Genomic DNA, 72089 nt, shown 5'->3' with positions numbered 1-72089 from the left:
GTCCCTACATAGTTCACCTGCTTTCAGGGGAAAATGAAATATGCACAAATGAGTGAATGCAGAGTATACAAATGTAACTAGGAGAAAGTGCATTAGTGGGGTTGGAGCCAAGAGGTGGATGGAAAACAGGGACTTCCTTAAGCTCTCCCAAATACCTCCAAAAACCTGTAAAAAGGACTCTAAACAAATTCTAGAGCTACAGAACCCACGAAATAACAGAATGAAACAAGTCTCCAGCCCAAGATGGCCTGGATGGTCTCTGGGAAAGGGTCTATCGCACCGTGCTGGGAGCAGCACACAACCTGGCGTGGGCCACACCAGGACAGACCAGGCAGGAGCAGACTGGGCAAAGCAGGCCTCAGGGCCCTGAATCACTGAGCTGTGGAAGTTTCCAGACTCTCCAACCCACAAGACAACTTAGCAAGTCAGTGGGAAAACTCTGTTGGACCTGGGTGAGAGAAGGGTGCAGTCTGGCCCCAGCCCCAGTGTGGCAGAAGTGCCTGCAGCAGCAGCTGCAGTGACAGTGACTGCTTCCAGAGCTCCAGGCCCACAGACAGTGGGGGGAATCAGAGCAGGAATGCAGGGATCTCTTTACTGGTGTTGAGGCAGGATTATCTTGCTTTGCTCAGCTTGAATCTGGGTTGCAGTCCTCGTTGGCTGTCCTGGGGTAAGGAAGAGCACTGGTATGGCAGAGCTTGTGGTGGCTGTAGAGAGATCACTCATAGACTGGAGCACAGGCCAGGAGAGGAATAAACACCTTTCATTGCATCACACCACCTCAGAAGAACTGAAAATTTGCAAGTGCCTAGAAGTAGCCCTGAAAAAGGCAGTGCAAAACCCCTGAAGGTTGGGACAGAGCACTCTCCACTCTGGAAACAGAGTTCTACCTTGGCAAAGATCTAAAAAGCCAAGTAATTAGCTGGGAAAATGAACAGACAGCATAAAAAAACTCACACTACAGAAGATCAAAACACACAGCCAGAAGAAGATGACAAAGTCAAAGATCTTACATCAAAAGTCTGCAAGAAAAATGTGAATTGGTCTCAGGCCACGGAAGAGCTCAAAAAGGACTTGGAAAGTCAAGTAAGAGAAGTAGAGGAAAAATTGGAAAGATATATGAGAGTGATGAAAGAAAATCATGAAAAATGAGTCAACAGCTTGCTAAAGGAGACCTCCCAAAATACTGAAGAAAATAACGCCTTATAAATAGACTAACCCAAATGGCAAAAGAGGTCCAAAAAGCCAATGAGGAGAAGAATGCCTTAAAAAGCAGAACTGGCCAAATGGAAAAGGAGGTCTAAAAGATCACTGAAGAAAATAATTCCTTAAAAATTAAAATGGAGCAAATGGAAGCTAATGACTTTAAGAGAAATCAAGAAATTATAAAATAGAACCAAAAGAATGAAATAATAGAAGACAATGTGAAATATTTCACTGGAAAAACCACTGGCCTGGAAAACAAATCCAGGAGAGATAATTTAAAAATTATTGGACTACCTGAAAGCCATGATCAAAAAAGAGCTTAGACATCATCTTTCAAGAAATTATCAAGGAAAACTGCCCTGATATTCTATAACCAGAGGGTAAAACGGAAATTGGAAGAATCCACTGATCACCTCTTGAAAAAGATCCCAAAAGAAAAACTCCTAGGAATATTGTAGCCAAATTCCAGACTGCCCAGGTCAAGCAGAAAATATTTCAAGCAGCTGGAAAGAAACAATTCGAGTACTGTGGAAACACAATCAGGATAATACAAGATCTAGCAGCTTCTGCATTAAGGGATATGGAATTGGGATATTAGAATATGATATTCTGGAAGTCAAAGGAGCTAGGATTAAAACCAACAATCACCTACCCAGAAAAACTGAGTATAATACTTCAGGGAAAAATATGGATTTTCAATGAAATATAGGACTTTCAAGCATTCTTGATGAAAAGACTAGAGCTGAATAGAAAATTTGACTTTCTGATACAAGAATCAAGAGTGTTATGAAAAGATAAACAGGAAAGAGAAATCGTAAGGGACTTACTAAAGTCAAACTGTTTACATTCCTACATGGAAAGATGATATTTGTAACTCACGAAACCTTTCTCAGTATTAGGGTAGTTGAAGAGAATATATATACATATATATATATATGTACATGTATATACATATATATGTACATGTATATGTGTATGTATATGTATATATACATATATATATATAGACATAAGGCACAGGGTGAGGTAAATATGAAGGGATAATATCTGAAAAAATAAAATTAAGGGGTGAAAAAGGGATACATTGGGAGAAGGAGAAAGGGAGAGATAGAATGGGGTAAATTATCTCACATAAAAAGCTATTGTCATGGAAGGGAAGAGGGGGTAGGTGAAAGGGAATGAGAGAACCTTACTCTCATTGGATTTGTCTTAAGGAGGGAATAACATGCACACATTCATTTGGGTATCTTACTCTACAGAAAAGTACAGTGGAAGGGGATGGGGGGGATGATAGAAGGGAGGGTAGATTGGGGGAAGGGGTAGTCAGAAGCAAACACTTTTGAAAAGGGACAGGGTCAAAAGAGAAAATTGAATAAATGGGGGACAGAATAGGATGGAGGGAAATATAGTTAGTCTTTCACAACACAACTATTATGGAAGTGTTTTGCATAATGATACATGTATAACCGATATTGAATTGCTTGCCTTATCAAGGAGGGTGGGTGGGGAGGGAAGAAGGGAGAGAATTTGAAACTCAAAGTTTTAAAAACAAATGTTAAAAAATTGTTTTTACATGCAACTGGGAAATAAGACATACAGTCAATGGGGTATAAAAATCTATCTGGCCCTACAAAAAAGTAAGGGGGAAGGGGGTAAGGGAGGGGGAGTGTGGTGATAGAAGGGAGGCCAGACCGGGTAAAGGGACAATCAGAATACATGCCATCTTGGGGTGGGGGAAAGGATGGAGATGGGGAGAAAATTTGTAACTCAAAATCTTGTGGAAATGAATGTTGAAAACTAAAAATAAATTATTAAAAAAGAAAGTGCGTTAGAAACTTGGGGTGGGGTGGGGTGTGTGGCATGAATCAAGATAGGCTTCCTGCAAGAGGCTGAATTTGAACTAAGGTTTAAAAGAAGGTAGGGTCTAAAAGCTAGAAGTGAGGAAGGAATTCATTTTCAGTGTGGCATATAGCTTCTGCAAAAGCATGGAGGTAGGAGATGTAATATCTATGGGAAATAGCAATCATACCATATAGGCTGTAAGCCTGTATACAAGGGCGTTGTGACATTTCAAGTCAGAACCTCAGATCTCCAGAAGGTGTGTGTGTGGGAATACAAACTTGGTTTACATTTGAATTTTTCAGTGTGTACCACAACCTCTCACCACCGCCCCCCACCAAATATACAGTGAGGTATGGATAAAATTGCTGACATTTCATTTCATTTATTTCATTTTTATTTCTATTCAAACCATGTACCATTTCCCCTCTAAGCAAATATTTCAACAGTCTTATTTTAACTTCAGGTCTTCAATTTGCCTTCTTTCCTCAGTCAGCACTTTCTGAATCTCTTATCTACAATTTGTTTCCTCCTTTTTGAGTTTCAGATTTGAACATTCAGGCTTCCTACAGTTTGTCTTGTAGGACTTTACAGAGACTTGATAGGCCAGAATAGATGGCCTCTGAGATTCCTTAAAACCCTGGAATTCCATGATCCTTTCATCTTTTGCATCTGGAGCAATTTGAATCCAGAGAGCAAGACAAGAACTGTTGGTTGGGGAGGTTATAGAACCAGGCAGTGAAAAGCTTTACATGATAAACAGAGGCATTTATATTTGATCCTAGAAGTAATAGTGGGTTATTGGAGTTTATTGAGGGAAATGACACGCCCAGACCTGAGCTTTAATGAAGGATGTGTTGAAATGGGAACACATTTGAAGCAGGGAGACCAAAGAGGAGGCCATGGTACTGGTCAAGGTGAGAGGTGATCAGGGTTGAATGCAGGTGGACACTGTGTGAATTTCAAGAAGCGAAAGTATATGAGAGATGTTGTGGAGATAGAAATGAGAAGTTTTGGCAATTGATTGGGGATATAAACTTTGCTAGAGTGAAGAAAGGAGAATAATGCCAAGGGTACAAAACTAAGTGCAAATCCTAGGAAGGATGATGGCCCACGCAAAAGATAAATGAAGTTCAGAAGAGGGCCGAGTTTTGTGGAAAAGATAAAGAGGTCTCTTTTGCACGTTGTAAGGTCAGTATGGGACTGGGGATCAGGGGAGCAAATAGGACTAGAGAAATTGAACTAGGGTCCAACTCCATAGAGGTGATCTTTGAATGCATGAGATCTTAAGAGGTCACCAAGTGAGAATGTGTGAAAAGAAAAGGGGATCCAGGATAGAGTCTTGGGGATACACTCACAGTTAAGGGGCATGGTGTAAAAGATAACATGGCAAGGAGACTGAGGAATGACTAAACTTAGAGGAGGAGAATTGAGAGAGTGGAGTGTCCTGATAACCTAGAGCCAGAGGAGGGAACCTGTGGTGGAGCCTGTGGCCTCAAGGCCACATGTGGCCTTCTAGGTCCTCAAGTGTGGCCCTTTGGCTGAATCCGAACTTCACAGAACAAATCCCCTTAATAAAAGGATTCGCTCAGTAAAACTTGAACTCAGTCAAAAGGCCTCACCCAAGGACCTAGAAGGCCACATGTGGCCTTGAAGCCACAGGTTCCCCTTTCTGGAATAGAAACATAATACACAGTAGTAAATGACCATAGTAATCTAGTGTTTGTTAAATGCAAAGATCCAATCTATTCTTGGCTGTTAGTCCATATCCTTTGCCTTCTAGAATATTGTTTCCCAAATTCTCCACTTCTTTATAGTGGTGGCCGCTAAATCATACGTGATTCTAACTGTGGCTTCTCAGCACTTTAATTCTTTCTTTCTAACCGCTTATAGTACTTTTTCCTTTAACCTAACCAAACTGCTAACTCAAGCCTTGACTGACACTACACCCCTCAGCTGCCTCTCCCCTCCGCTTGGAAGGCTAATGGGTGGAATACCAAACTCCTCTAAGTGCCTTCCTTCATAGAGGGCAGAAACTGGACTCTTAAAGCTCACTCTGTTTTGCATCTGCTGCTCTGCCTGATTTCAACCCCATGGAACAGTATGCCTCTGTATGAGGTAGCCCCTTGCATCCAGCCCCAACTCCTGTTTTCCTGCCTCCTTTTATGTGTTGTCTCCCTTTTTAGATTGTAAACTCCTTGAGGGCAGGGGCTGTCTTTCTTTTTATTAATTATATCCTCAGTTTTTAGCACAGTGCATGACACATTGTATGTACTTAATCAGTGTTGATTGGATTGGATCAGATTTGGAAGCTCTGGATTTTTACTATGATATTCCTGGAAGTTTTCATTTTGGAGCTTCTTTCAGGAGATGATTGGTATATTCTTTCTATTTCTATTTTGTTCTCTGGTTCTCAGAGATCTGGACAGTTTTCTAAATGTAGTATTTATTTATTTATATATTTTTAACATCCTTTTGTTTTTAAATTTTGACTTTCAAATTCTCTCTTTTCCTTCCAAGCCCTTCCCCAGTCATTGGGTAGGCAAATAATATATCAATTATACATGTGAAATCATGAAAAGCACATTTCCTTATTAGGCATGTTTCCAATAAAAGAAAGAAAAATAAAGAAAGTGAGAAAATTATACTTCAATTTGCACTCAGAGTTGATCAGTTCTCTCTCTGGAGGTGGATAGCATGTTTTCATCATGAGTCCTTTGGAATTGTCTTGGATCATTGTTTTGACCAGAGTAGCCCGATCTTTCAACATTACAACATTGCTGTTACTATGCACAGTAATGTCCCTGTTCTCACTTCCCTGGGCATCAGTTCATATAGGTCTTGCCATATTTTTCTGAAACTACCCTCCCTCTTGTCATTTCTAAAAGCACAATATCATATGCCACAATGTGTTTAGCCATTCCCCAATTGATGAGCATCCCCTCAGTTTCCAATTCTTTGCCACTACAAAAAGGGCTGCTATAAATATTTTTGTACAGATAGGTCCCTTTCCTTTTTCTTTGATCTTTTTGGGATGCAGGCCTAATAACAGGATTGCCAGGTCAAAGGGTAAGCGCAGTATTATAGTCTTTTGGGTGTAGTTCCAAATTGTTCTCCAGAATGGTTGGACCAGTTCACTAATCCACAAAGAGTTCATTAATGTACCTATTTTTCCTTCATCCCCTCCAGTGTTTGTCATTTCTGTTAGGTGCAAGATGGTACTTTAGAGTTCTTTTAATTTGTATTTTTCTAATCAATAGTAATTTGAATGATTTTTTTCATATGACAATTGATAGCTTTGATTTCTTTCTTTGAAAACTTCTTGTCTATATCCTTTGACCGTTTATCATTTGGAAAATGGCTCTTATTTTTTACAAATTTGACTTAGTTCTATAATCATTACATATTTGAGAAATGAGGCCTTTATCAGAGAAACTTGCTGTAAAAATTTTCATTGTCTATGGTACCTTTTAGCAAAATGTAGGTTTTGTGATTACATTTTTGATTAAGTCTATTTTTGCTTTGTCTGAGATCATGATTGCTACCTCTGCTTTTTTCTAGTTTGGTTAAAGTATGTTAGATTCTGTGCCGGTCCTTTATTTTAATCTTGTAAGTGTCTTTCTGTTTCAAGAGTGTCTCTTGTAAACAGCATATGGTTGGATTCTGGTTTCTAATCCATTTTGCTATTTGCTTCCATTTTATGGGTGAGCTCATCCCATTCACATTCACAGTTATGATTACTATGTATTTCTCTCCATCCCATTTTCTTCTGTTTCTTCTTTTCTCTCTTTTTATCCTGTTCCTCCTCAAAAGTCTATTTTGCTTCGTACCACTGCCTCCCTTAATCAGTCTTCTCTTTTATCATCCCCCCACATTTCTCTTATCTCCTCCTCCTATTTCCCTATTGGGCAAGTTACGTTTCTATACACAACAGAATATGTATATATATTCTTCCCTCATTGAATCAATTCTGATGAGAGCCCATGATTTGCACATTTTCCCCTCCACTGTAAAAAGCTATCCTTTGCTTGCCTCTTTGATGTGAGAACATTTTCTTCATTCTACCTCTCCCTTCCCCCTGCTCCCAGTGCATCCCTCTTTCTCACCCTTTCATTCTTTGGAGATCACTCCAACATAATTGACTCATACCCATGTTCTCTGTCTATGTCCTTTTAACTGACCTTATAATGATAACATTCTTAGGAGTTACATGTGTCATCTTCCCACATAGGAATACAAACAGTTTAACTTTATTGAGTCCTTAATGATTATTCTTTTATGTTTACCTTTTCATGCTTCCCTTAAATCTTTTTTGTTTATTTATTTCTCCTTTCTTCCAGCTTGCTTCATGACTTTGTACTTAATGCTAGAGCTGGACTCTTCTACACTTCTGGAGGGAAGATCTGGGCTTGTCCTGTTGCTGCTTTCTTGGAATATTGAGTGTTAGGTTATTGCAGAGTCTCAGAGACAGACTAGGAACTTGCAAGCTTTCAGTGCTTCCAAAGGAATCTTATCCAGGGCAAAGTTTGATTTCTGTGCTGCCCCCACTCCTACCCCAACCCAGTCTGAGCTCTGTAATCCTGAGCTCTGAGTTTCTTGACCTAGGTTTGGGTCTGTGTAAGAATAGACTGCTGCTGGACTCTTTCTCTGTGGCTCAGGTGGAAAGCTCTCTTGGTTCAGAGTGGCAGAATTAGAGGCTCTCCTTTGGTCCTGTAGGTCTCCTTTGGTCTCCTACCTTGGTTATTCCTCTTAAGGCTGGGCTATCTGCTAGAAGTGAGATCCAGCTCTGAGTTTGGGGACTGAGCCATACCATGGTGTCTATTGGCTTCCTTTCTCAATACACCACCCAGGGTCTCCCTGCCTGAGAAAGGCAATGCCACCACAGTGAGTAGATCCCTTTCTCACTTTGTCCTGGACTTGCCACCCATTATTGGATAGGGGATGGCAAAGTTGCCAGTTGGCACCCATCCCAGGTGAAGCACTCTGGTGTAGGTCTTGGGGTGCCCTTATTTGGGTCTGGGACCTCCTTTTGTGCTGGTACCCTACCTCTCTCTGGGCCCTGGGGTGCTCTGTGTGCTGCTAACTCCTGCCCCAACCCTGTCCCCAGTGTCTGCCAAACTTTCTGTTTGTCTCTTTATGCTAACTTGGTCTGGACAAAGGATTTACTGTGTCTTTTTTTTCCTGGATTTCTCATCAGGTTTTGAACTGGCACATTTCATAGATGTTTGAAGGCATTGTTCTTTAAGTGTATCCTACTCAGCCTTATCAATATCATCATGGCTAGTACAATGCTTCCAGATTTGCAGAATGCTTTATAAATTTGATCCTCACAACAACCCTGAGAGGTAGATGCTATTATTATTTTACAGATGAGAAAACAGACAGACAGACGTTAGGTGACTTGCCCAGTGTCACACAGATAGTAAAAGCTGAGTTGGATTGGAACTCAGGTCTTCCTAACTCCGGGTCCAAATGACGAGACTTGAGCTATACCAAAGCTTTTGAAAGAGATTTTTTCCTGTCTAACTTTGGAGTGGGCGGATAAAGAGAAAATGAGGGAATAAAGAGCTTAACTCCCTCTCCTTGGGATCAAAACTTAAGCAAGACTGAGCCTGGTCCAAGTGAGCCCAGAGCCAATACCCATTGAAGGGTGGTCCCTACCCGCTTCCCACATAAAGGCATAGGTAACGCACAACATCCTTCAGATTTTTTTCCCATAGCACATGAGTAGGCTGGTTATTAGTGGTAGTATTCTAGGTTTGGGAGTTGGCAAGGTATAAGCAGAAACGGAACAAGAGAGTGGGGGGGGAGGGTTAAGGGTAGAGTTGATCTGGTTAAAGAAAGGGGTCTAGATTAGGGAGGGAGAAGACATAGCCAGAACAGAGATGTGATAGCCTGAATATGAACTGTGAGGTAAATGGTCAAGAGATTACAGGAAGACAAAGAATAAGCTTATAAAAAGCATAGGACAAATGGAATGTTATTGCTGAATAAAGGAATTTCAGATTTATTGATCAAGGAAGTAGAATGCTTTTGGGTGATGGCAAGATCAAAGGCGTGGTCATTACTGTGTCTGTAGCTGAGGTGAAATGAAAGAATAGGTAATGGGAATTGAGTAGACTAAGGAACTGAGTGGTTAGTGTGTTAGAGAGAACATTAACATGCATATTGAAATCTCCTTGCAAAGGCAGGAGTTGGCTATCAGAGAGATCTATGAGCTAGGCACTGAACTCATGAAAAAGGAAGGAGAATGTCCTGGGGTCCTGTAGATAGGAGCCCCTACAATCTGGATGGGATGAGAAACATGGACACAGTGAATTTTAAGGAGAAAAACTTGCTGAGTGAAAGAGACAGAAAGGAAATTCAGGAAGGGGCCCTGTGAACAAGGAATATTCTGCCACCTTCTGTTTCAACAATCCGGCTAGCAGCTTCTATGGGGATGTAAGATCCACCTACACCAGCACCCAGAAAGCTGCCAACAGCACAGGTTCTTTTGATCTGCTTAACTAAGGAAAGCTACATGAAGGGGTTGACAAGCTTACTTTAATTCAGCATACAAATATCATTTGCTTAGTTCAGGGGAAGAGACCAGCACACTGAACTTTAGAGCAAATTACAAACAAATTACAAACATCAGCAGACAGACCAAATACAGATTCATAGTTACCAACATCTAGGTTCAGCCCGGGAGCTCAGAACAAGTGCTGGCCCAGAGCCATGCACGCCACCACTGCTGTGGGTGAGAGCTTCAAAGAAGAGCGTCAGGGGTGATTCACACATGCGACTCACCCACCTGACCTAAAATCGTCACAAAGAGGCGACTTAAACCCATGTGGTCTAAGAGCCTCTGTTGTCCCAGACATGTAAACTAGGCCCTCCCTGGAGTTAGCCCTACCTTAGTTGCCAAGTCACACCCACATAGGTTTTACACCTAATAGGGGTTTGGGCCTGGGGCTTAGCACTTAGTAAGACTCAATGAAATACACTGAATTACTCAAAGCAAACAAAAGCCAAACTCTTCAAGGATACTTGGTTGAACTAAGTGCTAAGGAGCCCATTTTGCTTACCAACACACCTTCTTCAGGACCAGTGCGACTGTATCCCAAGCAGGGAGGTGACAAGTATATAACCAGGATTGTAAAGGATGGCAGGGGAGGCAGTTGTTATTTGGGTGGATCCAGTTCTCTGTGGATGCCAAAAAATAAAAGGAACATGAGTGGGAGAGGCCTAAGATGAGGGGAACTTTGGTAATTATAGAAACCAAATTCCAGATGGCATGTGGCAGGGGCTGGCTTATTTAGAGTAGGACATTGGAGGCCTTATTGAGGCCTACCTCAATAGTGAGGTAGATGGAGATGAGAGAATAGGAAATAGATATGATGACATAGGTGGTTTACTTTTATGCAATTGGGAATTCAGTATCACTGGAATTGAGAGAGTAAGAGGTAGGAGTTTGTTAATTATTGGGGAATGAGCCCAGGTTGAAGGGAAACAGATGGAAGCAGCTCCTCTAATTAATGCAAGTGAGTCAAACTTTGTAGGTCGTGGTTCTGCCTCCTGGTCTCGGATTGCATTCTAAACCAGGTACAATCTGATCTTTCTCACAGAACTGTAACTACTCAGGTGTGGCTAATCTTTCTCATGGAACGGGTCTCTTCTACTTTTGCCATTTATCACTCCATTTTTATCAATTTCATCATGATTTCAGAACCCAGACTTTAAGGTCATTTTGGGAATGGCATTCATTCAGAGACCTGATGACTGGCCTCTTAGGGATCCTATAGAAAGGATTATTACATTGAGTGGCTGATTGCATCAAATGACTTTGAATGTTCAACCCTATGCAAGCTTCTAGGAGTTTTTGATTCTTTGATGCAGAACTTGAAGGCAACAGATGCCTCAGAGGTATTCACATATCCCAGACTATTCATGAATGAATAAAAAATGAATGAAATGTATAATTTATCAAATTGCTTGCCTTCAAAAGGAAGGGTGAGGGGAGGGAGGGAGAGAGAGAATCTAGAACTCAAAATTTTAAAAGACAAATGTTAAAAATTGTTTAAACATTTTATTGGAAAAAATAAAATATAAAATTTTTCCCAAAAATGAATGAAAAAGTGACCATGAAGCACTTACTATGTGTTAAGTACTGGGAATGCAAACACAAAATCAGGACTTTCCTAGAACTCAAACGGCTTAAAATCTAATTGCAGAAAAGGAGCTTAAAATCTAATTGGGGAAATAACATGCACACACATAGGAATACACAAAACACAAGCAAACCAGGTAAAAAGTAACCTTGGAGGGAAAGGCACTAGTAGCTGGGGGAACAATAAAAGCTTGCTATAAGGCAGCTCTTGAACCTATTCTTGAAAGAAACAAGGAAATCCACGAAACAGATGTCTGGGGGGTAATGAAAGACATAACATCATGGGAAAGGAATAGCAGGTAGGGCCACTATGGCTAGAGAGGGGGTATAGCACAGGGCTGCACAACATTTGGCCCAAGAAAGGATTTTGGACGGCCTGCAAAAAATGTAGAGGATGTAAAACAGGCCTGCACAACATATTGCCTGCGGACTGGAGCAGAGTTATGTGTAAGCCATAGACAGTGTTATATGAAGGAAAACTGAAGAAGTAGGAAAGAACCAGGCTATGGAGATTTTTAAGTGCCAAACAAGGGAGTTTATATTTGGTTGGTCCTAAAAGCTGATGAGGGAAAAACTGAAGAATCTGAGCTCATGAAACATCTTCATTTAGCACAAATACCAGAAATTCTACTTAATAAAGAAATAAATGACAGAGATAACACTGGCTGGAGATGATTTGGAGGAGATGGGCATATTTATACTGAAATATTGAAATGCCCTTTTTGAGTTTGCACAAATGCAGCTAGCAGACTAACCATACCAAAGTAGGGTAGTTTGAAAAAGCTGGAAGTTGGCAATTATCATCATGAATGAGCACATTATCCCATAGTATTTGACAGAAAATATTAAAATATATGTGACCTACACACAATAATACATTTTAAATGCTCTAGAGAGTGTTCGAAGTAACTTTAAGCATTTAAAGGAATGCTATGGGCAATGCGGAATGAACAATCACCCCCTAATGTCAGTTTATATATCTGAATTTTCCTCTTTTGGGTTAGCTTTAAAAGGGGGTAAATTCCTGTCTTCAAAAGAATCCTTCTTTTCAGGAGACTTTTCAATAAGATACCTATTATATTTAGGTTACTCAGGATGCTGGCAGATAGAGATGAGAGAAGTTAAGCTCAATTCAATTCAGCCCAATTCAAACCAATGCAATAACATTTAATTTTATTCTAGGCAGCTAGAAGCATGTTGTAGAAATACTGAGGGCAGAACACAGGAGCTCTGGGCTGACCTTATATAACATCCAAAGGAGAACCCGGTTGTCTGGGGGATTGTGGTCTAGCCTCTATATTCCCTAAATTCCTTTTATGAACTTTCCTCCCACCCCCAAATAGCAATGGTGGAAATCAACTAATATGGGACAGTGAAGTCAGAAAGACTCATCTTCTGGATTTCAAATCTGGCCTTAGATACTTGCTAGTTGTATGATCCTGGGCAAGTCACTGGTATAAAAATGCTCTTACTCAAAACAGTAGTGCTAGGAAAAAACCTCATCTAAAAGTTTACCTTTCATTTTACCTAGGAAGAAACTGAGGACACGAGAGGGGAAAAGTTTTGGCCAAGATTAGTTGCATAGACAGCCAGCAGCAGGACTGGGACCAGACCCCAGCTCTCCTGAGTCTGAGGCCAGTATGATGGCCAGTACGCCATACTTCTTCCAAGGAACAACAGGACTAAATATGTAACAGGGCATAGGCTGGATGCAAAAGCAGCAGCAGCCTGAGAATCCAAATGGAAATCTTTTGTGATGAAGAAAAGCATGAGGTTATCGATCCCAAAAGGCAGCTAGGTGGTACAGTGGATAGAGCACCAGGCCTGGAGTCAGGAAGAACTGAATTCAAATTGACCCCGGGCAAGTCCCTTCACCCTGTTTGCCTCAGTTCCTCATCTGTGAAATGAGCTGGAGAAGAAAATGGCAAACCACTCCAGTATCTTTGCCAAAAAAATTCCAAATGGGTTCAGACATGTCTGAAAATGACTAAACAGTAAGGAGTCCAAACTCTGCTTTATTGCAGCATCTACCACAAAGTTCTGGATCCTCAGCATTTGCCTTCTGTCTCAGAAGGCATGGGGACCAAATGCAAACTTCCTTGGGAAGCTAAAACTTCCTAAGTAGCTTCCCTTATGTGAGTGAGCAAAGGTAGAAATGGCCCTCCATCACCATGAGGTCAGTGATCTCATAGATACTGAAAAGCATCTGGGATTATTCAACTATATCATTAATTTTTGAGGCAATGATTTCATGCTATAATACTGGAAAAATCCTAATTAACTCTCTTTCTTCTTAGATTTAATTGTAGACCCTAGATAACATCCCAGCCCCCACACTCACTGCTGTTGTCTAGCTCTTTAGAGATTTGATTTGGGGCATCCAGAAATTTGCCACCTAAGCAAAGTGACAAATTCTTTTACTTCAGTGAGGAGTGGTTGAGACTGCTGGATAGACAGTAGAGAGAGGAGGGTGGGTGAATTCTGCAAGCAACACTGTCCTCTGGTGGTTGCCTTCAAAGATGGCTGAGGGATCTCTGGGAATTTGTTTAGAGGGCTCATTCTTTTTTTAAAATGTATTTATTTTTAGCTTTCAACATTGACTTTCACAAGATTTTGAGTTGCAAATTTTCTCCCCATCTCTCCCCTCCCCCATCTTAAGACGGCATGCATTCTGACTACTCCTTCCCCCAATCTGCCCTCCCTTCTATCACCCCCTCCCCTTTCTCTTATGCTCTTCCCTTCTATTTTCCTGTAGGGCAAGATAGATTTCTATACCCCATAGAGGGCTCATTCTTGCCAAGGACAATGAGGAAGAGGAAGTCTTGTGAACTGACCACTTGGAGATATGACAAAGCTTCCGGTCCCAGTAGTATTGTTCTTGGTTGTTACTCATCCCTTGTTTCTGAAGAGGACCAATGACATCACGGAGTGATGTCCTGACTGGTGTGTAAATTGAATTTACGTGAGGAAGAGCTGCATAAAGTCATCAGTATAGTAGGATTGTAAGTAAATATGCAAAAGCATAGAACCAGAGTTGAAATTTAAGCGCTTAGAGGCCACCTGGTCCAACCCCCTCGATGAGAAGTCAAGTGAGTTGCCCAAGGTCACACAGGCAACTCTAAAAGTGAGATTTGAATCCAAGTCCAGTGCCTGTGTCCTTGACCTCGTGTCCCACTGCTTTAAGCTCTTTGCCTCTTCAGTTTTGAGCCTGAGTCTCAGGAGTCTCTGGAAGGATCCTAAGGGGTCATCTAGCCTCACCTATCTCCTCTACAACATACCTGCCATGTGATCATCTAGCCTTTACTTGAGGCTTCCAAGTAAGAATCGTTCCTATCCTTTGACTGAGCAATACCACCAAGGGAAAGGTCCCCAAGGTATGACTATATTTATAGTAACTTTTTTTTTGCATTGCTATAGAAATGATAGAATTGTGTAAAGAACTGATAACAAAATGGGAGTCAATATATTGATTGGGGAATGACTGTCTGGTTGAATGACTATTTGGCAGAACTGCATTGGTCAATAGTTACATATGACTGAATTGAATTAGAAGTATACCCAATTTGTCATCAGAAGACCTGTGTCCAAATCCTACCCGGGCTAGTTGCTTCCTATGCAAACTTAGCCTCTCTAGGCCAGTTTCCTTCTCAGCAAATTGAGGGGGTTGGACTCAATGAACCCTACTTCTATTTCTAAAACTTGGGCAAATCACTTAATTTCTTTGATCTTTACTTTTCTCAGAGCATGATAGGATTTAGCATTGGAAAGATTGCACAAATTGTATAGTCGACGCTCCTCATTTTAAAACTCAACAAGCGGAGGCTCCAGGGGTGGTAGGCCCCAGAATCACACCCAAGTCCTCTGGCTAAATCCAACGTTCCATTCTTCTTGAAGATGTTCCAACTAAGTGAGCAGTCAAGCTGGGGTTTCAGCCCAGAGAGGCGGCCTGGCAGATCTGCCATTGCACTGGGTTTGGAGGACTCCAGGAAAAGTTTGGTTCAAATCCTGCCTTAGCTCTTCCTGGCTAGCTTTGTATTCCTTGGCAAATTTTTGTTGTTCTTTGGTAGTTTTCATTCGTCTCCAACTTTTCACGACCCCATTTGGGGTTTTATCAGCAAAGATACTTGAGTGGTTTGCCATTGCCCTCATTTTAGAGATGAGGAAGCTGAGCCAAATAGGTGAAGTGACTTGCCCAGGGTCACACAGAGACTATGTATCTGAGTCTAGATTTAAACTCACATCTTCCCGACTCCAGGCCAGGTGCTTTATTTACTGCACCACCTAGCGTGGCTGCCTCTCACAAATTAAGAATTTAAGAATTAGAAGGGACCTCAGTAACCATCAGCAGCCCATACAAATAGGGAATTCCCACTATAACATACCTGACAAGTGGTTATTTGTCTTTTCCTTGAAGACCTCTAATGAGGACAAACCTTTTCAAGGCAACCCATTCCACTTTTGAATTTGTTTTCAAGCCACCATCTTGGCTCCGCCTCCCACTTTTGAATTTTGGAAGCTCTAATTTTTGGGAATTTTTTTTTTCCTGGCATGCTTCTATTTGCCTCTTTGTGACTCTCATAGATTGCTATTGGTTCTGGCCTCTGATGCCAAACAGAACAAATCTAATCCCTTTCCCACACGACTGCCTTTCACATACTTCAATCAATGAGTCAATAAATATTTATTAATATATTTCAGATACTGTGCTAGACTGAGGAAACAAAGAAAAAGCTGAGATAGTCCCTGCCTTTAAGAAGCTTATATTCTACTGGGGAGACAACTTTTTGCTTTAACGTTGGTAAGACTCATACATCTTACTGATCTTTAAGGGAGACTCGAGTACTACATTTGAGGCTGTTCGATGTTTATGAACCCATGTATAGAACCCCTTGGAAGGCACAGTCATGAGCACCTTAAATAAAACTTGGAAAAAATTCACTAGTCAAACGATATTGTACTTGCAAAGAAGCAGCGCTGAGACTCAGTATCTCTGACGGCAAAATTCAACTTGGTTCATTATTTTTTTTCTGTAGAGTTTTTTAAACCTAAGAAACAGCAAAATCAAAGTAAATACTTACTAACTCTTCTGATTGGCTACACTAACAAAGTATTTTGCATTGACAAAACATTTTGCTAACAGGATGTGGGAATGTAGGAGGGTAAAAACATTTCTCACCATTAAGAACCCTCAGAAATACCTGGGATTAAAAACACTCTCATCCCTGAGGGACTTCTGTTTTAATGAGACACAGATTCAGAATAATCAATGCAGGATATGTAGGGGAGATATAAGTGATTGACTATAGTTAAAAAATATTTTTTCAAACAGAATATAGTGTATATATAGGGAGATCTTCATAGATAAGCATTGCACATATGTATATACACACATATATATGTATATATATTATATGTGTATGTGTAATATATATTCATATTTCTCTTTGTTTCCCCAGTCTAGCGCAGCACCTTAATAAATATTTATTGATTCATTGGGTGATTGAACATGTGAAAGGCAGTCGGACGAGAAAGGGATTAGACTTGTTCTATTTGGCATCAGAAGCCATGATACACACACACACACACACACACACACACACACTCTCACACTCATACACACTCACGCACACACACACATATATATACATACATACATACACACACACTCCCACTCCCACTCCCACATACACACACACATATATATATACATATATACATAAATATACATACATACATACACACACATATATTTTTTTTCTTCTTTTCAGGCAAACTACAGAAGTCCTGTTAAAACCAAGATGGAGTTATTTAGATTCATAGTTAAAGCCCATTTCAGTAGCAATGAAATTCTCTTTGGTAAGTAAACATGCCAAAATTTTTCTCCAACCAGAAGTGAAAACACAGACATGGTCATTAGTATGACACCAATGCAACAGAAGCCATCAGTTCCTATCTGCTGGAGGGAGACCTTTCCCACCAAGAGCTATGTTCCCTCAGACCTCACTGGGAGCATCACCACTGTGATCACTGAGGCAGCAAGGTACAGTGCACAGCCCACTGGACCTGAAGACTAGAAACCTGGGTTCAAGTTTTGGTTTCTCCATTTACCAGGTGAGTCTTATGATGTTCCATTACCTCTATAAGCCTCAGCCTCCTCATATGTTGAATGGTGACAAGTGAATAAAAACAAATTTATGAAACACTTACTATGTGCACACATAGTGCAAACACAGTGTTAAGCACTAGGGATACAAATAGAAAATTAAGACTATCTCTGCTCTGAAGGAACTCATATTCTAATGGGGGAGATACAAAACACAGAGAAGGTTTTGCCTGAATGTCAGTGGGCCTTAGGGTGCTGCAGTAAATCAGATGGTAAAGCAGCCTCTTTAATTTCATTTCTACAGACAAAATCATATCAGTTTCTGATATTAAGCCATTTGAGAGTACCAAGGATTTCGGCGGTAAGAACCTTCTTGTCTGGGTCTTCAGGAGCTCTGGCTGCAGTCAACAAGCATTTATTTATTTTTTTGTACTGTATGGCTTTTATTTTTTATTTATTTTTAAAAGTATAATGAATTTTTAGTTTTCGACAAGCATTTATTAAACATTTCTTATGTGCTAGGCACTGTGTTAAGTTCTGGGAACACAAATACAAGCAAAAAGACAGTTCCTGCCCTCAAGGAGTTTACATTAGAATGTGGAAGACAATACATAAAAATAAGGAAAATGAAAAAGTGGAGAGGTGGGGAGGTGTGTGTGTATATATGCATGTGTGTGTTTGTGTGTGTGTGTGTGTGTGTGTGTGAGAGAGAGAGAGAGAGAGAGAGAGAGAGAGAGAGAAGCAAGCAACTACGCAAGAAATGAAGAGATGGTTATGGCTAGCCTGGGCATCTTCCTTAAATGGAGATTCTGGGAAGAGCTATTCAATGAGAGGGAGAGGAGCTTAAGGGTGAGAGGGTATTGCTGAGATGTAAATTCCAGGGCTGAGTGATCTTCCTTCCAGCATGAAGAGGTATCTGGGACATGATGGAGAAATCTAGTGTGCAGCTGGGTGAGAAATGAAGAGTTGCACCAGGCTGTATTTCCAAGAGGTTGCTTTCTGGGCAGGGTTACTAGAAACAGAACCAGAGGTCTTGACTCTGTAGGGAACTGCCACTCCCAGGATTCTTGGGGATCTACTTGTTTATGGTGGATACTCATACTTCCTGTAGAGTTCTTGTGTGGCTCAAATAAGTTAACAGTTATCACAATTATTCTTCTAGGATGGCAAATGGAATAAATCCACTCCAGTGGTCACACTTTGCCTCTTCTGGTTCCCATATTAACTGTTACTTTTACTGGTCTTTTAAGGTCACGGTTCATATTAGCACTTTTGGGGCTTGTGCTTTTCTTTCAGTCATTCCTGATGGTTTTGATGGTTCTGCTTATCTGGCAGGAATTCTTCACTGGATTAGAGAAATTCATCAATGAATTTGCCCAGGTATTTGCCTGGCATTATGGTAGTACATGGTTAGAATTTAGGACCTTAATAGTAATTTAGACAGTATATAAAAAAAAAATGGGTGGTGTGGATAAACCATTACTTTATTCTGGGATGTAGGGTGTGTTCAGAGAAGACTAGTACCTCTGGTGTGAGGGCTGCCAAGTCCTTTTCAGGGCTGCCTTCCACCTTTGGTATCCACCTGATCCACCTAATTCTCACCTATGGCTCCAAGAAACTGTGGCATGCACAGCAGCCACACGGCGGTAAACTGTTTCAGCAGACAGCTAAACCAGTTTGAGGGTAACCACAGGGTCTCAAACCCATCGGTGAGTTAGTAGAGTGTTTACCCCAAGTGTATGAAGACTTCCCCCGGTGGAATGGGAGGATGAGAACAATTTGTTCCAATGGCCACGAAGGCAGTTGAAGCAGGCACTGTGGAGAGCTTAGAGCTTGGTTAGACATTGAAGACACCAAGGTCATCCACTGCACCTTGAGCCATCACCAGTAGGACTCTGTCCGGCCACTGGACTGTGATGACTCTGGAAGAGTGAATGAATCCGATGACTTCGTGCAGTTCTGCCTCACTTAAATCCGATTTACGCACAAATCAAAAGGCATCACTATACCATTTTATCATTTTTACCTATCTCAACGTCCTGTGGTGACAGATAAGTAACAAAGCAGCAGCTGCGGACACACTGGGTGCTACAGTCACAGCCCTGCACATAGGCGGCCCAGGCCAAAGGGAAGCAGCAGTGGAATTTGACAGACCTCTGTGTGTCTGAGCAGCCTTTTAAGGACTGCATTGCATTTATAAAAGAGAAGGGAAAAACTGCAGGCCATAGCTGACCCTGGATTATAAGAGAAAAGATGCTCACAAAAGCCAAATCCCCACCCCCATCCAGGGCACAGAACCAGAGTTCTGCGACAGGAACAGGTTCTACCGTTTTTGATACCTTCACTTAAGATACACAGGCACAAGAATGCAGTGATTATGAGAGCATTGTCAAGCGTTTGATGGATCATTTCAAGTGGCATTCTAAGTCTGACTCCCAAGCCAGAAGAGGCAATTCTGAGAAATCTATTAGTATATTCATTACAGATATCATATAGGTTAATATGAAAATCATAATTCTCTTCACAACCTTAGTACAAAGCAGCCACAAAGAACTTCAGGGGCACTCAAAAGCTTGGTTGGTGGATTATGATGGGTAAACTAATGTGTAATACAGGCAAGGGAACTTTACTCAGCTGAGCTAATTTAAGGTATCTTCATTGTTGATCCTCGTGGAATATCATAGCTAATGGATAATTAAATCTTTTTGTTACCTATTGAATGACTTATGAGTGTCCCACTTTGTTCCACTATCTAATCTAAACCACCAGGGACTAACTTTTAGAACAATTATGGTACCTCTAACAATACAACGAACAACGAAGACATCCTGAAATAATTTCTAAAAGTCTTACCTATTTGTGTGCATGTGTTGGGTGAGGAGCTTGGAAAGTATGGTGGCTGGTGGTGTGAACCAGACCTATGAGTTAATCAAAGTTGAGAATTCCTGGTGAAGAAACTATGCCCTTCTCACCTTCACATCCCACCTGAGCCACCACCACTAGATTTGATCTCCATTGAAGCTGTCTTAGAAAGTTCATTAGGGGCAATGAGAAGGTAAATTACTTGCCCAGGGCTACACACCATCAGCATATGTCAAAGAGCTGGAATTTGAACCTGACTTTCTGATTCTGAGCAGGGATAAATGAATTTACTGAGTAGTCATAGAATTAACTTGCATTAATATTAGTGATACAATTTTATATTAGGACAAATAGGCCGTTTTGAGGGCTATGAAGAATTTTCCTATACTTGAAATAAGTTTTCTAGCCAGCAGAGGCAAATCATAGAATTTCAGAGGTGGAAGGGATCTCAGAAGCCTTCTAGGCCATGCTGTTTATTTTATTCTAAGTGTTTCATTCTGATCAAAAGAGCTTAGATTTAGACTCGGAAGGGAACTTGGAGGGCCATATAGTCCAATTTCCTCATTTTATAGAGGAGGGACTCAAAGCCCAGAGTAATTAGGTGACCAAGGTCACATGAGAGTAACTGACAAAGGGAGGATCTAAACCCAAGTCCTCATATTCCAAATTCAGTACTCCTTCCTCTGTTCTAGAAACTTAATTACAATCCCAACAAATATAAACAAACCAATTAAATAAGGTACAGAATTTCAGAGTTTAAAGGGGTATTAGAGGTTGATCTACACAAAGTATTAATTTTTAGATGCAGAAATTAAGACAATGTAGACTACCTTATCCTATTCACTACTCCCAATTTAGTACTCCCTCTGGCTAAGATGCTTAATGGTCAGCTAATGCCAGTAGCTGAATTTGTTTACTCTGAAATCCTCAAATGGATGGGATCTTGATCAATTTAGGAATTCCTTTCAATGATGTAGATCACAATCCATTTGTGCCTTCTCAGACTGTGCAAGTCTTGTCCATGTTTTCTCACAAGTTTGCCACAGGGGGTCCATCCAATGTACTGGAAGCCTCTTCTGCCTTTTCCTGACAATGCAAAGGTATCAGTGGGACAGCCTGGCTGCCTACCATCTTCCAATACTCTTAATGTGCCCAGTTCATCTATGTTTATATGGATATCTATTTATATATATATATATATCTGTATATCATACATGCATATACAGACATACATATGCATATATATTTTTTTTCAATCCTCACAACATACCTTCTCTAGTGGGTTGGGCAGGTATTATTACAATTTTACAGATGAGAAAATTCAGGCTTAGCAAGGTTGACTTGCTCAAATAAGCAGCAGAGTTAAGATTTTGAACTAATAGCTTCTGGCTCTAGTTTTGAGATTCAACAGTAGATACAGTCCACGGGAAACATGCAATCCATAACACTCTCAACTATGGTGCAAATCAGATTAAAATGGAGTTCCTGATTTTAATGTTGATAAATTCATAAAAAAAGATATACAAACATGTGGTTGAAGTCAATATGCAGTCCACAGGGGCACTTATGTATGGTTTGGTGGCCTGTTTCTACTTGAGTTTGACATCACTGTTTTATGTTATCAGAATAGTGGAAAAAGTGCTCAACTCAGGCTGAGAGCTCTAAGTGTGAATTCTGCCTCTAAACACATACTAGCTGTGGAACAAGTCACATTTCTAGGAGTGTCAGTTTTCTCACCTATACAATAGAGAAAATAATGATACGGTACCTCACAAGTAGTGTTATGAGGCTCAAAGCAGATAATATGTGAACCAAACTCTAAACCCTAAAATGCCAGGTATTATTTTATTATAATATTTGTAACTGTACTATAACTACTTCAGTATCTTCTGGTAGTATCAGTTGCACCTTTAGTCAGTACCTTATTTGACCACTGTGATCCACCTCATGTTTTGAGGTGCCATTACTGCATGAATTGGCAGCTAAGTGGCATAGTAGATAAGAGCACCAGGCCAGGAGTCAGGGGGACCTGCCTTGGACACTTACAAAGTGGGTGATCCAGGGGCAGCTAGGTGGCACAGTGAGTAGAGCACCGGCCCCGGAGTCAGGAGGACTCGAGTTCAAATTCAGCCTCAGACACTTGACACACTTACTGGCTGTGTGTGACCTTGGGCAAGTCGCTTAACCCCAATTGCCCTGTCCTCCCCCACTCCAAAAAAAAAAAAAAACCAAAGTGGGCGATCCTGGACAAATCACTTAAACTTGTTTGCCTCAGTTTCCTCATCTGCAAAATTCAGTTGGACAAGGAAATTGAAACCATTAAGGTATGTTTGCCAAGAAAACCCCAAGTGGAGTCATAAAGAATTGGACATGACTAAAATGACTCAACATTATACGAACTTCTTCTGTAGAAGTATGGCTAAATGATGAATCTTGCACATGTGTTTGACTGGATCCATTTATCATTTACTATAACTGAAATTGCAAGGACAACCCCCATCTTCAGAGACTCTTCTCACACACAATACATACGGATAATTAAGCATGGCTTATTCTAATCCTTTTCACCAGCAATGGGTTGTAGTGTTAAGAGACCCTTATGATCTTATAGTTAGCTCTACCCACTAATACAGATGGGCAACTCTAAGTGTTCCCTATGGCACTGAAAGGTTAACTGACTTGTCCCAAATCACACAGCTAGGATGTCAGAGGCAATGGGTCATCCTACCTCCAAGGCCAGGGCTCTACTTACTGCTCCATACAGCCTCTCATAGCTTTCTTATGAATCTAAAAAGGGTTTTCACTTTCTGTCAAATGATAGGATTGGCCTAGAAGACCTCTAAGGTCCTTTGCTACTATGACATTATATGGCAATTATTACAGGAATGAGACAAAAGTGGCTGAGTCTTACATTTATGTGGGCTATATTTTTTTTCCTTTTCCCCTAACTCTTACTGGGTTTTAAAAATCAAAAGCAACAGAAATTTTACATTGGCATTTGGCCCAGCAGCTAGGTGGCATAGTGGATAGAATATCATGTCTGCAGTCAGGAAGACTCAGCTTCCTGAGTTCAAATCCAGGCTCACACTTATTAGCCGTATGACCCTGGGCAAGTCATTTAACCCTGTTTGCCTGAGCTGGGGAAGGAAATAAACTCCAGTATCTTTGCCAAGAAAAGCCCAAATTGGGTCACAAAGAGTTGGGCACAAATGAAATGACTAAACAACAACAACAAACCCAGCATCCCCAGCACATTTTAAACAAATACCTTAAATAACCATCACAAAAATAGATGGTTTGACCAAGGAAAAACATAATGAAACATTTTTTCCCTTTGCGATTTCTTCAGATTTGTTAATTTGGATTTGTTCAATTAACTACCATGGTTAAGATACTGGCCTTGCTGGAGTTCAAGCATTTAGAAAAACTGGTTCTTTTCACAGACATTTTTGGTCTAAGAGAATTTCATTAAAAAAGAAATAAGGAGAATTATTACCAAAAGCAGAAATATATTTTTCAAAGAATGTACAACATAAAGACTATTTTCTCATCAAGAATTTTAAGTTACTGACAGTGATTCAGAATGTTGTGCTTGAAATGTATTCAACCATTAACAAAAATTTCAGATTACATTTGTCTGGACTACACAGTTAAAAAAAAGACAATTTCATTTCAATCTGAGTTTATTTAATATTTTACCAGTTGAATTTAAATAGTACATTGACTCCATCAACACTGGCAAGACATTATTCTAATACTGAAATTAATAATATCAGTCACTGCCATCAAATTATATTCTTATAGAACATTAATAGAAATATTAATAACTATTCATCTTTACCAGCTTTAGGATCTTATTGCACTTTATTTAAATTTTTAAAAAACACATTTTTTCTATAAGACCAGCATAAATTGCCTGAGCTTTGCTCATTTGTTCTTCTCATTAATACCATGAAACTGTACAGATAAATGATCTGTAGAAAAGCATTAATAGTCTGAAGCTTCAATAAACAAACTTAAAAAAAATATATCCATGATATTTGTCATCTTTATGTCTGTGCTTTGGTCACATTTTCTTAGTGTGTATAATTTATCAGTCTTCAAATGAGTGTATGTCTCTTACTAGTTAAAGACATACACTTAATATGAAGCATCTATTAGGTTGCTGAAATGACATTACAAATTGCCAGGGAGGCTTTCAAGGTCAATTGAGGCAAAAAGAACATATGAAAATCAGTTCATTTAAACAGAAGTACACAATCATGAATATGTTTTGTGTGGTTTCTTTGCATCCTTATTTGAGCTTATTATGTATGTAATTAATCAAAGAGCCACCAAGCAAACTACAAAGGTCTGTGTGGAATGTCAGATTTTTCTAGACATGTTTATTGCAACAAAATATATTCAATGTCAGAATGTACCAGGGAAGCCATTCTTCTCCATCTAGACAGTTTTAAGACAAAAATGTGAGGTGAAAGAATGATGGAAGAGATACAGGTAAGGATCATTCTAAGAGACTAAAGCTTCAGATCTGTTAATCCTTTCAGATGAAAAACACAGAAATAAGTAAAAAAATCTTGTTTGTGAGAAAATTTACTCTGATCACACAGTAAAAATATCTCACTATTCTATTGTTTTCTATGTCCACACATTAGCTATCTTTAGCCTCTGCATCACAAGAATCTACTTTCAGTGATACACTCAATCATCTTGTATTACTTTGAACACCTAGAAACTTGAAGGTTAATGTCTAATCTTATACCAAATATATTACACTGCCAGTTGTTACAGATGATATAAACAGAGTGGTGTGAATACCGACTCCATTCACACAGAAGATGGAATGTAATAGAGAATGTTCAAGTTTAGCTTGTAAGGTCACTAACTGATTAATAAAATACAATGTTTCCTTAGTCTTAAGTCTTTCTCAAGGCTAAGAAATAGAAGCCAACACAAAGAACTGGACACATAAGCAAATGCTTGCTGAAATACTAATTTTAGAAAATCAGACAATCTTGATTAAATATCATTGTTTTTAATATACTTTTAAAATACAGTATTGACAAACTAATAGTTTGATAGCTTTAAGTAATTTTAAATAATGTTATTTAAGTAATTAGTAATAGTGTAATATAATTCCAAATAATAGCAACTATTCCAAAGGAAGGTGGATGCCTCCTTAGGAATTTAAAAACAAAGGGATATATCAAAAGAAATTTATTATCCATACTGTCAAATGAAAAAATTACCAAGAGGAGAGTTTATAAGGTTAGCCTTTATTTTATTCAATAAAAAGGCCTGCAAAGTATCTTTTTATTTGAGCCTAAGGAAAAAATAGAAATCTGGGTCTGTGCTGCATATAACAGAGGTGGCGGCAGGCTGCATGTCAAGAGTGATGAGTTAGCATTCTATCCTCTTAACCTTTGGCCTTCTCTGAATCCCTTCTGTGTCTTCTTGACCACAGAGGGGGATGCAAGCTGAATTTATTCTTTTCAATCACCTTCCACTGCTTGATATTTAATGTAAACATTTTTGAATCAATTGATCAACAAATATTTCTTGAGTGCCTCCTGTGTGCCCGGTTTTGTGCTGGATGTGGGCTGTTAAAAGTTTCTTACAAAACAGCAAGCCTAAAAATAACAGAATGGATTTCCTCACAAGGATGACAAAGTCCTTTGAATTACAGTATAATTTTAAGGAACAGATTTAGTCAATAAGGTAAATTTGGATACAATGGAATAGTTAACTAGTCATAAGAACACAGGTCACAGAGTTCTTTTTATCAACACTGGCTTAATGTATTTGGGTTTGCATGATTATCCTTGGCGTGTTCAAGTCTTCTCCCAATTTATAATCCCTTATTAAAGTACACACGTTCTATTTCAGGACTGGTCTCTTGAATCTTGGCTCTCAATTCTGGCTCCAAGCGTGTAACAGACATCGAACTGAATGTGAAAGAAATGGTAAAGTTATGACTTGACCAGAATTCAAGAAGTGAAATGAAGCATCCATACCGCTCAGGAAGTCAGGAATGAACTGATATAGGTTGAATATTATTTGATTTTTGGTAAAAACAAAATGTCCTCCTCTTTTCCTTCTCCATTTGAGTTCCTACCCTCCTTTAAAGCCCAACTCAAATGCCATCTTCTTCATGAGGTTTTCTCTGATTTCATGGGGTGATGCTCTGCTCCCTCAGAGCTCACACAGCACTTTGTTTCTTTCTATGGGCCTATGAAGCACTGTATAATTCCATCTGTCTTATCTCCTTTTAAGACTGAAAGCTACATGAAATTAGGGTCCATGTCTCTTCTAAACATTTCATTTTCTCAAGCACTGGCAAAATACTCTGTACACAGTAAGCATTTACATGTTTTTATCATAACCAAGTCAGAAACGAAATATCTTGTTACTACAGAAAAATAAAAACGAAACATGGATTCTCATAATTTCTAAAACTTTAGTCTCCATACTTGAGAAAAAGCATGACTGGGAAGATTTCATTTACTCCCCAAAATAGAAATTGTAAATGCAAGACACGAGGTAACAATTCAGTTTTGTTTCACTGAGATTAAAATAATGATTATAAAAAGCAAAGACAAAATGCACTTGTGTAAACTTCAGTTTTTTCAACTGTAGAATGAGGTTTATAATATGTAGGCTGCTGCCCTCACAACTTGGTCATGGAAAAAGTGTTTTGTATATAGTGAAGTACTCTAGAAACGAATTAACTGATCTGTCAAGCCACACAGCTGGTAAATATTTAGGTTGGTCTCCTGATTCAAAATCAAGTGTCTTCCTACATAAAACTATTTCAAAGATCCATGATTTCAACAATGTCAAGACTCTCTCTGTAGTTCTAGTGGACAGGCTTCATCTGCTACTGTGGTCAAAAAACTCATTATCTGGTGACCCAAGTTTTTCTGCAATTAGGCTGGTCCTCAAATGGCAGACACGATTTGTCACCAGAACCATATCCAAAGGTTTTCCAGATGAGAAGCACCGTAATATAGCCTTCCTACCAGAAGCCAGGATCTCCTTTTAATCATATGGAGCCATCAAAGAATCTCTCAGTAAAGTTATAATGATGCAGCACTTTCTTTATCAGTTCTAACAAACTAAGGTACATATTGAGTTTGATTTGATTTTATTTAAATCTTAAAAGCAAATTTATGCTTGAGTTAATGCAAGCCTTATTAACAATAGTCCCATTCTTTCACAATCCCTTCAAAACCCAGCATTTCCTTCCTATCAGAAGAAACCTGGACCCAATCTAAAATAAGACTCCAATCTTCCTAAATTGATATTTCTCCAAATAAAACAGCTAACAGTACTAAATACATTACCTTTTCTGAGGAAACAATGCACAGCATAGGGGTGTAGCAAACACCAAACTATAAAAGAACAAAGAAATTTTTGTTCATCATAGAAGACATAGGCTTTATTATTCAGATAGCAGTCATGACATGCAATTTTCATTAGAAAAAAATAAACTAGGATTAAATAGCTATCTCTCCCCTACTTTGTGTTTTCTTCGAATACTTGTTTAAAATAAAATATTGTATAAAATGATCTATTGAAAGCAGCCCAATGTATGCTAAGCTTCTCCTGTATAGTCTTTATTCCACTACTGGCCACTCGGCTTGGTTTCCCATTCTCTCTTCCCTCCCTATACATCCTTATTCCCTCTAATATGATTTATCCCTTAAAAGCAATAAAATCAGAGTATTACTCACCAGAAGCCAACTAATCCAACTTGAATAGGGGCACTCATCCAGGGGAACCTCTGCAGTAGAAGTAAATTACAATCAAAATTCTTTTGCACCAGATACATGTGCACAATTTCTTATGTTGATGAAAGACCTGATTTAGAGCAGCCACTATACAATTTTTATATAATACTAACCGCTGCTAACTCAGGCTTTCTATATCCACCTAAAATCTACAGATGGGTAAGTAATCAAAGGTCAAGTGACCTTTAACGGCACACATTAATACTTAAATGTATAAAATCTGTGCTGCAATCCAATCACAAATTAACTTTGGGTAAGTAATCAAAGGTCAAGTGACCTTTAACGGCACACATTAATACTTAAATGTATAAAATCTGTGCTGCAATCCAATCACAAATTAACTTTGGTTAATTTCATTATAGTTGATGCCACCAGTGCATAAGCAATGTCCACAACATCTTTTTGTTGTTATATGTTTTGTTAATGAGAACATAGTTAAGTGGGATAAGTTTGCTGGTCTTTGGTTAAGGAAACAAAAGGCTATTGGAATTTTAGGTTAATAAAGGAAGTAATAAAAATAGACCTAGTTTAAATTACTCAAGAATTACTGTTACCATAACCACAAAAGCATGAATCCATCCCTCAGTGATGAATACTTGTGGAACAGAAATGGCTAGAACAAATCAATTTGTTTTAATGAAAACAGTTAAGTTAGAATCTATACAACAGACATGTTTTGAGATTCAGCCTTAAGTTCGGAGAGAAGACAAAGACAAAAGATCTTACAAAAGAATAATTGCGTGAATTAGCAAAGTTACTAGAGAGGGGTAAAAATGAAAAAGAGATTAATTATTACTATGAGTAACAGACTACGGTGCCTAGCATAGTGCCTGGCCCTATGTAGGGCCTAAATGTGTAGTAGGCACTAAATAAATTGTTAACTGAGTACATTATGAATTGGAACTAAAAAAATGAGGCAGGTTTTCCAAAAATGATGGAGTTGGGGAAATAATTAGATCTTGGTTAGCCACTGCTGAGGATGTATCTTCTTGCTTAGTGATAATAAACCCAAAAGAGCACTAGACTTTAGTCAGGATACTTGGGTTCAAATTTTGTCTCCCAAGCTGGCTGGATGCATGATCAGCTAAGTCATTTAACCTCCGTGACCTTCAGATTTCTCATCTTTAAAATGGGGGTAATAATATTTGCAATTAACTATCTCATTATTATGAGGAAAGTGCTTTACAAACCTTCATGCTAAAGGCATGTAAGTTGCTATTATCCCCAAATTTCCCAGACATATTATGCGTACACTTTTATTCCCTATATGAGCTTTCAGGATTGAGGGTTCTTGAGAATGTTTGATAAAGAGGACAGAATTTGCAGACACGTGAGGCAGGATGATGACATTTAATTCCCAAGATGAGCTGACCGCAATGATTAGGTACTTGTCCCACGTTCAGGCAGTGACTTGGTCAGAAGACAAAAAGATACTATCATACTACACTCATTGTGGTTGCTGTGTGTGTTGGAGAAAGTTAAGGACACTCATCATGCATCTGGCCCCTTCTTTCTATTCATATGGTCACCTCCCCAGTTCATATTCGTATCACCTCTCACCTAGATACTATATTAGATTCCTATTTGATGTCCCTGCTTCCAATCTATCCCTCTTTCAATTAATCCTTCACACAGCTTCTGGTAATATTTTAAGGCACAGATTTGACAATGACACTCCTGTGACCAAAAACCTTCACTGGATCTTTATTGCCTCTAAGGTGTAATATACATGCATATATATACATACACACACACACACACACACACACACACACACACACACACATATATATGTGTATATATATACACACATATATATGTGTATATATATATATATATATATATATATATATATATATATGTATTTAGAGAGAGAGAGAGAGAGAGAGAGAGAGATTCCTCAATCTGCCATCATCTAAGGTGCAATACAAATTGACTCCAATTTATCTTTCCAATCAATCTGGACTTCAGCTATGCTCATCTCCCACCTTCAGGAATTTACAGAAGTGCTTCTTTCTCAACCTCATCTCTCTGAATTCTTATTTTCATTCATGAAGTTTTTTACCCATTATCCTATTCAAAAAACAAAACAGAAGTGATTTAAAAGTTAATGTTGGTAAATAATCAGTGGTCTTAATCTTCTGAAGGCTTAAAATTCTTTTCAGTAAACTTTCCATTTTTCTTAAATATGTAAGGAATAACGTATGAGAAATAGGATAAATATTGATTACCAACATAAGCAGTAGAAACTGTAAGTTTTGTAGATCAGAGTAGTTTCAAGGCATTTTAAAAAGCACTGTGGTATAGTGAAAATGGCACTGTCCCTGGATTCAGATCCAGATTCTAATCCTGAGGCTGTCACAAGCTAGTTTTGAGCTAATTAGGACATAATTTACTCATCTACCCTGATTTTCCTCTTGTGTAAAATGAACAGTTGAAGTGATGATCTCTAAGGGCCCCTCCAGGTCTATCTAACATTGTATGTTTTAAGGAGCCCTTCCACTGCTCTGAGCTATTAAAATAAGAGTGTAAAACGAACATAGGAAAAAATGCACCAATTGCCTTGTGAAGAAATCTAGGGGATGTCAGTCAAAATTTAGAACCAAAAATAAAATTGGAACCTTTTGAAAAATTAAAAGGGGAAAATGATATGAAGAAAACATAAAGAGCCCTTCCAACTCTGACAATCTAAAACTCTACCTAACTTGAATTTAAATTAAATGTGCAGTCTTCCATATACAAACATGAGAATAAAAATAAGCTTTGGGTATTTTATAAAAAAATTACTGAACAGTGGAAAATCTCCCAGTTTTAGAATCAGAGACCCTTGGGTTCAAATCCCAGCTCTTTCACCGTATGACCTTGGGCAAGTTACTTAGCCTCTCTATGCCTCCGTTTCCTGATCCATAAAATGATGAGGTTGAACAAGAAAGTCCCTTCTAGCTCTAAATCTACATAGTATAATTACAAAGCAATGAGATTAATTTCTAATATGGCTCAACATCATATTTCCCCCATTAGTCTATTAAGAGGTAGGGGATTCAGCCTAAGTCCATGGAATATGAGATTTCTCCTACATATTTTGTACAGCGGTCAAACCTGCAACTTGGTATATTTTGTATAATGTGCTAACCAACTGAGACAATCAGTACAATGAATAGATAGTCAGGATACCTTTATGAAGGAACAATTTTTAAATTAAAATTTAGAGTAAATCACAATTATTATCTAATTGAGATGTCAATTCATCAGAAATATAAAAAAATGGTGATGGACACCATTCTTAATGAAAAAAATGTTCATAAACACATCAAATTTAGTGCAATAAATATTTTGCCACCTTCCCACTGCTGATGTTTTCTCCAATTAATTTTTTGTTGGTTTTTTTTTGGAGGGGGTTAGGTATGGCAATTGGGGTTAAGTGACTTGCCCAAGGTCACATAACTAGTGAGTGTGTCAAATGTCTGAGGCCAGATTTGAACTCAGAGGTCCTCCTGACTCCAGCGCCAGTGCTCTACTTACTGGACCATGTAGCTGTCCCTCCAATCAATTCTTTTGGAAAAGTTAAGAAAATAGAGATATATAGGTCAGATTGAGGACCTGACCCCTTATTGGAAGTATAAAACTATAGGACACAAAAATGCTACCAATGTTCCTTGGCATTTAAAAACACTATGACATCATGGTATCGTAGCAAAATGAAAGGAGATCCGAGTTCTAATTGAGGCCTTCCCACTACACCTCACTGTATGATTTTGGACAAGTCATTTCTCCTCCCTGAGACTTAGTTTCCTCCACATTTGTCCACTGAGGGAACTGGACTTAAGATCTAAGGATCAATCCAGTTTAGAAAACCTATGATTGAATTCTAGACTAAGATTAGCCATGCATCACACAGTTAAAGAAGAAATGCATCAGAAAGCTATGAAATAAAGAAGTTTACTACCAATTCAATAATAATTTCTCCACGGTTTAAAATACAATAGGAAAAAAAAACAACCCTCAATTAAATTCCTTCCTTTTCTCATGAGATAGAGGTGGCGCTTGGTGCTGAGAGGTTATGCCAACAAGGTACAACTATTGCAGGACTTATCAAGCCAAAAAGCTTTTGACTAAGCTTGGCAACAAACTATGTATTTATCATAATAACAAAGAATCAGTCTGAGACGATCTTAGAACTCATGTAGTCCTACCCTCTTATTTTGAAAATAAGGAAACTAATGACCAGAGTTAAAATTACATGTTTGGGCCACACCACAAAAGTCACATTTGAACCCAGGTCTTCTGACCCCAGAACCAGCAATTTTTATATTGTGCCACATACTCTGCTTCCCTAGTGAGAAAGAGGCTAAGCGTGGAAAGGTTCTCCAAAGAAAACCACAAGATGATTCCTTTTTTGGCCTCAGAAATTCATAAAGATTTATGTGTTCTAGGTTTTGAGATTTGCAATTATGGAGGGAGAACAAAACGATGGATCCTCAAAAGATTCAAGTAAGAAAACAACCCAGAAGAACACAGCTCCCACCTCTATGAATTTTCTTGATTGACTGCAATGACTAACAGCTACAATGGTATTATTATAAACTTATAAGCCTAATGTGGCAAATGAGGCTAATATGAACTTTTCATTGACTAGATTTTAAGACCTTTCCTAGTAACTCATCACATTTGGAGGACTTCTCTATATTAACAAAATTCATCAGTTAACTAAATTGAACCTACCACTGAAACCTAGTGATGTATAAAAGGGGATAGGGATAGAGGAGAGCATACCATACAGAAGCAAAACCTTCTACTGAGGCATGATGTAAACACCACTATTAAGTAATAACTGGTATGGAGACTACCATCTCTAATTCTGGCCCTGCTACTGTTCCCATTCTTTCTTTTCTTCCAATCACTACAGAACAGGAAACTGAGGCTCAGAGGAAAGACACCACTTGCCCAAGGTCACATGGTTAACAAACAGCAGAGCAGGGCTTGTAATCTGGATCTTCTGACTTTGAATGCTGGGCTCTTTTCACTATATCCCACTATCTCTTCTCTTTTCCTCACACTGTGCTGAAGAATTCCTATTCCAATAACTCCTGGATGCATGAAGTGGTATGAACAATTTTCCTGCAAATAAAGAAGCCTCAGGCAAGAGAGTGGTTTATAACTGTCCATCCAAACTAATTACAAACTGATGTCCTAACAAACAAGGAATTAGTTTAACTTTGCTGAAAAACTGAAGCTAAAGTATTAATCTCCTCATTTTATTCCATGACTAACCTTCAGGAAGCATAATGCAAAGGGACTGAGAGGGATTCATAAGATCATAGATCTAGAGTTAGAAGACACCTCAACAGCTATCTAGTGGGAGTCTAAGAGGTTGTGACTTGTCCAAGACCACATAGGTAGTAAGTACCTGAGGTAGTATTTGAGGTCCCCTCACTCCAGAGCCAGTCTTCTTTCTATTGTATTATGCCCATATTTGCATCACTGGCCTGACTCTTCATACAGAGAAATAACATAGCTCCCACTTGCCAGTGGAAGAAATTATACAAAGGACACAGTTATGTCTTATTTAAATAAAGTGCGCCAGAGTCAGAACTTAGGCATCACATCCCAGTTCTGCCTCTCAGGACTTAATGTGACCTTGGGTAAGTTCCTTATTCTCTCTGGGCCTGTTTTCACCCCTGCAGAATGAGACATTTGGCCTAGATGAACTTTTAGATCCTTTGCAGTTGTGATATTGTGACAAAAGTATAGTGATCCCACTATTACTGAAACTCAGAAAGAATAAAACAACTCTAAATGTCATAAAAGTAATAAAGTAATACTTGCATTGTATGAACCAGTTGCCCTCCCACTCCCCCATCTTCAACTAGCCAAAAAACAAATTTTCCCATTTTAAAAAGGCTTTAAAAGAGAAATGCAAATTTCTTATAAAATCAGTCATATACAATGTTAATGGGAGCATATCTGTTAGTAAAGCAGACTGGAAGTATTACCAGGGCATTGGAGCCAGGCTCTATGACATGACAGAATTTTGAAGTCATGAATGGACACGAAGGAGGTGCTGGTTAAATCCAAGCTCACAGCTAATTCATTTCATAGCTCAACTACGGGAAACACTGCCAACAACTACCTGAGTCGTTCTGTTCACTTGAACTCACAGTTTGAGAGGCAGAGAGAAAGGAGCAGGAGAAGAAAAATGACCGTGATGGTGCCACTGAACAAAATATGGCCTTGAAGAAATCACTTTCAAATTCATCTGCAAAATTCGTAATAGCCACACATTGGTTATACCGTGGATTAAACACTAGGTGTTTGGTTGCCAAATTCAATCTTCCTTTCTTCTTCCAAAAAAGTTGAACTGATATAATAATACTCTCCCCATGCATATATTATCAACTCAGGCCCTACTGTGAAACATCTATTTTACAATTTTTTTTATTTTTGTGAAGGAAAGGGAGTGCATGACTCTTATGGGTGTTTGGGACCTCTCTGATGCTTCCAAAGTTGTGCTTGGTATTTTATCTCAAGAAATATAAGAATGAGAAGTATAATTACTAACTACTTGAAAATAAATGGCAGCCTGGTTCAATGTGTATGTATATGAGTGTATGCCTATACATACATATAAACACATACGTGTACACACCCACACAGACATTCAAATTTATATTCTCTTCCCAAAGCCTAAATTTATCTGAGGAAAATAGAGATTTAACTGTGACAAAAACTTTTCCAATTATTCTGTCACCATTACATTGGATGAACTCTCCCTTTGCAGACTAGAACATGAGGTGCTACAGACAGAGATGATATAGTTCTTATTTTCTCTATATCTCCTGCAGCACCTTGCACAGCATCCTGCCCAAAAAAGAAATTGTGATAATGTTTGATGAAATGGAGTGTTTACATTCTAGACATTTCCAATCATTACTGTTCAACAAATGATACTTTAGAGACTTGAAAAGTTAATACACTTCTTTAAGTGTCTAACTTACCATTAGAAAATGACCTTAATCAATGTATTTATATAGGGATCAAAACAGTACACTAGTGTGAATGAAAGGTGAAGCTTTTCCCAATTTCCCAAATGCTAGAGGCCTCCCTCCTAAACTACCATCTATTTAACTGCTTGGTATTTATTTGCTTTTATTCTCCTTATACTTATCACTCACACACACATATACACACACATACACATACATGCAGACACACACACACACACACACACACACACTGTCTTCCCTATTAGAATGTAAACTCATTGAATATAAATTCTTTTGAATTTCTGTCTTCTACACCTGGCAGATAGTAAGTTCTTAACAAATGCTTGCTGACTAACTGAACTGAATTTATTAAAAACAATTTTTACAAATGTCACCCCAAGGGAATGGGGCTGTCATGATAAGTGAAAATATTTCCATTTCTCTGAAAGTGTTATTCTTATATTACAATACCACCTTCAAAACTGAAGTAGAATTTATTCTGAATCATCATAAAATCCTTGCTTTTCTTGAGCTGTATCCTATTCTATCAAAGAATAAAACCTGGACGCCAGTTTTCAAATACAAAATAAATCAAATGATTCACACTATAACTTTGGAGTCACTATTGGGTCACTGTCATCAAAGTGGTATACTAGATTCCTGATGGGGCCATCAGATAAGCTACTGAGGCATTAAAACAGTATTTAAGGAGGAAAGGTACTGCTCATTCAGGATGTTCTGTAGAGTAACTTATGTTTACTAATCCAAATTCCATCCCTCCCTTTCACTTTTACGTAAACATCCAGTTAAAGCTCAAGATGAGTGTTCAGTAAGGGCTAACAACTCAACAGAAATAGTGGGCTTATTACATCTCTGGAAGCTTTTCAAATTTTTGAAGAAAATGTGTCTAGAAATACAGAATACATTTTTATTTGAACATAAAAAATTTTATTCAGATACTTCTTACTCTTTCATCAGTTTGCATGTGAATAGGGGATCAATTGGAAGGCGAAATGCTAGAGGTGGCCTGGGAAGTTTGACATATAAAAAATAACTGAAAAAGATGCCATAAATAGACTTACCTTTAAAAATGCTTTCTTCTCCAAAGTGTTCATTATAAATGGAGGAATGGCTGCAAGGAAAGAAAAATGTTCTTAAAACTTTAAACATATTCATTATATTTAACATTTCTATTACAATCTTGTAGCAAATTCATGTAACTTTTAGGCAATCTAAACATGGACAAAGTGAAAAATATCTTAAAGGATCCTCTTATGTATTAAAAAAAAATCTGCTGATCCCATTTGCTTATTATAGATGTTAAATTCCTAAAAATGCTTCTGTTTGCAGATGATGCTGTGTTGTTTTCATCAGGTCCTGAAACCTTGCAGAAACTCCCGGGAGAGTTCTGTAACCACTCAAAAAGTTTTTGACCTAACCATCTATAAGGACAATACTAAATGGATGAAGAATGTCTATCTAGACTGTGACATTCAGTTACAAATATAACCTGTACAGTTATCCCTGCCACATTGTGGAGGTTAGAGGTGCTGTGCTCCTGCAATCTGGAAAAATCTGCATAAAACTTTTGGTTCCCCCTTTGTACTCTTTTTACTTTCTTTTATGGGGTGTTTACAGTGCCTTATTATAAAATCTGGGTTGGTATTATACAATATTATAGATATATTTTATGAATTTCTGAGTTCTAAACTTTTTCTATGTTGTCTGCTGGCCTTCATGTTGTCTGCATCTTCTGCAAAACTCCCCCAAAATTCCCATTCAATTTCTGATGCTGACCTATGGTATACCAAAAACATGATGGGGAAAAGTCACAATGTGGAAAGGGATAAGTGTATATATACTGTATCTATATATACGTATGTATATATATGTTCATATAGGTATGTGTGTGTCTATGAAAAAACAGTACAAACAGACAATGAGTTGGACTGCTAATTAAAGAGGACATTGGGCTAGACTGCCTCCAGGACACTGAAAGTTTTTTTTTCATGATTCCATACTGCTCCCAGAAAAATTCTAACTTTTAATATCAATACACTATAGTGTTATATGGCTGTGAGACAAATACAATAAAGGCTCCAAAGAACCAAAAATGAGTATCAAGCAGAGGGCAAAAGGTACAACAACAAACATGAAATTTCAAAGAAGAACTGGAACAAAATATATTATCAGAGAAATGTACAACTGGAAAAGATGTTGTAGCTGTTCCTGGGACAGGGGCAAGTAGGCATCCTAGGTACACCACTGATACCTTTGCCATGTGAGAAGAAAGTGAAGAAGGCCCTCAAGATCCTTAATGCACCCTACATGAACTTAATTTGATGACATAGATAAACATCATAAAGGATGGGTAAGTTGGTATGCACGGGTTTGTGATTTGCACTGTTGGAGGGACATCCAAATTGAGATCCCAGATCCATTTGAGTATTATGCAGCACTGTGAGAGTGTAGAATCAGCCTGGCCAACTTAAATACATTTTTAAAATTCACTATTTTAAAAAATCTCACAATGTATAAACAATGACAAGATCAGAGAATTGTGATTTATTTTCCTCAGATTTTTAAATTTCAGAAGATTCTTAAGCCAAATGTGCATCCTTTGAAAAATATTACTTACTACTTCAACCTGAAGGTATAAATTAAAGTCTTCAGTTAATTTCTTCTTTTCTTTTGTAAAGGCTTCCAGGAAACTTTCCCCAGATATATTCAGTAAAAAAAATTTACTTACTTAAGGCCAACGTGGTAAGTTCTTTTCAAAATGATATCTAAGGAAAATACTCACAAGGTTCTCGTGATCACAATCAATCATACCATCTCTAAAGTTTTTATAATCTTTATCAGACTACAGTTATGGTAACTTTCCAGAGGTTCAAATGTCTTAAAGTACTCTAAGCAGAAAAATCTATGCTCTCTGGAGATTAAGTACTTTAAAGAAAAAAAATTCAATGAAAACAAACAAAACTTGGTAAAAGGATGATAATGAAAATCTTCCAAAATGAAAGACCTTATGGAATAGCTCCCTTATGCATGAAGTGACTGTAAGAAAATTTCCATTAAAGAATCAAGTCACCTTTCAATCAAGTCACACATTCAACAGTGTTCACACAGAAGAACTACAAATGACCTTGACATGGACGATTAAATTAACAATCCAATTTAATAAAACATCAGAGAATCCATGTGTATGGCATGGTAATGACTAGTTATGGAACCAACTATGCTCAGACAAGCTACACAGGTGAGCTTTTATTGGATCATTTCTTTCATTCTAATAGACATCAGAGAATGCACACAAGTGAGAAATCCTACAAATTTGATGATGGGGGCAAAGAGTTGAATCAAAAGACGTAACTCAATCTTCATCAGAGAATACATATGAGATAAACAGCATAAATATGAAAAGGTCAGGGAAGGCTTTTAATACATGGGAGTTTCAGCTAGAGCTCACATCTCAATGCAATGAAAATCTAAGAATGAAATCTTCTAAATATCCTGGATGATGAATAGTATCTATAATATTCATGTCTATTCAATTAGACATTTTCTCTAGGACAGGAGAAAGAGTTTCCAGTGTCGCTGAACTAGCTATTCATCACCCATTAAAAGAAAACTTCTGACATCTCTTTTGTGACTAGCACTGGGCCCAATAGTTGTGCAGCGAAGTCCACACTGTGATGTCATTTTGTTTTGGCTATCCTCTAGCTATACCCTGGAGTGGCTCTAAATATGGACTGACAGGCCCCCAAATGATTTAGAATCAGAGCAGAGGCTCAGTTCTAGGTTATATGGATTCCTAGTCTAAAGCTAAAACTGAATAGTTTTAAACCCATTAAGAAAATGTTTTAAGAGATCGAGTTTAGGCCATAATCCTTGGGATTCCACATGAGTCAAATAATTCATTGGCAGGACTTAATCCTTTCCCTAAAATTTAGACATTTTTATTAAAGGTTTTTTTTAATCCTATCTCTCTCTCTCACCTCAAAAAACGAAAAGGATTAAGTTATCTAATGAACTGTACTAACCCATGCCAGGTGACGCCATAAGAATTCTTGAGACCACCACTTGTGTGATAGCTTGTTGTGCAGCATTAACTGATTCACCTAATCGGTTTCCATTTTCATCTGTAACAGGAATACCAACTTTGAGCTCCCTGTAGAAAAACAATGAAAAGTTTACATATACCTTTGCATTTTGTGGATTAAAATTAACATATTCAATAAACATCCAATCCTTTAAAGACCTAAACACACATTTATGAATTATCTGTCCAGAAAGTATTATGATTATTTTTCAGAATATTACAAAATTTATTTTAGGTGTCACAGAAAAATAAAATATTGTTGTTTTCAAACTGTTACATTGGACCAAAAAGAATTTAATAACATGACACTTTAAGGCTATGATTATATCTTACAGAAAAAACCTAAGATAACACCTTAGAGGCAGGTATGGGGTAGTGGGTAGTGGATGCAGAGCTGACTTGAGAGTTGGTTACATGTTGGCTGGGTCACACTGAGTGCGTCCTTTAACATCTCAGTGCCCCAGGAAATTCTCTAAGGCTCCCCACTGTAAAGCAGTTTCCAATTGCCTTTGGTAAAGGGACTTTCCTCACTGAAAATTACCTATACCAATGAAATGATAGATCCAATTAAAAAAATTATGCTCAGCAGCAAAATGTAACCCATAGTTTCTCAAAAGACAAAGTATGCTGGATTCCAATTAAATTGACTTAATCCTTTCCATATTGTAACAAAAGCTTATATATTACTAGTGGATACAACATGATCCATTAACAGCTACTAACACTAAAGTTCTAAATCTCACTTTTACCCTCGTGCTTGTAATCCGATCCAAAATGCCTTTTCTCGTTCTTTCTTCTTTAACTTTTGCCAGTTCTAAAAAAATACTTCCAAAGATATAAATTAATATTACTTTAAGCCTAAAACAGGTGGTGTAGGAAATTTTTTTAAAACTTGTTTTGGACAGTAGACTTTTTTTTTTGCCTAGATCTAATGTCTCACATAACTAAATTTATGTCTCAAAACACCTTTAAAAAAAAACAACACAAGGGCACCAAAACTTGTTATTAAAAGAGATTGTGCCTACTACCCAACACAATCTCAGGTACAGAAGAGACGTTTCTATTTGAAAACAGTATCATCATCTTACCTTTGTCTCATTAATGGAATATTAATGCAATTAGCAGCAGCTACAGCAGCAAAAGGAACCAAACGTCCTATAAGGGGTGAGACATGCTAAAGAAAAGAAAATTTCAAAATCATTTTAATATCTGTAATATTGAATGAATACAGTATTTCTCCATAAAAATTATTTAAGATCACAATCCCATAAATTAAATTCAACAGCTCACTAAACATTTATTAATTCCCTCCTATGTAGAAAGACCCATCCTAGGCACAAAGGAAGACACAGACAAAAACACAAAATAGTTCCTGTCCTTGTGTTGTTGTTGTTGTTGTTCCTGTCTCAATGGAGCTTAAAAGCTAGTGTGGATGGTAAAACGAATATATAGTAAAATACATAATAAGGACAGAAGTACATGTATAAATGCTAGAAAAAAAGCCTGAAGAAGAATAAAGTATTATTACCACAATCAAAGAAGCAATAAGGGTAAGTTATGGAGCAGGAAGGCAGAGCCAGTAGACCTAAAAGTCATCTTACTCCAAGGCTATATGTGAGGATATACAGAACCAATGGTCTAATGCCTGGATGCACTATATAGTGCTTGCAGAACTGTCTGGGAAGGAAGGCAAGAGGAACCAGGTGAATACTTTATGGCAGAGCAGTGTGACTCAAATAGTTTGGCATTCAAGTGTGATCTTCTGTCTGCCTGTGTTCTTCTATGCTGTGTCCCTAGGGAAATCCTTTGCATCAGACTATGCTGTCTAAGAACTTGGGGCAGAGAGAATACTGACAGGATAGTTGATGGTGACTCTGCATCACAAAGTTAACAACAGATTTGTCTTTGGCAACACTTTTTGAACATTTTCCCTATTTTCCTGGCTATATTTATTTCTATCTGTGGCAGTCATATAGCTAGAGATTGACACCACCAGAAGGTTTTGTTTTGTGTCAAGAAAATCTCCATGGAGGAAATGGGATTGAATGCTAGGCAGGATGTCAAAAGGCAGTAGACATGGTGCAAGTGTATATTCTGACATAAGTATGATGTACAAGATGAATATGGGCAGAATGAGTTCAGGTATGGTGACATATGTTAGAAGGGATCATGATTAAATATATGTTTTATTATATATGCTTTCAGGAGAGCACAAAAAAGTCAAACTTTAGTTTTCAACATTGTTCATGTTATATGTTATTTTTATACACTTGGCACATGCACACACATATATATGTTGAAATATACATACACATGTTTAAGATCTTTACATTATTCTCAAATCTGCTTGTTGGGCATTATACTAGAAGAGATAGGTCCAGCAGGCATTAGGCACTGATTATGGTGAGAAGGAATATAAAGACCTTTTGGAGAAAAGAAAAACCTAGGGAAAAGTTACAGAGACAGATAGGAAGGAAAAGATGTCAAAAAGTTTAACTGTAGAAAAATGAAAAATACCTTGGTTAGTGCATTAAGTCCCAGTGCAGTTACTACAGCACCGGTGGTGGCAGATACATATGCTGTCCCCAATTGGCTGTAAAGAAGAACACATATATCACACTCATGTGATAAAAAGTATTGCAATATTTTATCCAATAATTATGGACAAAAAGAGTAAACAGAACCTCAGTCAGCACCACAGAACTCTCCTGTCATGCTACATCCTTCTCAAGTATCAATCAACCAAAATTTATTAAGTGCTTTCTATGTGCCAGGCACTGGGGATACAAGAACATAAAATGAAACAAACCTTAGGACAAGGACTTTATGTTCTAATGGAGGAAAGTAAGTACATATATAATAATGTATAGAAACTATAAATACAATTGAAGTTTGGGAAGGGTAGCACTAGCAGTTGGTGAAAATCACGAAAGGGCTCATGAAGTAGATGGTGTGTGAGATGCCATCTTAAAAGAGGAGAGGAACTCTATAGGGCAGAGGAAAGGAGGGAGAGCCTTCCAAGCATAATGGCATACAGATAAGGTAGTCGTGTGTGAGAAACAGGGAGACACAGCCAGTATGGCTGAAACACGTGATACAGGACGGGGAGTGATACATAATAAGCCTAGACAGGGGCCAGGTTGGGAAGGGCTTTAACAGAGGAGTTTATAATTTACCTTAGAACCAAAAGTAAGCTACTGAAGTTTGAGTGGGACAGTTACATGTTCATATATGTACTTAAGGAAAACTACTTTGACAGGAGTTTGTAAGTTGAACGGCAGTAGGGCATGACTTGAGACTTTCCCTAGAAACTTGAAAAAATAACTGGAAATTATTATTTCTAACAATCTGGTCAAGAGGTAGTGAGGGGACAAATTATGGTGGTAGCTACATGGGTGATGAAGAGATGCTGTGGAGGTAGAATGTCAAGATTTGCATCTGATTTGATGAGGGAAAGTAAGGGGTAAAGCAAAATACTGAGATTTATAATCCAGAGAGACTAGAAAGATGGTGCTGCCTTGAACAGAAATGGGAAAGTTTAGAGAATTTGAGGGGAAATATAATTAGTTCAATATTGGACATATTAAGCGTGAGATGTTTTCAGGATCTCTAGTTTCAAATATCTATTAGGCAATTAGTGATAAAGGAGTGAAGCTCAAGGGAGAGAAGGACTGGAGACATCATTTGCAGGATATGCAGTTTTAAGCTATGTATTGATGCAAATATTCATTCTCATATGTATGTATGTATATAGAAAGAGAAAAGAAAGGGAATTGGGAAGACGTAGAGAGAGGAGAAGAGGGAGAGGGAGACTGAGATTAAAAAAGAGCAACATGGAGGGTAAGCAAATGAGAGATAGTGAAACTGAGAGTGAGAAATAATAACAAAAAAAGATGTACTGAGCATGTCTATAAAAATTAATAAGCAATATATAGAATAAGCTCAAGGGTAGAAGCCCTGTCTTACTCTTCATTACTTATTACAGGGCTCTGAGCATAGCAGACTCTTGAAAAAAAAGTTTAACCTAATACAGGGACATTTAATATTTGGCTAAACATTTTATAGCACATTTGAAAAACCATACAATTATATTAGTAAAATGGTCAAGTTAAGTTCTGCTGTGCTTATATTAATCAAAAGTGGTTGCCTAAAAATTTTCAAAACGTTATTATCTTCAAAAAAAACTGATGGGAGTTCGTGACCTCTAAGGTCCTTTCTAGTTCTAAACCTATAATCCTATGATTCTAATTTTAAAGGGCATATATAGTAAGTTCAGGACTTAATGGGTACAATGAACCTACAGTGGTCTAACTTGGTACCCTTCCTTCCACATTACTACAGGGAGCTAAACTATTTCTTTTGATGGAGGAAACGGTGGCTCAAATTAAAAGTATGAAATGAGAATTTTGTGTCCAAACAAGGGAGGTGATAATTCCACTGAACTCTGCCTTGGTCAGTCCACATGTAGTATGTTATATTCAGTTCTAGGAGCCACATTTTAGAAGGGATGTTGACAAGAAAAGGAGAACTAGTAGGGGAAAGGGAATCTGAAGATTAGTTGAAAAAATTGGCAATGCTATATTCAGAGAAAAGAAGTCTTAAGAATGTATAGGATTGCTTTCTTCACATATTTAAAGGACTGTTACATGGAAGAGTATTTAGTTTTATTCTGATCAGATCAGGATACCAGAGCTAGAAGGAATGGACAGTGGAAAGGCAAATTTCAGCAGTACTCCAATAATTCCTTTTGACATAGAAATGACCCTGGATCCTAGAAAGGTAAGCCAGGAAAGTCAGGTAAGTTCTATCATGTTGGAAGGGCTTCAAATACAGTCTTAAAAGCAGGCTACGTCTGTCTTCCAAGAATCAGTCTAGCTGAGAATCTGGAAACTCATTACTAGTAGTCTGGCTCCTTGGCAATAATTAGATCACAGCAACAATAACTATAAGCAAGATAACTATAAAATGGTCCTTAAAACTATATAGCTTCTACTGCTTTAGTGAAGAGCAGAGTATTATAAAATGGAACAGGGGGTATTAACACAGTTTTTAGATGGTCTAAACCAAGGTTGGGGAACCTGCGGCCTCGAGGCCACATTTGGCTTTGTAGGTTTTTGGGTGCAGCCTTTTGACTGAGTCCAAGTTTTACAGAACAAATCCTTTTATCAAGGGGATCAAGGACTGAAAGGGCTACAGGTGGCCTCAAGGCTGCAGGTTCCCCAACCCTGAATAAACATTACATGAATTGCTGGTATTCTAAAAGTTAGATCCTTGTCCACTAACCAATGAGTAGATACACTACTGGAGGAAGTAAATCATATTAATCTTGGCATCCTTGATATAAATGAAACCAAAATAAAGGAACTGGTGGAGTTGGTTTTATCGTGTCTAAAGCTATAAGAAATATTTTAGCAGACATATGGTCATCTTGAATTGTGCTGTTTATAAATATTTTACAAAAAGACCATAATAAAGATAGCTGAAGCTTATGTCACATCTATGGTAGAGGAAGAGGCAAATAACTTCTATGAAGAACTTGATAGGAATCTAAATAAAATCAATATATACTATTGTACTCAATGACTGACAGAAAGATAGGCAAAGGTAAGAATTCAAAACATATGCAAACTATATTATAAAATATGATCTAGGATTAAAGAATTAAGGAAGCCAAAGACTTGTGAATGACAACAAAACCACATCTCTCCTCATTTTTGTGGCTAAATTTCCTGAGAAAATAATCTATGCTCTATGCCTCTACTTCTACTTTTATTCTTCTAAACTTTCAGCAACAGGCTTCTAATCTCATCATACAAATCAAAACACTTTCTCTAAAGTTAACAATGATCTCTTAATTGCCAAATCTAATGGTCTTTTCCCAGCATTTGACCTCTCTGCAACATTTGAGGGCTTGGAGGGAGAAAAACAGAGAGAGAGACAGACAGACAGACAGACAGAGAAGGACAGGCAGACAGAGAAGGACAGACAGAGAAGAAGGAGACAGACAGAGAAGGGGAGAGAGAGGAGAGAGACGTTTCAATGTGCACTGAGTCCATCAGTTCTTTTTCTAGAGGTGGATAGTGTGGATAGTATGTTTCACCATCAGTCCTTTGAAAGAGTTATTATATTGATCAGGGTCTTTTAAATTTGTCTTTATAATATTATTGTTATTACATAAATTATTCCCATTCTGCTCACTTTTCTTTGTATCCATTCATGCAAATCTTCCTGTTTTTCTGAAGCTATCCTTTTTGTCATTTCTTACAACACAATTAGTGTTGCAATACACATTAATGTGCCATAACTGGTTTGGCCAATACCCAATTGAAAGGCATCCCCTCAGTTTTCTTTTTTTTCCAAATACAAAAAGTTGCCATAAATGTAATTGTACATATGGGTCCTTTTCCTCTTTGATTTCTTTGGGTTATAAAATTAGTAGAGGAGTTGCTGGGTCAAAGGGTATGAACAGTTTAATTAATTTGGGAGCACAATTCCAAATTGATTTCCAGAATGGCTGGACTTGTGCACAGCTCTACTAACAGTGCATTGGTATACCTGTTTCCCACACCCCTTCCAGCATTTATCATTTTCCTTTGTTATCATCTTAGCCAATCTGATTGGTGAGTTGGTATACCTCTGAGTCATTTTAATTGCAATCTCTAATCATTAGTGACTTAGAACATTTATTCATTTGGCTTTTTATAGCTTGAATTTCTTCCTCTGAAAACTGCCTGTTCATATATATCCTTTGACCATTTATCAATCCTTTCCATGCATTCTCTGATCCTCCTACATTAGCCTAGTTGCAGTTATTCAAATATGTCACCACATCTCCCACATCCATGCCTTTATGCTGGCTGTTCATCATGGCTGGAATGCTCTGCTTTCTCACATCTACCTTTTAGTTTCCCTGACACCCTTTCAAGATTCAGGTCAAATCCCACCTTCTGAAGGCCCTTCCTGGTCCCCCAATTGCTAATCCCTTCTTAAATTACCTCTACATATCTTTGATGTTTTTTAGTTATTTACAGGTTGTCTCCTCTATACTCCTTGAAGGCAGGGAGCTTTTGCCTTCTTTTTTATCCCTGGTGAATAGCACAGTGTATCTGGTATATAGGAAGTACTTAATAAATATTTGCTGACTAGCTTTATAATAGGAGTATTTTCTTGAAGAAAATAACTGGAATGCTTTAGACATGACAAATATAAAATTAAGATTATACAAGAAAGGAAATAGATTATATTTTAACAGAAATGAAATGACTTCTTACTAGCACTCCAGTTATATCCCCATGTTGTCAGGAAAAAAGATGGAGGAAAGCCTACAGCACATTGTATAGACCCCCTGTGGCCATCTTACAGGACAGCCTTGATAAGGGTCACAGTAGAATAGCAGGCATGGGTATGACTTGCATCACTGGGTTAGACACTCATAATTAGAAGTGCCCAAGAGTAGAACTGACTACCATAGAAAGTCAAAGGATCATAGACTTAGAGCCGATCCAACTTGGGTGAGTTTTCCATTGCTGGAAATCTTCAAGAGGAAGCTATATGACCATTTAATAGGGAGTCTTATAAAGACGATTACTGCTGAAGTACACAGTGCATTGGATAACCCTTTGAGATACCTTGCAGTTCTGAGGCTATGTGATAGTGTTTCTACAACAAGCCTCATAGAGAACAACTTCAGCCAAGCTAGCAAAATAAGTCAGATGACTTGGGATTGTTTGCCTTCCACTTTTTATTTTTTAGTTGACCTATTTAAAAAATAAAGAAGATATAAAATTACATCACCATGGTTTCACTAAGCCTTCTAGAGATACCAAGCTGGATACTGAGTCAACTTTGTTTCTAGCATCACCACACTATGTGAATTATGATGGGAAAGTGGATATATTGTGCTATTGCTCACTGGCTATAGCCCATAGGGTACCAGGCCAGGAAGAAATGAGCAAAAGGACACAGTAGGAAAGCATCAGTACCATCACAACTTTCATAAAAGCTAAATCTATAAAGCGGCAGCTAGGTGGTTCAGTGGGTAGAGCACTGGGCCTGGAGTCAGGAAGACTCATCTTCCTGAATTCATATATGGCTTCAGACACTTCCTAGCTGCATGACCCTGGGCAAGTCACTTAACCCTGTTTGCCTTAGTTTCCTCAACTATAAAATGAATTGGAAAAGGAAATGGCAAATGACTCCATTGTTTTTGCCAAGAAAACCTCAAATGGGGTCACAAAAAGTTGGACACAACTGAAATAACTGAAAAAAATCTACGAAAGGAAGCTAACAAACTATTTTGACATAAAATGAAGATTTAGTTTTGTAGACACTTTTTATTTAATATTATGCTAGAAAAATATTCTGAGAAGTCTAACAATGTAAAAGGGTTCTTTTAAAACAACTCATATAGCAAACTGATACACAAATAAGGTAATTTTTAGGTACCAACTTAAAAATTAATATTTATTGCAATAGATTACATATTCTTACCTAACAGAAATAGGGGCATCACCACTCCTGTTTGTATAATTCACAACAGCATTGAAGGACTGGTTAATCCACTGCCAGAAAAGCACCGCAGGGGTAGTTCTGAGAATATGAGGATGGAGGGAAGGGAGGAGAAAGAGGAAGAGGGGGAAATAGGGGAAGGAGAAAGAGTGTAAAAAATATTCAACAATACTTCTTACCCCACCCCCCAAAAAAGCTAAGGAACCAAGAACCCTGAAAAAAAAACCGATAGGCTAGAAAGGTGATTTAAAGATTTATTGTACACTTATAAATTAGTGGGGTTGGCCTGATGCACAATTATAAAGCTTATCTTTCGATATTTCAGTTCTCCCTTCTGTGTTCCTTTGTCTCCTCAGGCCTCCAATGCCCACTTAGGCTATCTTCTTTCCAATCAAAACCAGATCTTAGTTAAGGGCCTAGCAAAATCACTCATACTAAGATACAAAAGGGATATAAAAGTGTTACTCCACCTAAAGGTATTCACATTTGATTAGGGAATCAATGCTTTAAGCCACTAAAATTAATATTTTTATAATTTCAGAGTTTTATTGATCCATTCTGTGGGCCCAGAAAGCCCAAGAAATCTTACAAGCTTATTTTGGCTTTATGTAAGTACAGGCTTATAAATGGGGAAAAAAAAATTGTGAAAATGATTTTCTGGTAGACTTTTTTCCCCTTCTAACTTTTCCTTCATAAATAGGATTAGATAAAATTCTATCCCTCTTCATTAAATGAGATCCAGTAGAAGAAAAGCAAAGCAGTCTTCTCATGCAGCAGTTATAAAAAAAAAGAAAACACTAAATACGCATTAAAAAAGTAATAATTCAGTCTCAATTAAATTATACCTCATCAACAGGGTTTTTTACTTGAATGAAAATCAAATTTACTTGAATGGCTGAGCCCTGTATAACTTACCTATAAAATGTCATCATACAGCCTGTGATTGTCATGTTCATGGGAACCTGGGCTGACATTCTTCCTATCAAAATCATCTTTTCACCAGTGTCAGGATGAAAAGCTGAATCATAAACATACTTTGCTCTCCATAATTCATTTTCTGTGAGCCCAGGGGGTACAATTCCTTTTCTAAAACAAATTGCAAAAAACCATCAAGAAGAACATGTTGTTAACTTAAAATTAGTCACTAGAAATCACATTTTGCGATAGGATTTGGCAGTCACTACATCCAGTGCTTCCTGGTTTTTTCTTTCTCTAAAGAAGTATAAATAATGCATTGGCATTAGATTTCTATGTAGTCTATGTAGTCTACTATTCCTTATTCTTACACTATATTTTCCAATTTTTGCCATCCATATCTATTCTCATATTTGCATTAAAATCACTAAGTGCCGAAGTTTATGTTTATTTAATTTGGAGGTTCTTAAACAACGATCTTGTAGAAGCTTTATAACTATTCTCTGCAATTCATGCTGATACATAAGCTATAATAATTTTTATGATGGCTTTTTACATGGCTTCTCATATGCTTTTATAAATTAATACTAACTATCTGCATAGGTGTCTTACCCCTAAAAGATGACAAGATCCTTGAGGTCAAGGATGACTTGTGCTGTCCCAACTCCTATCCCAGGTATTTCTTTCATCAAACAACACTTAACAAATCTTTAAAGTGAGTTACTGAATCATGACTCTTAGATGATTAACATGAAACCCAATTTAGATACAGCAGACTTAACAAGAGGTGACTTCTTGAGAGAAGATTTAACTATGATTATTTTACATAAATGTGACTGAGACAGAAAACGCTAAAGCTATAAATGTTACCTGTAATCATGAACAATTTGTCTTGCATGTTCTAGTTGTTCATTAGTTAGCAAAATATTTCGTGGGTCAGTTACAGTAAAAAAATGACTGGCTCTTCCAATAAAAGTGCTTTGATCCCATCGTGGTTCCTTGATATTTATATTTAGTGGTAATTCAGCTGACATCGTTCTATAGGAAATTAAAAGAGGTCATTTCAGTATTTAAAATTAACATTGTTTCTAAACTTAACAAGAGAGTAGAAAAATTAAAGTTTATGTACCCTTGCTAGTTATGAAAATCATTATGACTAGAAATAGTAAAGTTTTCTAATGTTGCACTTAAAAGATATACAGAAGGTTTTAAATAGACAAAATCTTAAATAGGAGTCCATGAAATTCAATTGTTTCTAACAAGTCCTCCAAACTACCTTCCAACCCACAAACATTTCTATTTACAGTAGCATAGTATTTTCATTTTTTACGGTTAGAAACATAAATATAATAATGTAAACCTTGAAGTAAAAAGGCATGAATTATATATTGTATCAGAAAAAACAGAGCTTTAAGCTAAAAATAATTTAAACATAGCAGTCATAAATCATTAAAATTATAAAACACAATGTCAAATTAGCACTATTACTATAATTATCATTATTATATTTGAGTCAAAAAAAGTTTGCTGACCTAGTATTGTTGGATAATTTTGTGAAAAGTTTATTTGTAAGACTTCTCCAATAATTTACAAATTAAGATTACACTAGCTATGATTAGGACACAGATCATCAATTTGAGCCAAATATGCTCACAATCTGTAAGGGTATTGGTAAGATAGGCCATACTCAGTTCTTGATTTGACCTATATAAGCCAAGTGCATCACATCTCATCTTAAACACACACACACACACACACACACACAGAAAAGGAAACTCCTATACTGAAGAATATAAAAAGAGAAAAGGACCTTGAAGACTTACAGCCTAAAGTTTGAAGCCAAGAATTTCACAAAATTCTGGAATACACTATAGTACTTTACTTTGTCTTCCCACGTTCTATTAAAAAAAAAGATATAGTAGTGTTATACTTCAGAATGAAAGAGATACACATCTGTTCCACATCTGTCATAAATCATCACCAAATAAATGTCCTTGTGTACATACAGTATGGCATAGTGGAGAGAGTACTATACTTGGAGGCAGGAATCATGGCAAGACACTTAACCACTATGTGGCTCAAGCAGCTGCTAATGACTTTTCTAGGTCGTTGATGTTTGAGCTCCAAAATCACTTATTCTTCTGGCATTTTTATGTGCATAGTGCTATGCACCATGCTGAGCTCTTTACAGGCAAATAATACAAAAATACTGCCTCCTAGGAGCTTACAATCTAAAACAGGGAGCAGTAAAGTTTTAAATGGTGACAAACCATTTACTTATATTCTTGGATTTAAGCTCAAAGCACAGATTTGGGTTTAATATGAGGTTGTACTTCATTCTAGTATGCTTATGCCAGGCCAGTAGGAATAAACAGCAGTTTTCTTAAGTGCAATAGATGCAAGCAGGGAAAGTGGAAAAATCACAGCAATTCCAAAGTAGGTGTCGGTCTTTTGACCTACGTAGGTGAATTGCAGCCGATATACACTGATACCTTCACCCCAGCCAGTGCTTATCAATCATATTCCATTTGGGATTGTAAAGCTGAGGCCATTAAGAATACTGCCAGTACACTTAAGTAGTAATATTAAGAATGTACATAGGAAGAAAAATTCCTTTGCCTGTATCGTTACCCTTACATTCCAAAAACTGAAAGAATTAAGCTTTAAATGTTTCACTATTTAGGCACTTCTCTATTTACAGCTGGCAAATATATGGTAAATTTGACCTTTCTTCATAGCCCAGAGTCACCTTGCAACAGCCATTCTACTGTACTCCTCCATATTTCCACCCCCACCACCCACCCATTCTATGGAATAGATAAACATTTCCAACACAAGCCCCAGCCCTACCTTGAGGCTATGAACTCCAAAAGATGATAAACCACCTGAATTCTTACTTCCAGGATTAACAGACTCCAAGGGCAGGATTCCTTACTCCCATCCCCCTTCATTTCCTCCAACAAAGTCTCACTCTAAAGTTACCCACCTCTTCTAAGGGGTTCAAACTTGCTTTCACCTTAAACCTTTTCCTTCCTCACTTCTTCCATCATCTTACATTCACCAAGAGCTGCTTCCCTGGCCACCCTTTCTAAGCACTGATTGCACTTTCACTCACTGGCCAAGGTGGCAAATTTCTAATACCCCTTAGTCCCTATAACTGCTACCATGCTCTCCCTCTCCCACTATCACTTAGTAAACTCTCCTCCTTTCGGGTTCATTCAGTCCATATCTACCACCCAAAGAAATTCTGGTAGCTTTAATCTATAGATCTGTAGATGGTCGCTTTTATTCTGTCCTCAGTAAGTTCAGTGCTTGGCTCAGTCTCTCTCCTCCCTAACTCCTGCCCTCCTACTAGAGGACTTCAACACATACATGTGTATGTGTATATGTACATATACGTGTGTATGGTGGGGAGGAAGAAAGGAAGAGGGAGTGGTACTTTCAAACACCACAACCTCTCGGTTCCTTAACTCACTAATTTCCAAAGACCTAGTCCCAGACCAAACCTAAGGTACACAAAGATAGCTCTGAATATCATTTTGCCATTGATGTTGCCATCACCCATAAGTATCCCACTTCCATGTTCAAGATCTCTGAAATATCTTTATCTAATCATAAACTGTGGATATTGCACCTCTACCTCCACCTCCACCTTGCACTCTCAACCCCGTTCTTCATCAATATTGTGAACTCTAATCCTTTCATCCCACAATTCTTTCCCAGGCCATCACCCTTGCACTGTCTCTACCCTCCCTCCTTCCACATACTGACCCTTCGGTCAGCCAGTTCGGTGTACATTGTCCTCCTGTCAAGTCCATTGACCCCTTGGTGGATAACCAATCTTCCCTGTCAATCCTCGGCCTTGGATTACCCACACTATCTGCTGTGCTTGCCACACCTTATATGCTGCTGAACAAAACTCATGCTGACTAGGTCCACTAAAAATGTTACATAGTCTCAAGTGGACTCTGACTCATGGTGATGCAATTCTTTTATACCTCTCTAGTTGATTCACTATTTGATTCACCACAGTGGCTTTTCCAAACCTTTTCGTCCCTCCTCAAACCTTCCATAGTTACCCTTCTGTAAGGTATGACTGAATTTTGTGTCCACAGGGATTATATGAAAATATGATTTGAAGCCATACTGGTGGCTAACTATAGGAAATCAAACTGCTTTTTGAAGAGGTGGAGGAATTCAGGCCTCAGGCCACTTGAAAATCAGCATATCTAAAAGGCAGATTCCTGTCTTTGTTCTAAGAAGGATTTTTCTGGTATGCCAGGCCAGATGTCAAACACAAAAGGATAAGACCCATTAAATCCAGACCCCATATTAGATAATGGGTCTTTTATCATTGATATACTAGGTTTGAATCTTTAAACTCAAGCTTTTGTCAATTCTCTTTACCAAAAGAGAGGGATCCTTCTTCATGCAGTCTGATGTAGAACTAACGGAAAGGAAACTAAAAATATAAAGAATGGGGTGTATGTGAATTAGAAAGGGGGGGATTGAGGTGTGGAGGTGAAGGGATGTGATCAAGGGGGTGGGGTTAGTGAACCCTGAAATGCTGACCAATGGGGTTTCAAGGCACGAAATTCGAATCTCGATGTATTATAACGAGAGCTTTGTACCTAGCTTTGGGGGGCTTATGGCAGATTAAAAGGCAAAGTCACTGTCAAATAATGACATGAAATAAAAATCTTTTTTTCTAAATTCAAACATGGCCAGGTAAAATTCTTGGTTTTTCTAACACTTCTACCCATCCTCTCAGCTGAGAACTTTGCATATTTCACAGAAAAAAATTGCAGCCATTCACTGAGACCCCCTCACCCCGACCCTTGCTTATCCCATGTTCCTCATCTCACATCACTCAGAAGTTGTCCACCACCATTTCCTCTGTCATCTCTGTTTCACATGAAGAGATGTGAAGTTGTCCACCACCATTTCCTCTGTCATCTCTGTTTCACATGAAGAGACAGCCCTTTTAATTGCCAAGGAAAATACCTCTATATGCACAAGTGACCTCATTCCATTTTGACTTTTCTAGCAGGTTGTCCCCCTTTATAATACCTACTCTCTCACTAATCTTCAATCTTTCCCAGTCTATGATCTCTCCACCCTCAAAAAAACATCCAGATTTGATCCATCTATCTTCACTAGCTAGCCTGCTATAATTCTCTTTCCTTTCAGGTCTAAATAATAAACAATTGTGGGAAACAATAGGAGGAATTGGGTTTCCATAGAATTAAAATTCCTCCCAGTTTTGAGAGACAGTATAAGTCAGAGGTGACTGGTTTTAATCAGAGTTGTGACCTAGGAGAACCAGGTTTCAGATCAGGTAAAAGGTCAGAAGCTTGTACCCATGCTTAACAAACAATTAGAAGGGTAACCTATCAGGGAGGAGAGCATAAAGTTCAGGAGAGCAAGGTAGGAAATTCGAATCTGGATGAATTAATTATAAAGGGTTTCCTGGGCCTGGCCCTTTTTCAGAAAGGGCAGAGGCCAAGTCATCCCTCAAATAATGATGTGAAATAAAAATCTTTTTTTTTTCTAAATTCACTAGTGGCCAGGTGGAATTTTTGGTTAAGACAATTATTTCTAACAGCACCTTGAAAAAGCCCTCTACAATTAGTGACTCCACTTCTATTTCTCTCATTCTCTTAACTAGAGTCTGGCTTCATTATTCAACTGAAATTGCTCTCTACAAAACTGCCAATGACCTCTTAATTGCTAAATATAATGGCCTTTGCTCAAACCTCATTCTTCTTGACATCTCTGCAGCCTCTGACACTGTTGATCAACCTATGATCCTTGACACCATCTGCTCAATAAGTTTTCTTACACTTAGTTCTCCTCCTACCTATCTGACCATTCCTTCTGTCTCCTTTGCTGGATCTTCATCCAGGTCATGACTGTTAACCATGCATATCACTCAAGACTCTGTCCTGTGCTCTCTTCTTTTCTACTATTTGCAATGGTCATCTCACCTACTATGGGCTAAAATATCACCTATAGCTTAATGATTCTGAAATCTCCCCAGCCAGCCTTCACATCTTTCCTGACCTTCAGCCTCCCATTTTCAACTGCTTATCTGACATCTCGAACTGAATGTCCTATAGATATTTTCAGATCAATGTGTTCAAAACTGAACTCATTATCTTCCCTTCCAACCTCTCCCCTCTCCCCAAGTTCCCTATTCCTGTAAAGGATAACGCCATTTTCCCAGTCACCAGGCTCCCATCCTAAGTATTATCCTTTACTCCTCACTTTCTCACTTCCACTCCCCATATTTAATCTGTTGCCAAGTCCTGTTAAATCTACCTTCTCAACATCACTTGTATGCTCTCCCTTCTCTCCTCTGATACTGCCACTACCCTAATGCAGAGGTTCTCATTACCTTACCCCCTGGACTACTGCAATAGCCCACTGGTTCATATGGCTGACGCAAGTCCCTTCCCCACTCAGCAATCAAATTAAGCTTCCTGAAATACAGGTCTGACCCTGTCAGCTGCTACTGCCCCCCCCCCCCAACCCCCCTTTAGTAGCTCCCTCTCTCCTCCAGGACCAAATATAAAATTCTTTCCAAGGCTTTTAAAGCCCTTTATTATCTGGCCCCTTCTTTCCTTCCCAGTCTTCTTACACTTTACTCCACTCTAAATATTCTGTGATCCAATTACACTGGCCTCCTTACTGTTCCTCCCACATAAAACTAAACCTCCTAATTCTGAGTACACTGACTATACACTGATTATCCCTAATATCTGGAACATTCTTCATCTTCATCTCTGACTCTCAGGAACTCTAACTTCCTTTTGCAAGAAACCTTTGCCATTCCTACTTAATCTCAGTGTCTTCCTTTTAACAGTACACCCAATTTAGCCTGTATATATCTTGTAAACATAATTGTTTGTATATTGTCTCCCTCCATAAGAGCTCTGTGAGCTCTTTGAGAGTTGTGACTGTTTTTTTTTTTTTTTGCCTTTCTCTGTACTTAGTACAGTGCATTCCACACAGCAGGTGCTTAATAAATGTTAATTGACTGTGAGACAATGTATACATATACATGCATATATGATATATGCAAAACAGATAAGACAATTTTGGGGGAGGCTCTAGTACCTGGGGGAACAGAAGAAGTTTTATGTAATTTTACTGTTAGAGCTGGGCCTTGAGAAGACTAGGGGATGAGTGCTCAAAATGATTTTACGGATAGGGAAACACATTAAAAGTTTAGTGACCAACCACTTCTTTAGATAACAGTGTATTAGATGCCTTAGCTGAAAAAAATCATTACCTGATGGCCAACCTTCTGGTGATGAACTCAAAGAACCTGGTCCTTATATTGCAGATATACATCTTGTCACTGAGTTGCCTATTTTCTATGTGTCTTGGAAAAATAATACCAAGTAGTCAATGATATTAACACAAGTTTTATATATTGGGTATGCTTAGCTTTAGTTTCTTTGGTTCATATTTTTTAAATTATGCTATACCTTCATATATCTATCACTTTTTCTTCACAGGACTATAAAAGATTTAATTCAACAATTAGACACCTCCTATATGTTAGGGACTATGTTGTACTAGAGATACAAAGACAAGTCAGAAAGCATTTATTTTTAATCATTTATTATTTTTACTTTTCATGTTACAAATATTTTTAAAGTAATCACAGCCCCTCTAACTCCACTGCCAACCCTGAATTAAGCAAATAAAACAAGGTCCAGCCTAAAGACAACGGATTTATTATGCACAGTGTTCTTCAAACCCACTAAATGCTATTCCTCCCGGTACCAAAGTCTCACTAGTAGTAAGTCAAGGACGGTATTATTGCTATGAATTAAGATGCATTAGTTGAATGAAAAAAGTTAAGCTCTCCTTAGGTACTTAATTTTATTACCAGGAGAGTGTTTAATATGAAGGGAAAGCTGGGCTCTAACTTCTAGAGGAGAATGTGAATTAGTCAAAATAAAAGGAAATGCTTTGCTCTAAGATTATGAAGGAGGGGAGAAAAAATAAATGAAATACAGTACACAGATTCTTAAAATAATCTTAGTCATTAATTTCAAATTTTACCAATCATGTTACCCAAACTGTTTTTTTAAGGTAGTAAAACTCTCAGAGGTATACCTCCTGTCTTCCCATCCCCCAACCCTACATTGTCTAGTGAAGGCATTTAAATAGTAAAATGACCAAGGCTGGAAAATAGAAATTTCATGAAGCAAGGGTCCTGGATTACTCACAAACTAGATAAATGAAAATTAAGGTCCTATGGTAGAAAGAAGGAAGATTAAGTATAGTACAGACAATTTTATAACATGTCTTAGTTCAAGAATGTATAGATATGCTTTTTGGAGACTCATTAAAAGAATACAATTCTAATTAAAATGTTCTAAATACTATTAAGGCATTAGGAAAAAAATCTAAATTGTATCAACAATGTGTTTTTTCTAAATCTGAAAAAAAATTTTAAATATAAGCACACATTCCATTCTTACGAAACCAGATCATTCCAAATAGTATAAAGCTTAATTATTAACTATGACTCACGTTTCAATTACAGATTCTTTTCAAGAGAAGATTCACCAATAAGCTTGTAAATTCTCTTTCTTTCAACTCTACTCTGTTGTCTAACAGTCCTTTGTGTATGAAAAGCACTTAATAAATGTTTATTAGAACTGATTTTTTTTCTCCCTTTATGATATATACTGACTTTCCACATTTGGTTGAGAGTCACCGCGGCAAAGTAACAACACAATCAGATGCAATGTCACTTTAATGTCACTACAAGTAGATCATATTTTCACTTATACTAGCAGTAATATAGCAGACAAAAGAAATACAAGTTAGCTTTCTCTGAGACCAATACCATATACTGTGTCTAAATAGCCTCTCTAGAAAAATGAAGTATCTTACAGACTGTATATGCTCATTCAATAACTAAAACTTGCAAGTAGAAGTATAATTATTTCTAATTCAAATAGGAGAAAGTTAGCTCTTAGCAGACTTGCTAAGCACTGAGTAGTTTTTTCAAATAAATGCTACAAAAATTTGGAGAGGCAATCTTTTTAATGTAGATCCCCCCCAAAAAAACACTAAACAACAAATATGAAAATATGAATAAATTTTGATAAATATTTCAAGCCAAAATTAGCCAAGATTATTGGTGTAAGAGTAGAAGGGCACAACTTAAAAAATTTAAATTATCAGGTTCATCTCTAGTTGAGAAAATATCCTACACTTAAGGCAAACATAGAACCATCACTGGACAAACTGGTACATAGTAAGTACTTTGCTTAAAAGGCAAAGAAAACATTTTTATACTACTAAGGAGATGGATAATTAACTTATGTCTCACCTTATTAGCATCAGATATTTGATTTCAATAGTTTTTGTAAGATATCCTAGTGCTCTGTAACATAACTTTATGCTGATTATTTCAATGGATAAAAAAGTTGCTATTAACAGACCTCATTCATTTGAAACCTACAATTCAAATATGGTACATTAAGATTTCTATTTACTAAATCTTTTGAAACAAGTGGACTAACCAAAGGGATGCTTTTATATTTAGTGTAGATCTTGTATAAATTAGGATTTTAAAACAATAAAACATTCCATTCACTCATTGCCATTCAAAATCATTCATTCACTTAACAACTATTATGCAAAAAGTTCATTCTTTGTGAATCTACCTTTGCAAAAGCAGTGCAGTTTGTGTGAGGAAGATCCAAGGACTGGCCAAGATAATGTCCCTGCCAAAATCTATCAGGTACCAAGGTCATGATGTTCATTTCCTTAGTTTTGTTCAATGGCCCTAATTCTCCCCTCAGCACCAACTAGCTGTCTTACAGATATGTGCTAATACTCACAAGAGAAGTAACAGCTCATATTTATATAGTGCTTAAAGTTTTGCAAAATACTTTCCATATAACTCCCCTTTCAAGTTAGGTAGGTATAGTAAGAAGTACTTCAATCACTATACATAAACGTCACTGCCAATAGAAAACATGTCCCAATGATGCTGGTTTAGCAGCAGCTAACATGGCACATATTATTCCCTATATGGCACATAGAGAATTTTTGCACTAGATAGTTTCTAAGATCCCTTCCAGCACCGACATTCTATGTTTTAAGATCTTGTTCCAGCTAACATTAGCAACAAAAACAACAGCACATGCATGACCCCTGGTCCATTCAGTGCCCATTCAGGCAAGACAATGTTCCCTTACAAATAGGGGAGTATGTCAGGGTCACAGACGTTTTTCCCTCTGCTTAAGTTTTACATTTCCCTCCTAATTGAACATAAAATGCAGGACTCTAAGCTTAAGCTATAAATAAGAATAAAAGCTAGTATACAAGATCGACACTAATGGTATCTCTTAAGGAGTGGTCGTGGATGGTCCCAAGTCAAGAAGTTTTCATTACTGAAGATGAGGGCTCCCTGAGGAGAGGAACATTTCCCTTTTGTTTTTTGTATCCTCAGCATCTCATACACTACTTAGCATATAGTAGTCAATTAATAAATGCTTGTGCATTGGCTGAAGCACAAAAGGCTTCCATTTTATGAACCTTGAGAACTGTGTTAAATTATGATACTATTTTTTATTGGAGTTTTAAAAACATTCCAACTGTGAGAAAGAGAATAATTCCTTCATAAGCCAAAAATTTAACTTTAGCTGGTATGATGGAAAGAATGCTGCATTTAGTCAGAATATCTTGGGTTTCAATTCCTAGCAATGTCAAAGACTAGAATTTGACCCTGAAAAAGTCTTTTCCCCTCTCTGAGGAAAATTCTACAGAACGAAGGGGCTAGATTTAGATTGTCTCTGAAGTATCTTCAAGCTTTTAAATTCTATGTCCTAAAGTCTCTTCCAATGCTAACATTCTACATGCTATGGTCCCTTACATCTAAAATGTTCTATATTCTAGGTACTAAGATATCTTGCAGTTTAACATGTTGTGAATCAGGTTAATATTTAGTACCCTTCATAAATAACTTGTGTATAAAAAGCCTAAGAAAATCTTTAACTTATTCCTGTTTCTGCCCCCTGTTTCAAAGGTTCACTGAATTATGCTGACTTTCCATTTAAGTTTATAGAGTCCAAAGACATAAAGATATCAACTTGTTTTAAAGCTCCCCATGTGGAAGAGTATCACAATCTTTATGGTTAGGACCTTTTGGGGATAGAAAGAATGGCACAATGGGGAGTAAGTATGGTATAGTGGAAAGAACACTGGACTTAGAATTCTGCCACTTACTAGCTCTGTGACCTTGAGCAAGTCCCTTCACCTCTCTGGGCCTCAGTTTCCTCATCTGTAAAGTGAGGGAGTTGGACCAGATGGTCTTTAAGGTCCATTCCAGTTCTAACATTCTTTGATTCTGTGAAATAGGTAAAGAGACATTTCAAATCTTCAGCAAAGTCAACTGAAAGGTGTCTTCTCAATGAAGACAATGTAATTATGGCAAAAGTTAACATATTTTTCTGTTAAACGTGTCATCAAAAATTATATCTTTGTGAAATGTTCCATTTTATGTTAAGTGAAAAGAAAAGATATTTTAAATAAAAGCAAACTTAAAAAAACTAGATTTACGTTTTCATCAGTATAGGGAGCTCCCCAAGAGGAATTTCCTCTCCCTAAGCAGAGTGGTGTTTTCTCAGCAACTTAGTCTTAGAGCAGACCTGCACAACTTGCCACCTGCAGGCAACCCTCTGCCTGCTTGCTGGGCACCAAAGGATTTCCTCTACATACAAAGATGTTTTTCCTCTGCATTTTTCATAGGCTGCCTGAAATCCTTTGGCTAGCCACAAGCAGCCTGAGGACACAAAGATGTGCAGGCCTGTCTTAGAGAGTTTCCTAGAGGTAAATGATTTATGCAGGTTCACATGACCTTTGATAAATTTATCAAAGAGTCCCTTAAACTCAGGTCTTCCTGATTCTGAGATCAGTTTCTTATTCGCAGTGCCATGCTACCTTCAATAATTATTAGAATTTGGAAAACATTCTCTAAACTTATAGACTCATACTCACAACTTGTTTGATTTTAAACTTATTTTTACTACCATAACTAAGATAAAAAATATGCAATCCAGCATTAAAAAGCTGTGTGATCTTGGGCAATTTGCTCTTCCTTCATGGGCTCCAGCTTCCTCCTCTGAAAAATGAAGGGGTTAGACTAAATGATCTCTTAAGTCCCTTTCAGCTGAGATGCTAGACTTCATGTGATTCCTTTCATGATGAGGCAAAGCCACCATCGGTTAGATGGAATGTATTAATAGAAAAGATAACCAAATGGCTTTTTTTAGTCACATAGGGTTAAAAACATACATTTTAGTGACAAAATTAAGTGGGCTCTGCACCTAACCATTGAAGAACAAAATGCATTTTATCTGAGTTCTCAAAGTATAACTTTTCCATATTAAAACAGCATACATTTTTCATCTTAAAAGAATGGTTCTAGATCAAGGGTGGGGAGAACCTTGTGGCCTCAAGGCCACATGTAGCCCTCTAAGCCCTCAAATGTGGCCCTTTGACTGAATCCAAACTTCATAGAATAAATCCCCTTACTAAAAGGATCTGTTCTGTAAAACTTGGACTTAGTCAAAAGTCACACCCAAGGACCTAGAAGGCCACAGTGGCCTCAAGGCTGCAGGTACCCCACCCGTGTTTGAGAGAGATTGCTAGCACTCAATATAGCCTCAGAAGCACTTCCAATCTTTCCTCAGAACTCCAGTTCCTTATTTTTAATTGCCTACTAACTAGCTCCAGGATTTTAAGGTCCTGATGGCACGTTAAAGCTGATATGTCCCGAACTAAATTGCTCATTTTAATCCCCTAACTTTTCTATTTCCATGAGTCCATTTTTCTAGGCACCTTGGCTCAAAACTTCAGTCAAAAGAACCAATCAACAATTATTTATTAAGCATCTGTGTGCTGGGGTCTGGGGATCCAAAGACAAAAGCAGAAGCTGGAATATCAAAATCTGGTAAACTAGTGGATATGTGGGGTGAGTGAAAGTGAGGAGCTAAAAATGACAGCAGTTTTAACATGGGCCCATGGAAGGATAGTAGCACTATCCCTGACAAAAATAGGGAAATTCAAAAGAGGGGCAGGTTTAAGGGAAAAATCGAATACAGTGAGTTTTGGAATTTGGAGTTGAATTTTAGATGCTCATGACATGCATTTGTATTTGGTAATGCATATCTAAAACTCAGGACAGATTAGGGTTGGATAGATAGCTCTGGTAATCATCGGCATAGATGGTTAGTAAGCCCTCATGAATGAATGAGACTCCCAAGACAGAATGTGTGGAGAATATAAGGAGGCTCAGCATAGAGCCCTGTATATACCCACAGTTAGAAGATTTACTGGGAATTATATCCAGCAAAGGAGAACAGTCTGACAATAAAACCATGAGGATCAGTGCCATGAAAACCCAGAGGGTAAAGAATGCCCAGAGAGGATGACAGACAGTATTCCAGTGTTATAGACCTTTTCTATGGACCTCCCAAGTTGTCTTAAGCTGCAAAAATGTCTCCCACTGACCTTCTGTTAGCTCTGCAGCTTCAAAATTTGACTTGAGGCACTAAAATTTTTTGGAGGGGAATGTTGGGAGAGTGGCACTGAGTTCCAGCCTTTACTCTACAAGCTTGGATCCCATTTCCATGAAAAAAAAAAAAACAAAGCAAACAAAACAAATAACAACAAAAACTGGCATTTTGCTAACAGGCAATGAAATAGTACAAAAAGCTTCACAGCAAGTTTCTCTGACAAAGGCCTCGTTTCTCAAATATATAGGGAACTGAGTCAAATTTATAAAAAATAAGAGCATTTTCTGACTGATAAATGGCCAAAGGATATAAACAGGCAGTTTTCAGAAGAAGAAATCAAAGCTATGTATAGTCATATGAAAAAATGCTCTAAATCGTTATTGATTAGAAAAAGGCAAATTAAAATAATTCTGAGATACTACCTCACACCTATCAGAAATGTTGAATGCTGGAGGGTACGAAGGAAAACTGGTACACTGAAGAATTGTTAGTGGAGTAGTGAACTGGTCTAACCCTTGTGGAGAACAATCTGGAACTATACTCATAGGGCTATCAAAATGTGCACACCATTTAATCTATCAATCCCACTACTGCATCTGTACCCCAAAGAGATCAAAGAAAAAGGAAAAGTACTTATATGTATAAAAATATTTATAGCAGCTTTTTTTCAGCGGCAAAGAATCGGAAATCTGGGGGATGCCTGTCAATTGGGGAATGGCTGAACAAATTGTGGCATGTGACTGATGTAGTACTATTGTGCTATAAGAATTGATGAGGGGGGTGGTTCCAGGAAATAAGTCAAGACTTCTATAAACTGATGCAAAGTAAAATGAGTAGAACCAGGAGACCATGTTGCGCAGGAACAGCAATGCTGTAATGATGATCAACTGTGAAAAACTTGGCTACTCTGATCAATACAGCGATCCAAGAGAGTTTCAAATGACTCATGATGAAAAAGTGCTATCCACCTCCATATAGAACTGATAAACTCTGAGTGCCCACTGAAGTATAATTTTCTTGCTTTCTTTATTCCCCCCCCTTTTTTTTTTACAATATGACTAACATGAAAATGTTTTGTATGATTTCAGTTGTATAACTGATATCATATTATTTGCCTTCTCGGTAGGAGGTGGATGGTTGGGAGGGAGAGAATCTCAAACTCAAAATTTAAAAAGAAAAGAATGTTAAAAAGAAAATAAAAGAAAATGGAAGACTTAAGAGGTGATGGCAAGATCATGTGTATAAACACCTCTAAAGTGGAAACAAGAAATAGGTGATGACAGCTGAATAATCTGAAGAACTGGTGCTTGAGAGAACACCAACATTTATGTTGAATTCCTGAAATATAAGGGCAGTGTTAAGGAAGACCATAAAACAAGTACTAAATTCCTTGAGAAAGGAAAGAGAATGATCTGGAGATTGCTAGATTACTGGTATCATTATCTGGATTGGCTGTAATAACCTGGGTAGAGTAGGGGTCACAGAAGAACAAGCTGAGTGATGACAATAGAAGGAGAGTCTGGAAGAATCATTTTTGAGACTCCCCTCACCCTTCTAGCCATTTGATAAGATAGGGTCCTCAGTCTCTCATGTAATTCCTCTCCTCCCCACTCTCACTGAAACCACGGTACAGGGGAAAGTAAGCTGAACTTTGGTGTCAGAGGAGCTAGGTTCAAATACTGGGTTCTTCATGTACTGTGTCATATAGGGTGATAACCTCTCTGGGCCTCAGCTTTCTTATCTATAAAACAAGGGGGTTGGGGTTGATGACCTTTAAAGTCCCTTCAAGTTTGAAATCTATGATGCTATGTATATCCACGTTCAAGCCCCCTGGTCTTCTGGATCTAGACTATAGTAGCTACTGGTCTTATAACTGATAATCCTCCCTTTTGCATATTCTTTCTCTATCTCATCCTTGGCATTACCAATAGAATAATCATCCGGCTTTATCTTACTGTAAACTCAAATACCTACTATATATACTAGGCCCTAAGAGTGAAAATAATACCATGTTAAGTCCCTGCTCACAAGGATCATACATTCAGCATCTGGGGAGGAGGATGAGGGGTCCAGACCTGTTATTTCATTGGTGTGGGGAGCCACCTGGTGAGAAAAGGAAAACAAACTCTGCCTACCAATGCCCATCAGCAGGCGCTTAACATTCTGTATTTTCAGATTTGTCTATGGCACCACCATGTGAAGTGACTTGACCAGAACTGCATAATCAATATGTAAAAAGAGGGGATTTGTACCCAGTTCTTCCTGACTCTGGACAACTCTCTATCCACTATTCCACATTGCCTCTGTGAAGCATTCTATGTAGTCCTCTAAATACCTGACAAATTCTGCTATTCAGTCTCCTTCCCTTTGCTCATGCCATCTCCCAAGCCTACAACATCTTTTTTTTTTTTAATGAACTCCTTCACCTTTCTTCTACCATAAAGACTTCTGTCACTTTTTTCCCTCTCCAGGGGAATGTTCTCACCTTCATCAAATCTCTCCTAAACATTTGCTTGGATCTTTCCTTTGCTTTTCCCTTATTTTCACTAGTATTCATACTTATTTCTATATATGCCTTTCACATCTGTCTATGAGATTTTGAGCTCTCTGAAATCTGGGATTGTCTTATATCTACCTTCCTTTAGGTTATAAAGGGTCTAGCATCAGGCCTCATGAATACTAGGAATTTAATAAACGTTTGTGGGATTTAACTGAAACCAAAATAAAAAGGAGTGAAATACCACACAAGGAGAAATCAACTCATTTTGAAATATTGTACCATAATCTCTTTGGAGAAAAGGGATTTGTAACATTTAAACTCAATGTGTGTAGACTCCATACCTATGTATTTTGTTACTTTGTGCCAAGTTATGCAGAGTACTTTATGGTTCTATAATATCAACGGAATTTTGTAGATTTTTTTAAGTTACTTTTGTTTCAATGTTTCTGCAATATGTTGTTACTGTAATACCAATACTAATACTGCCCTACTACAGCTATTTAACAGTAGTTCTACTGAAAAACTGTAAAAGCTACAAAGCTGGAAAAGAACTGAAAATAACTCATTTGCCCTTTACGCTATTAATAGGAGCACATTTAACACATTCCAACTCACAAATTAACAATAATCTAGATGGTCAGTAAAATTTCTCTATTAAAAAAAGTGATTACTGTTTACTTCTACTTCAAAAATCCAGTGATGAATCTGATTTTATTTGAAATTAGGTCAATATTTATTGATGCTTGACCACAAGAACAGACATATTATATCACCAGACTTTACAGTAGATGGTTACGTGAATTCTTCCAAAAACTAATTAGTTCTTGGCCTTTCAGAAATAATCCTATCTAGTCTCTACAGCTTCCACAGGACTAACTTAGAATCAAAGGATTTTAGAGCTAAAAGGGACCACAGAGATCATCTAATTCTTTGTAAGGATTAAGGTAAGAGGTCCCAGTTGACACATTTTAACACCTGCATTTACAGAAATGCCTATGAAGAGAAACACAAAAAGGTTGTTCTAAAACTTCCTATCCTTTTATTGGCCTACATTGGCTTTATAAGGCCTTATCCAGCAACACCAGTCCAGGGAACATTATTCTCTTTGAATTTCTGGTGGACTTACAAGTATGGTACACAATAAAGCCCTTGAATTATAGAATGTCAGAACCAGAAGGGTCCAGGAGATAAGATATTCCAGGCCTCATTTTATAGCTGGAGAAACTGAGGTCCAGAGAGATTAAATAATTTGTTCCAGTTCACCTAGCTACGTAGCAGGGGCAGTGAGGTACAGTAGAAAGATCTCTCAGTCTTATCAGGAGACCCTAGTTTTTATTCCAAGCTCTACAACAAACTTGCTGTGTAACTTTGACCAAGTTTCTCCAGGCTTCAGTTTCTTGTAAAATGAGGTGGTTGTGCCTTCCAGCTCTAACATTTTAAGATTTCTGAGTCTTAAATTCTTTTAGGGCAGAGGTTTTTCACCTTTTTTTTTAAATGTCATATGCCCCTGTGGCAGTTTGTCTCCCTTCCTAGAATAATGTTTTTAAATATATAAAATAAAATACATACGATTGCAAAAGAAAACAGTTATATTGAAATACACTTATCAAAATATTAAAAGACAAATTCTCTATTAAGAGCCTCTGTTTAGAGTAAGAGATGTTCCTTATTTATCCTTATATTCTCCATTTGCACTCTACCCCAAGCACAAAATAAGCAGTACATAAATTTCTGCTAAACGAATTCTAAGCAAGATATAAGACCAGCTGACTTTTATGTGATATAATACAATAAAGCTTAAAAAGGATTTTCCCACAATCCGGAGAGATCAGTAGTGCAAATAACAGTACCCCGACTTTACTGAAAAACTTGGGTTCAGAGGGAGACTGAGCAATATCCCTCAAGTGTTAGAACCTCAGCCTAGAAAAGAGCATGGGGGACCTGGATTCCAACTCGAATTCTGCCCCTTATAAACAGGGTGACCTAGGAAAGTCGCCTTGGCATGTCATATAGTGGACACTTGATAAATGTTGATCGAATTGAAATCACTCGGCTTCTTCAGACCTCAGTTTCAAGTGCAAATTGAAGGGTTGTGGCAGGATGAACTCTAAGCTACGGAGTTCGGGATCCCAGGGGACTCCCCCCTCCCAGCCGGGGTCCATCACCTAGCAACGCCTCGCGCTGTCCCCCCCTCCAGGCGGCCGCGCGGGGACCCCAGGGCGGCAGCCATCTTGGATGCCCATTTAGAGCCAGGCTTCGTCCGGCTGTTCCCTGACTCCCCAGAATCCGGCAGAGGACGTGCCGAGGCCAGGAAGGTGGATGACCTAGGTATCCTGGCAGAAAGAGGAGCTCCTGGCCTGGAGCTGTCCCCTCCCGCCCCACACGAGGTCCGGGAACCACCAGTATGGTCTGTCAAAGACAGCTGGTGAAGGGGCACTCCCCGCCCCCGGACCTCCAGCTGGCCATAGAATGCCCCAGAGGCCCCTGGTGCCTCCCTCCTGCCAGCTCTCCCTGGCTCTGCCAGACTCGGCCCAGAGCGCACTCACCGCTAGCTCCAGCGGGCCCCGCAGCCTAGTCAAGAGACTCCACAGCTCCCGGAAGAGAAGCTCCTGCCAGCCTCAAAGCCTTGCGCCCGCCAGTCAGCCCCCCGCCCGCTCGCGCCTGCGCGCTCCACCTCCCGAGCCCACGCCCGCGCCCCAGAGTGTAGTTACCCGCAATCGGCTGAACTACATCCAGTCCAACCCCGCCCGTTTTACGGTGGGAGGGAACCCAGGGCCAAACAGGTTAAGTAATTTGTCCAAGATGATTTAGGTGGTAAGTAAAGAGCTGGAATTGGAGCCCAGGAGAACTGAATTCGAATGCATCCCTCTTTCCTTTACTAGGAGTGCTGTAAGGGGGAGGGGGGTGGGGAATACAGTCCTCGCATCATTTTGTGGTTGTATGCAGGGTAACTTAAGAGAATCTTAGATGATTTAGGTTCAGAAGAGACCTTTGAAGGAGCTAGGTGGTTCAGTGAGTAGAGCACCGGCCCTGGGGTGAGGAGGACCTGAGTTCAAATTCGACCTCAGACACTTGACATACTAGCTGTGTGACCTTGGACAAGTCACTTAACCCCAATTGCCCTACCTTCCCCCCTCCAAAAAAAAAAAATGGAAGAGACCTTTGAGATGATCTACTCTACAACCCATGAGCTTGGGAAAGCATTTCTCTCTCCTCATCTCCTAGCACAATACCTGAATAGTAGGGACTTAATAATACTTCTCGATTTGACACGATCCCTGCAGGTCCTGAAGCCCTTAAAAGTCCCCTACTATTTCCTGCAAAATCTGACACCCACATTTTCAACTTGGTCCTCATGTTCAATTCCTGAGGAAAGTTTGAAGAGGAAGGGTACAAAACTAACCGGAGAATAAAAGCCACCCCCTCTCCACCCTGAGGAAAGAAATCAATGCCCCCACCCCCCTAGTTCACTCAGGGCTAATTGTGGACTGTGCATTTCCAATAAAAGGGGGCCCAGAAGCACAGATGCTATCTGTCTACGGCGTGAGACATGGGGTTAGATCCTGTAAAGAAGGGGGCATCTCCCTGGGTCTGGGTCTGTGTTACTGTCAGGTCTTCCTCCCCACCATTCGGCTAGTCAGTCCCCTGAATTATGATTTCTGCCTTACCCCTTGGTCCAAAAAGTCTCACGAAACAGTTAAAAATTTCTTCTTCCCATGCTATCTGCTTCCTCTAGTCACAGCTCCACCCTCTACCCACCACCATATTCAACCCCCTCCCCATCTTCCTCAAAGGCTTGCAAGCCTAATCTTTAGCCTTTTCAATTTCCCTTCGTTGTTGCTTTTATTGAGTCATTTTCTGTAGGTGTCTGGCTCTGCGTGACCCGTTGGGGTTTTCTTGGCAAGCTTACTGAAGTGGTTTGCCATTTCCTTCTCCAGCTCATTTTACAGATAAGGAATCTGAGGCAAAAAGGGGTAAGAGACTTGTTCAGGGTCACACAGCTAGAAAGTGTCTAAGGCCAGATTTGAACTCAGGAAGAGGAGTCTTTCTGACCCCAGGCCCAGCACGCAATCAAATGTTTTGTACTTGAGCATATGTCTTCTCTTCCTCGGAGTCCCTATCACTCTGCCCTACTAAGAGCTCTAGGCATGATAATATTTTCATTACCAAATTCCAAGAGTTGTGAGGAAGCCGTTTTGTAAACCTTAAAATTATAAATGTGTGAGGATCATTGCCTTAGCTAGAAGAATAATCCATATCTCGTTCCTTGGGTGATCAGGCAGGGCTGTAGTTAAAGTGGAATACATTTGAACAAAGTCTAACACATTTTTTTTTTTGCTAAATTGGATCAGCCCTACCTACAAAACACATTAGAAAGAATGGGGGGGGGGGGGTGTCAAAGACTGGGTAAAGGGGAGGACGGGTGTGGAAAGGTCAGAGTTAACCATCTTACTATAGTTAGGAAGTGACTTGACAAAAGTCTTTCATTTAGTTGGAAATAGGCAGTTCAGTTCTATTTGACAAGTATTTATTAAGTGTCTATCTACTGTGTGTCAAGTATTGTGCTAGACAGGACAACAATGTGTAATCTGAAGAGAAAGAAGAAGCAGAAGGGAGGAGAGGATGGGGAGAAAGAGGAAGGCCAGTTAACAAAGGAAAAAGAGAAGAAAAAAAGGAGAAATGAAAGTATACATAAAGTGATTTTTTTTAAGTAGAGAAGAAAAGGCAGAGGGAAGCAGGGAAGACTTTTTTTTTAAAGTATAGACATTATGCTCTTTTAGCAACTTCGAATAAAAAAGACAATATGCTTTTTGAAATGCAGTTTCCAATGTCATCATTTTTTCTGTGTGGAATTTCAGTCACTCTTTCCATAAACACCATATCCTATTTTTTTTGTTTTTCTACTTAATAGGAACAGGCAAGCCAGAGCACAAAGTGCTGGCTAGTTTCATTCTAACAAATATGGCAAATAACTTGTGTCTGAACATAGAATTTAAATACTTTTTTTTTAAATTTTAAAGCTTGGGGCAGCATAGAAGAAAGGACATTTCCAAATACAGTAAAAAGTCAATGATCTGAAATAAGATCTTGTTGACTCTGTTATAATAGAGGTGTTTCCCTCCCTGAATTTAACAGAACCATAGTTAAATCCAACCAGCTTTTTGCATTTTTAGAAACTACTTTTTGCTTCACGCTATAACCCAAACAAAATTTTAAAAAAATCTCCACTGTAAAGAGTAAAGTACAATTCAGGGTGGAATAGACAACATCATTTGAGGCCTGAGTATACTTTTCCAAATGAATAAAAATCATACTGGGAGATACCATTGGGATTTTAATGTTGAACAAGACCTTAAAGATCATCTAATACAACCCTTTCATTTTATGGATGAGGAACCTAAGACCTCCAAGATTAAAAGACTTTCCAAAGTCACAAAGGCACCAAGTGCAGGGACGGTATTTGAATCCAAGTCTTCTGATTCCAAATTCACTGCTCTTTTCATTGCTCTTTCAGTTGCCTAAAAAAGAATACTAACGAAGCCATAATGGCTCAAATCTTGGAAGTGCTACATCTTATGAATTTGACCTTGAGCAAATTGCTTCACCAGTTTTTTTAATCTATAAAGTGAAGCAGTTGATCTCAAATGTCCCTTCAAAGCCCTAAATCCCATGATCGTGTGATTACTGCTTCAGGAATTGAAACACTAAGTAAGGAGTCCTTAACCTTTTTTGTGTGTGTGTTGTGGACCTGCTTAGCAGTATGGTCAAGCCTAGAATAAAGCTTTTAAAAGCATAAAATTTTATATATATACATACACACATATATGTACATATATACATATATATACACACATACATACATATACATACACACATATGTAATGAAATCAATTATATTGAAATACAGTTAGCAAGATTAAAAAAAATACAGCTCAAGGACCCCTGAATTAGAGATACTTGTCATGTAGGTAACTATCACCAAAGCTTTCAATAGCAGATGTGCTATTGTGTCTTTTCCACTCCAGCTATTAAGCCTGATTCTACTCTGACTTTGTGAACAGGAAGACAGTGATAAAGGTATAATAAGGGGCTCTATAGCTCTTTGCTAGTATAGAGTAGCAGAAAAGGCACTGATCTTGGAGTCAGAGCTATGCTGGCTGTGAAGCTTATAGGTAGCGATAATCATTTAAGATCATTTAAACCCCAGTAAGGGCCAAAGCCTGAACTAATCAACCAGACATTCTTTGCTTTGCTCTAAAAATGCACTTTCCTGTCTCAGCAACTTTAAGACCAGATGAGGCTGACCAGGAGCATTCTTCCTGTTTGTAACCACTAAATGGCAGGATGCCTAGGCTTATCTTGGTATCCTAAGGACATATGCTATACAGGGGAAACACAGATATCCTGGGATCATAATTTCCAATTGACACTTTGTCAATTGTCTTGTCTTATTGTATTTACAATTTATTCATCTAAGAAACTTCCTCTCTCATGGTATGGTTAAACACATATGGAGACACCTGAGGGACACAGACATCCTAGGGTTGTCTTAAAACATATAAAAAGGCTTGTCATTCTTTGATCGGACAGAAGTTTTCTTCTGGCTCCATGATCATGTATCTACTAGCTTTAAGGGAATAAAACAATATCAATTTATACATCACCCAGCCTGTTTGCCTCTTTTAACCAAACTTTCAGGTTGACACTATGCAAGTGTGCACAAGTCATCTGGTACTTTGAACCTGCTTCTTCACACATAAAACAGTGGTAATAATATTACCTATTTTACAAGTTTATTTGAAGGAAAGGGCTTTATAAACTTGTTTCACCTCCTATCTGTCCAACTATTTTTAAGGTTCATTTTCTGATTCTTCATCTATGTTATGTTAACAGGATTTTTACTGAGCCAGTCTCTAACCTGAGAGTGCTTAGAGCTGCACAAAACAGGTTTAGAGAGGAGAGTGACAGTAATCAAATAGTAGTTTATTTAATCAATTTCAGAGTGAACAATGCTCTCTAAGCTCAAGTAAAAGCACAGGTTATATATTTAAATCACAAGTGAGGAAGGAGAGGGGAAGGTGGATTACAAACAATTGTTTCCCAAGGTCTGAGTGATTCCTCATGACAAACCCGCAAATCTCACAATATAACAATTCTGGAGTCAGGTCTTTGGGGGTCATGACCACCCCCCACCCCCCGCCAGGGCACAGAATCAGAGTTCTGTGAGGGGAACAGGTTCTACAAACTTTGATTCACTTCACTTAACGTATATGTAGTTACAAGAATGAGAATGCTGTCAAAGGTTGATTGATCATTTCAAGCTGCATTGTGAGCTCTGACTTCTGAAACAGAAAAACAGCTCTTGAGAAAATTAAATTGTTGTATATTCATTATACATATCATATCCATTAATATAAAAATCATAATTCCCTTCACATTCCTTCCTTTCCGCTATAAAATCAATAACCCTCGAAGGCTAATGAAGAACATTCATTTGAAATACAATTTTGAAAAATTGATTATAGAAATTTTCTATAAAAAGAAAAAAGAGGGACATAGTTATCATATAACAGGGCAAAAA

General features: G+C 38.2%; 1 protein-coding gene across 2 annotated transcripts; it reads right to left on the bottom strand.

The window, feature by feature from the left end:
• Window positions 1-23821: 23821 nt before the first annotated feature.
• Window positions 23822-67184, bottom strand: SFXN1 (sideroflexin 1). Of its 2 annotated transcripts, XM_036750742.1 has the most exons (12): window positions 67054-67172; window positions 50278-50352; window positions 49325-49492; window positions 48455-48625; window positions 47522-47620; window positions 41549-41624; window positions 40120-40205; window positions 38973-39100; window positions 36012-36061; window positions 27890-27939; window positions 27500-27547; window positions 23822-26101 (listed from the first exon to the last, which is right to left on the bottom strand). In XM_036750742.1, the coding sequence occupies exons 3-12, from the start codon at window positions 49486-49488 to the stop codon at window positions 26005-26007; spliced, it is 969 nt and encodes a 322-aa protein (XP_036606637.1). In that variant the 5' UTR covers window positions 49489-49492; window positions 50278-50352; window positions 67054-67172; the 3' UTR covers window positions 23822-26004. The 2 variants fall into 2 exon arrangements, with proteins under 2 accessions (XP_036606637.1, XP_036606638.1); XM_036750743.1 differs by lacking the exon at window positions 50278-50352 and having other exon boundaries at window positions 24511-26101; window positions 67054-67184.
• Window positions 67185-72089: the final 4905 nt, after the last annotated feature.

This window comes from Trichosurus vulpecula, chromosome 3 (genome assembly GCF_011100635.1).
Source record: "Trichosurus vulpecula isolate mTriVul1 chromosome 3, mTriVul1.pri, whole genome shotgun sequence".
NCBI classification, from domain to species: Eukaryota; Metazoa; Chordata; class Mammalia; order Diprotodontia; family Phalangeridae; genus Trichosurus; species Trichosurus vulpecula.
This window is presented reverse-complemented; position numbering and strand designations above follow the sequence as displayed.

Coding starts and splice junctions, on each gene's coding strand:
- SFXN1 (XM_036750743.1), bottom strand. CDS start 49,488: ATGTCAGCTGAATTACCACTAAATATAAATATCAAGGAACCACGATGG. Junction 48,626..49,324: donor CAAATTGTTCATGATTACAG/GTAACATTTATA, acceptor AATTTGTTTTAG/AAAAGGAATTGTACCCCCTG. Junction 41,625..47,521: donor GATGCCCCTATTTCTGTTAG/GTAAGAATATGT, acceptor TCTTCTTTACAG/CCAATTGGGGACAGCATATG.